The sequence below is a fragment of the Hesperophylax consimilis genome, chromosome 22 (assembly GCF_061612785.1).
Source record: "Hesperophylax consimilis isolate HC1 chromosome 22, BYU_Hcon_1.0, whole genome shotgun sequence".
Classification (NCBI taxonomy): domain Eukaryota; kingdom Metazoa; phylum Arthropoda; class Insecta; order Trichoptera; family Limnephilidae; genus Hesperophylax; species Hesperophylax consimilis.
This window is the reverse complement of record NC_142857.1, coordinates 17,607,728-17,679,490: the sequence shown is the minus strand read 5'-3', so window position 1 is coordinate 17,679,490 and position 71,763 is coordinate 17,607,728. Positions and strand designations below refer to the sequence as shown.

General features: G+C 36.1%; 3 protein-coding genes across 3 annotated transcripts; 1 reads left to right on the top strand and 2 right to left on the bottom strand.

The window, feature by feature from the left end:
- Positions 1 to 1,373: 1,373 nt before the first annotated feature.
- Positions 1,374 to 7,163, bottom strand: LOC149413174 (epithelial serine protease-like). The gene is made up of 5 exons (XM_089645425.1): positions 7,110 to 7,163; positions 6,463 to 6,514; positions 4,026 to 4,118; positions 2,639 to 2,784; positions 1,374 to 1,571 (listed from the first exon to the last, which is right to left on the bottom strand). Exons 1-5 carry the CDS (start codon positions 7,161 to 7,163, stop codon positions 1,374 to 1,376), a joined length of 543 nt encoding a protein of 180 aa, XP_089501551.1.
- A 24,852-nt stretch (positions 7,164 to 32,015) lies between these two features.
- Positions 32,016 to 36,997, bottom strand: LOC149413173 (epithelial serine protease-like). The gene is made up of 7 exons (XM_089645619.1): positions 36,938 to 36,997; positions 35,788 to 35,839; positions 34,474 to 34,627; positions 33,882 to 34,039; positions 33,439 to 33,531; positions 32,872 to 33,017; positions 32,016 to 32,376 (listed from the first exon to the last, which is right to left on the bottom strand). Exons 1-7 carry the CDS (start codon positions 36,995 to 36,997, stop codon positions 32,203 to 32,205), a joined length of 837 nt encoding a protein of 278 aa, XP_089501745.1. The 3' UTR covers positions 32,016 to 32,202.
- A 13,808-nt stretch (positions 36,998 to 50,805) lies between these two features.
- Positions 50,806 to 58,849, top strand: LOC149413172 (epithelial serine protease-like). The gene is made up of 7 exons (XM_089645424.1): positions 50,806 to 50,956; positions 53,787 to 53,970; positions 55,606 to 55,763; positions 55,799 to 55,945; positions 56,967 to 57,063; positions 58,163 to 58,310; positions 58,688 to 58,849. Exons 1-7 carry the CDS (start codon positions 50,806 to 50,808, stop codon positions 58,847 to 58,849), a joined length of 1,047 nt encoding a protein of 348 aa, XP_089501550.1.
- The last annotated feature ends 12,914 nt before the right edge of the window (positions 58,850 to 71,763 follow it).

Sequence of the window (71,763 nt, the reverse complement as noted above, 5' to 3'; positions counted from 1 at the left end):
TCCTGCCTCACCACCACCCCTACTAGTTGCTTTTAGAACTTTATCAGTATATTTCCTGCCTCAACATCACCCCTACTAGTTGCTTGTAGAACATTATCAGTATATTTCCTGCCTCACCACCACCCTTACTAGTTGCTTTTAGAACATTTTCAGTATATTTCCTGCCTCACCAACACCCCTACTAGTTTCTTGTAGAACATTATCAGTGTATTTCCTGCCTCACCAACACCCCTACTAGTTTCTTGTAGAACATTATCAGTGTATTTCCTGCCTCACCAACACCCCTACTAGTTTCTTTTAGAACATTATAAGTATATTTCCTGCCTCACCACCACCCCTACTAGTTGCTTTTAGAACATTATTCGTGTATTTCCTGCCTCACCAACACCCCTACTAGTTTCTTGTAGAACATTATCAGTGTATTTCCTGCCTCACCAACACCCCTACTAGTTTCTTTTAGAACATTATAAGTATATTTCCTGCCTCACCACCACCCCTACTAGTTGCTTTTAGAACATTATCCGTGTATTTCCTGCCTCAACAACACCCCTACTAGTTTCTTGTAGAACATTATCAGTGTATTTCCTGCCTCACCAACACCCCTACTAGTTTCTTGTAGAACATTATCAGTGTATTTCCTGCCTCAACAACACCCCTACTAGTTTCTTTTAGAACGTTATCAGTGTATTTCCTGCCTCACCACCACCCCTACTAGTTGCTTTTAGAACATTATCAGTGTATTTCCTGCCTCACCAACACCCCTACTAGTTTCTTGTAGAACATTATCAGTGTATTTCCTGCCTCAACAACACCCCTACTAGTTGCTTGTAGAACATTATCGCTTGTTCTGAAGTTATTGAGGTTGAATGGGTATTGTGTAAATATTTCAAATGAAAACAATAACACTTTATTGCTTTCTTAAAATTTTATTTATTATATTACTTTTTTTTTAATACGTTTATTTACTGGCTTATTTCCAATAATAAAACAACACAAAGCATATATTACGAATAGAAAAGCAGTGGAAATTAATACATCATATTGGGAACACAATACGTACCATGAATATCATTTTTCATATTGCGAATAGAATCCAGTATAATAATATTATATTCGTAAGTCTTGCTATTGCTACGTTGACTGTTAGGTTTGAATGTGTTGACAAAAATGGTTCAACAACAAAAAAAACTGGATGATCCTTACAATGGATGAACAAATGAAATTGTCTGGTAAGGTTAGGTGGAAATAAAATGTTTTATTAACTGTGGGATAGATGGTACATTAAATAATAACAAATATCAGTTTTCGTCCATAAAAAATACAGTATCGGGTAAATTTCAGGATACTAAAACATGCATTCATTCTGCTTTTCGTCATTTTGTTTCCAGAGATCCATCTTCACTGGTGAAGCTGATGCCAGAAACAGAGGTGATCCAGGAGATGAAGAAGTTGGGTCTGACGAAACCAGATGGCGCGTTGGCGTTGCAACCAGCACTGCTACCGAAGCTGACGACTCCGATAAGGATATCCTCGTTGGCTCCACGGAGGATCAGTGGGCCACCGCTGTCACCCTAAAGAAGACAAACCGTGTAGAACTTTCTCAATCTTTTAATTTTACAATTTTGGAGGCGGGTATGGTTACCGCCGCCCCGGGAACCATTCATTTGATAACCAACACCATTGTCATAGGTCATCCCAAGTGATTCGCTACGTTTGGTGACTTACACTTGCCCGGGTTCATGAGTGGGGATTGTCTAAGCCTTGGCGGCGGATACGTCTGCCCAGCTGCTGGTCGGCTAGTACCACCTGAGTGGCGGATCGGATTTGGATAAACTGGTTGAGGGAGATCTTTTTACCTCTCCAGCGTAACTCTATCTACCCATCACCTTGCACTTAAGTTGGAGGGATGAATTCAAACATCCCGCCCTCATACATTTTTCCTTCCCAAATCTTCCTTTCCTTAAAAGAACTCTCCACACAGCATTGCCAAATGACATAGGCCCTTAGGTAAATCATTTTCCTCAGAGTCTTCTGTGTGGAGCTAATGTAGTAGAACTAAAAAAACACGTTTTCCTTTTGTTCCACTGAACGTAGGTAACTGAGTGGTATAGAGAGGTCTGATTTGATTTGCAGAACTGTATTCAAATCCTGGTTTTAGAAAATATAGATAACAAAAAAAAATCCATTTGGGACAGCCAAATCGATAACAAATAGAAGAAATTAATTGCAATTGTTGGAGACTTCAGAAACCAATTTTGAAAGAGGTCGAAATGAACACGAACTGTTCACTCTTTTAAATTGGATTGTGAAATGTCTGATTGGTTAAAATCTTACTGGAATAGTATTTAATACTGTATTTCACCCTGTAAACGAAAATTTTAACATTTAGATGGTGAAAATGTTGAACCAGAAAGAATATCAGAAACACGATATTCCATTTGATCAACATCAGCTGCTCTCTGTTTGGAAAGCAGCTGCAGAGGCTGTGCAAGAAGACACTGGATCCGAAAAGTACGGACGCTGCTGAAGGGGTGTCGGAGTTGTCTTGTAGAAGCACTCACCAATTGGTTCGACCTGGAAAAGGGAAGAAAATTATGCCGATGGTATTGATAAATTTTGAAGAGGGGAGACGACTTACGGCGCAAGATCCCTGGGCTTCGCTGAGGATTCCGCTACCACAGATGGTGGAGCTGATGATGACACTGCTGCCGTAGGTCTGGGCGCACTCGGTGTTGGCAATAATGGTCAAGTTCACGAAGTTGAGGCTGGGGGAGACGGAGCCAGCTAAAAAACAACAAGTATAATGTAAACGAGTATATTGCCAATTTGGAATCTACAATATAAACTTTACATAGATAGTATAGAACGTACCCAAAACAAATTTATAAAATATATTACCTCCAAATTCAACAATAACTTTGTACATTTGAAATTTTGCAGCAAAGGCGAGTAGTAGCTGACTCAATATTTATACATAGAATTTTAAATAAAAACATCGACTGTACCGAATTTCTGTCCCTTATTAATTTTAACATACCTTTGAGACGTACACAACATACAGTGCTGTTCCACACGTTTAATTATAAATCAAATGCAGCATCTAATTTGCCAATCAACCGTACTCTTCATACTCTAAATGATATTTGTCTAAACTCAAACATTGACATTTTTTCGGATTCACTGCCTAAATTCAAACGTGGCATCATGTCGATAATATAAACTGTTCAATGTGCATACACATATATACACACACACACACACACACACACACACACACCCTCACACACTCACACACACATTACACACACCTATATGTATACTACACACGTCACCTGATAATTAAGGTCCCCAACATGAAGTACTAATTCCTGGATATTGTTTCATCACTGTAAAACATGTACTATTTGTTTCTATAATATAAAATAAAATAAAATCAAAATAATTTTATGTTTAGCCATAAAGAAGTTGGACATCACGTATGTTTCAATTGTCATACTATGAAATTGATTGAGAAAAACAAATAGATCTGAGATAACTGCCAGATTGGGATGAGTGAGAATCACAAAGATTCGGTAAACCTGGAGATTTTGGGACGGGACTATGTCCAAAGGTGGATTCGGACTTATGAACAAAAATAAGTAGGGATGGCAGGATTGATAAGAAATTCTTGTACAGTTTGAGAGAGTTTCTTGTTTTATGTTGAGCGGAAGCTGGCCAATAGTTCTAGTTCTTGATGCGGTGAAAACCCATAACGTCAAATATATTTTTGTTGTTGTTGTTTTTAATAGAAAAAAGGTTTCAAATACACAATGGAAAACTACTTTTTTAAATCGAAATATGCTTAGGAATCGCTGTCTGTCAGGTACAATATTATGATCAATCCGTTCCAGGTTATTGTGTAAATACCTACTGTGAGTATGATGGTGTCACATAGTGTTGGGGCTAACTAAAATTCGTAATAATATATGTTACATTAAAAACATCAGGAGAAAAACAGAGGTAAGAGAAGATTCCAAAATACTTACTGTTGTAGGTGACTCCAAAACCGCTGACGATGGCGACTTCTCCTGTGTGAAGGTCGCTCTGTGAATCGACAATCCTGATTGGTTTAATGTTAGCTGCAAAGGGAATTATCTTATAGTTTCTAGTTCTTATCTTGACACTTGACACACGTAAGAACTATTAATGGTATCCTCGAAGGTGGCATTGATCTGCTGTAAACATATCGGATAAGATATAGATACCTAATTAAGATCATTATCGCGGCGTACACACTTAATAAAATTGAAATCAATCGAGGGAGATATTCATTGACTCTTACCTTTGTGTGTAAAACGTGTTAGATATCAGTTACGAAAACTAACTAAAATCTAAATGGCGTGAAAATTAGATTAAGGCACTTAAAATCATAATAATAAAAGCTTTTGGATTAGTTAAGTGCAATGGATTGTGACATTTTCTTTTTGAGATATAACCTGCCACCAATTTGATTGTGCAATAATTTACAAATTCCATGCAGTAAATTCCAAAAATTAAGCTCGCGAATTGGTCAAATATTTTCCCGATTTTTTAACGATTGTCTGGCAGATTCCAGTTTCCACTCCTAAACAAAACAAGAATAGTTTGATAATTTTTAAATCTATTTGTGATATTATGACCATGAACATGTCTGCATTGTTGGAGTGGTTAGTTTCCTACCGGTTGTGGAGACGGTCTGACCGAGATCGATGAGGGCGATGTCGTTGTTTAGATTGCTTGGGTTGTAGCTGGGGTGAACGTACATGTCGCGGGAGGTGATCTTAATGGGGGAAGAAGCGTACCATACATTTCCCAGGTGAACCTGAGTCTGGAAGCGCCTGAAATTAAAAAAAAATGTAAAAAAGTAAAAGTAAGTAATATTTTTTAATGATTGACTGGCAGATTCTTTTCTACGCCCAAACAAAACAAGAAAAGTTTGATAATATGAAAACTGATTAGTGAATGTCTGCCTTGATAGAGTGGTAAGTTTTCTACCGGTTGTGGAGACGGCCTGGCCGAGATCGATGAGGGCGATGTCGTTGTTCAGATTGCTGGGGTTGTAACTGGGGTGAACGAACACGTTGCGGGAGGTGATCTTGATAAGGGAAGAAGCGTACATTTCATGTTCATATTTAAAATAACTGTAAATCAGCCACAAAGATGTTGGGTTGTGTCAAAAACAAATTCGAGGAGTTGACCAATTTTGCAGTTCTAAGGCTGCTTTACTCTAACTTAGTGCGTAGCATTTTCGAGAGTGGATCTTATGTATGGGGGCCAGAGGACACCGTCTATGTACTAATGGTCGAAAAAGTACAAAAGAAATATTTACGATACTTCTACATGAGAGATTTAAGTTTTTATCCATGACTTTATCTGCAGCCTTAGTTCTAGGTTCAATAGGATGAAAATAGGATTCTCAGATGTCCCGGATAATTTCACGCTTGATTCTTTCCAGGTGCAGAACTGATTTATCAGTAGTGACTGATGCCCCTGGGAAGACGCACTGGTTAATTAACTGCCTCACAGGAAATATGGATATTTTCCACATGTCCCACAACAAATTCAAGCACTAAAAATTATTTAATCTTTAACTGTGTGCGCTTATGTGTACCCTTTTTTCACACGTGTACGTTTATGTCAAAATTAAATTTTAAATTTAAGACGAAAATGGGCAAAAACAAAAATATCCCAGGTCAGTGACGATATTGGTTTCCATATCAATCTGTATGGAAGGCATTTCTAGAATTCTTCTTAATTCTATGGTATATTGTGATTGGTAAAGGCGGCAATTGATACATGAGACAGTCTAGAATTAATACTCCACAAGTTTTTAATGTATGAAATAGATTTACTGTTGGTAAAGTTCGTCATCACGACCCAAATGACAGAGTAAGAGAGTCGCATAGCGAGGTGGCCCATCACCGGGACAAAAGTGAGAATTTTTGGAATGGATGAGAAGTTTACAGGTAAAGGCAATGTCCGGCAGTCACTACCCAGCTGCTGCTGATGAGGGAGCCTCCACAAGCGTAGTTGTTGCCGCTGTTGTCAGAGGTGATTAGGAAAGCCTGGTGGGGGAACTGCCCGTTTACTGCTGCCCAGCCCTGGAAGATACGATCATCTAAAACATAACGATTATCATAAAAAAACATTAAATTTTATACATTTCCCACAACTACTTTATATTGTAAGTTACTATTCTTGTTCAGAAATACGTAATTTTGGCTCCCTTCAATCAATGTAGAAGATACAATTTCGACCTTAATTTTATTCGTCACCAGGAACTTGTCAAATTTAATAATTTTATTTTTACATTGATAACAGATTATGATGTAATAACAAATACTAAAAGGCAAGTTTGATTCATAATCGATTGTTTTCATTCTGAACAGTGATTTGAAAATTGGTGTAAAAGATATAGTTTTTGATTTAGATTCCGTAACTCACCGAGCATATCCCTCATCTGTTCGGGTATGGCAATTCCGTGCAGAGGCTCATCCTGTGGAAAAATAAAGACAAAATAATACATTGAAACAATCAATCCACAGCACTTTAAATGACGTTGACAAAAAATTTTTAACGAACGAAAAGTTGAAAGAATAAAAAAGGCTGTGATTTTTATTATTTCAAAGATTGGTTATGTTTAGTTAAAACTATGTACAGAAATGGGGAAAACACGCAGTACAGAAAAAAAGATTGTTGGTGCTGAACTGTACACCAGAAAGATAGGATAGAAGATAGAATAGATAGGATACCAGAAACAAGAGATGGAGGGATTACTCAAATAGATCCAGAGGGATTAAATAACAGGCATCCTTCTAACGCATTGAATAGTTGGGATTAGATTCTAAACGAATCTGAATTGTATGAATAGGGACATATTCAAACAAAATAACAAACACATCGTAGAAGAATGTTCCGTTCACCAGTTTCGGGAGGCACATCTGTTCTGAATCAAGTGACTCCAGATACCGTCGATTGGCTATATAATCTCAGCATCCCACTTCAACTTCCACCATCTCTCGTCCACCATGCGAAGAAGAATAGAAAAGAAAGAGCAATGATTGGTGAGATGTCAAAAATATCTTTAATACCTGGAAGGCAGAGGCTAAAGCCACGAACAAAGCGAACAAAATCAATAACTTCATGGTGCTGACTGTAGCTAATCAATCAAATAGTTTTATTATTAAATTATTTATTATCTGCGTTTATCTTCACAGCGTCACATTATCTGCGCAGGAATCACTAAATAATTTATATTCTTTCAAATCTATACAAGCTGGTGGAATTGGTGCCACTGAGCTTTCTTGTACCTACAAAAGTTTTGCACCACGGTCTCCCTGAAATATTTTGTGGTTGTTTTTTGGTAAGCTCCTTGGTTTTGAATCAATAGGTTGAAGGATCATATGTACAAATAGTTAAAGTCAGACATCTGATAATGTCGTTTATATATGTATACCGCTCTATGATCCTTTGAATTTTCCATTGAAAATAACAAACTTGGTTACATTAAAAAAATATTGAAATATGCTAATTCCAGAGAGTAACGTTATCGTTCTAGTATTTTCTGTCTTTTTTGTGTTCGTACAAGACCTGTGAGAAGGAAGTGACGTGCGTAAATATTTTTTATTTGTTTAATTTCAAAAAGTGAAATTCCGTACATTCTGAATATCAAGTGAAATACCACTTGTTAGAAAGATGATGTTCGATTTGGCTTTGACTAGGTTTAGTAACAAAATCCTAATTCCCAAGTATTTTCAAACCTTCCTTTATCCTTCTTTTTCCCCTTCCCCTCTACCACTAACCTAACAAAATTTTTAAATATGGATCATTAAAATAAGAATTAAATTATTCAGTACGAAAATAATAAGTGTAAAGTTATAACTAGATAAAACATTGTGTCTATTATTAGAATATTGTTATTTTATTTGACTATCATTCCGCCATCCAATTCCTAAGTACCATTTTTTTTTAAAGACATTACACGGACATTAGGTTTTGAAAAAACTTTCTCCTACTATAATACACAAATCAAGAAAGTAAAAATCACTTCATGAAGATTTGCAAGATTAAACATTATATTAGGGAATGTGAATCATTTCCAAAATTCATGTCATAAGTAAGAATTTAATCATATTATAAAGTACATTTTTACTAATAAATAAGCCCCTAAGCCTATAAAGTTTTTGTTTCATGTAAAAACCAACACAAAATACTACAACGATAAAAATGAAAGATCATTTAGGCATTTTGCTTTTTTTGATTTTGTTTAACCTTTCCCTTACTGTGCTAAAAAAATACACGCGTTACGGTGCAGTGTAGTCAATACACATCTCAAAATAAGCGATTTAATATCGGAAAAATATGAATATTCATAGCTAATCGATTATGTTTATTATATTTTATATCAAAAGTGATAATAATTGTAATTTAATTGCTGAAAACATGAAAAAACCATCGGCAGATGCTAAAGAAACGTGCGAGGGGTCCACATCTAACAACGGTTCGCGGCCGACTGGCGAACTGGCTAACACAGCTGTGCGGTCGTAGGTATCGATGGTCTAAATCAAAAACTACAACTGCAGAAGTGTGGATGTCTCATGTTCCCGCATAGCGAATAAAAGCGGGACATCAATTGCGTGTCATTTCCTCGCACATTCTTCGCGTATTAGCATCAAACAGTTGATTGTATTGGTGTATTTGTTCCCGATTTTTAACAAAAAACTCTGATTTTTAATTGAATTTGAAAACTATTTAATATATTATTTTTTTAATTCAGTGCATAAATGTGTAACGGAGGAATACCTAAATTCTGAACCCAGAATTTATTAAATTTATAGAGTTATTAAAGTTATTAGAAGCAATGTGTAGTAAATACACACCACAGATGAGGAAAGGTTAAGCACAGAATTGTTCCAATAACAATTTTTTATATTTATCCACAAGTGATGGAATAAATATGCCTAACGACTCAGCATATTTATAACTTTGGTCATTAGTTGATCGACGCGTACACAATGTTAGTTCCAAATTATTGGACTGAAAATATCATGATTTCTAGTAATTCGAATAGGTAATCAAAAATTTATTATTGTAAGCAATTCAGAAATATAACATATAATAACATGCACCATTCAAAATTGTGTACAGAAATACCCAGCCAGTGAAAATCCTTATGTCTATCAACTAGAAATCTAATGATAGTGTATTGCGCTTTATCTTCATTTGGAATAGTAGAATGACGCAGCATCAAACCACATAATACGCCTGTTATATGAATTGTTCAATCCACTTATTATATGAATTGCTTTCTGAATGCTCATGGCAACCGGTCTGTCAAAGTTCAACAGACATAAATGCATTATGTACAAATTTTTATAATTCAATTTACAATATATTCGACAAGTGTATACCCATTTCCACACCTCGCACTACGGCACACAGAGTATATCCTAAGTGGTACACCAATAGTATTATTTCAAATATTTACATATTTTTCATAAGAAATGGAAAAAAACACGTCACAACTTGGACTATGCTAGTTTTTCAGCCTATCGCTCCATCGTAAAACACGAAATCAGTGAAGCTTTTAAAAATCATTTAACTTCAATGGAAGAAAAATTATCTATCGATCCCAAACAGTTTTGGAAGTACATTAAGGATCTAAAAAATCCAACAACTCATTTAAGTCTATGATTCTTGACGGAGAGGAATTGACTACTGATGATAAAATCGCTAATAGTTTTGCGACCTTTTTTTCATCTGTTTACAAAAATGTCCAACCAACTCTCAATATTGACTCTACCCTTCACACTGAACAGATTGGACCCTCATTCGACCTGGTCAGTATTTCAGAAAAAGATGTTAAGGAGGCACTCTCAAATTTAAAGAAACCTCACTCCATCGGTCCTGACAATATTCCAACATTTATACTAAAGGGTTGTTCCGACCTTTTAATACCACCATTATGTCATCTCTTCAATGTATGCCTAAAAAACGGGATTCTCCCAGACATCTGGAGATTAACTAAAATAACCCCTATCTACAAGAAGGGAGACAAACGCGATATCCGGAATTATCGACCAGTTGCCGTTCTATGTTCCGTCATGAAAATATTAGAGAAAATTCTACATAAATATATACTTCATCACGTTAATCCAATTCTTGATGACCGTCAATATGGTTTTAGACCCCAGATGTCAGTAACATCAAACCTCTTATGCATCTCAGCAGTGGCGGCTCGAGCACATTTTCGGTGGTGGGGACCGTCATTTTTTATGTGTAGATACTGACATTTCATTGCCAGAAAATGGGAGTACGAGATCCAATATAAATATATACACGAATAGGTTTTTTACTGTGCCTAATTCTAAGGTCTAAAGTCTAAGATAAATCAGGGATGGGGACTATCTACATGACATAATATTTCTTCTACTACCTAGGTATATGAACTACTAGTATTTATTTTTACCTTCGCAGTTTCTTCATGAAGTTTCGCCATCCGAAAGAACTTTGTAGCATAAATCAATTCTTCTGTTCTTCATTTTTGCGAATCGATCGATAACACTGTTGTTGAATTCTGGTATGGCGTTGATGAAATCATTCTCTATTGAAAGCATTGCCAGTGCATTCAATCTTTCAGCTCCAATGGTGTTTCGCCAACACGTTTTAACACGTTTTAATGTTGAGAAACATCTCTCAGATTCTGAAGTCGTCATTGGGGTGGTAATAATTATATGGAGAAGTTTCGTTACTTCAGTAAAAATGTCTGTGACGTTATTTTCTTGTAACGATTGCAGTAGAGATGTAGCTGATTTAATATTTTTGGTCAATTCAGTGTGACTGTAAAGAATTTCAAGCTCAGTTCGCATTTTTTTTTCATCTAAAATTGGGTAATATTCGACCGCTATTTTTAGATGTTCAATGGGAAACTTTTTTAAATATGCATTAAAAAAATTGACGTCAATTAATTTGGCTGCAGAAAGGTGGTCACAACTTGAAAATCGATCTTCAATATTAATAAGTATCGTGTCACAAGCCTCTTTCATGATGCGGGACAAATCTATTAGGGAGAAATTTCTCTTGCTTAGCAAGGTATCGTGCATAGTTGCGAATTTGTCAGTTTTTTCCCGCACTTCTTGAACTCTTGTTTTAAAATAGAGTATAGCATTGTTCGCAGTAATATTGTCAACCGTTGTTTTTTGTAATTGTTTAAACAATATATCTACTTCTGGCATAATTCAGGCAAAAAAAGAAAGAAGACTACAAAAAGTTCTGTCACCTAAGAGATTTAGGAGTCCACATGCCTCATTTATAGTGACTGAATCCCATCCAAGTTCATCTTGAAATTTCAGGAGACATTCCTTGAGCTCCTCCATGTTTTCGTTAACGGTGTTCACTATGCGACTTGAAAAATTCCATCGTGTTGTGATGGTTCTCGGCATTCTAGATTTGACCACCTCATCTAGAACGCACGTACGCTTCGAAGAAACCGAGAAGAAGGAAGAAAATCCAGAAAGGTTGGCAAAAAATATTTTCAATTCCTTATGGGTTGTGGCACATAGCTGCTGCATTATTAAATTAATTTGATGTACGTAACAGTGTACAAAATGGGCATACGGAAAATGTATCTTTAGCTGGGCCTGAACGCCATTGAGCCGGCCTTTCATAACAGCGGCACCGTCATATGTTTGAGCCACGAGTTGGTTAGCTTTTACACCGCATTCTTCAAGCACACTCCTCAATTCGCTCGCTACACCCGTTGCAGATTTGTCCGACAATTTGGAATATTTCACAAATCTTTCCGTGACTTTTCCTGTTTTGGTAATGTACCTTAAAATTGTGACAAGTTGGGCTTTACACGAAACATCCGTTGTTTCGTCCGCTTCAATTGAAACAAACTTGGTTTCTGAAACTTCTTCTTTTATAAGGTCCCGGTAAACACTGTACATACAATCTAGGAGTTCATTTTGAATAATTTTTGACGTGCCTTTGAATATCGGTGAGTCTTCGTAATACTTCTTTAAGGTCAAATCATCTTTACATATTAACTCAAAAATAGACCTGAAAATGCCCGGTTTCAACGAGTCCGAGGATTCATTTCGGCCGCGTATACCGATTTCACATGAACCGCATAGTCTTAAAACAGAAATTATTTTTGACAAAACGTAACGATTTTTTTCGACCTCCTCGTTATGACGAATAATACCTCGTCGGTAAGCACTATCCAGTTTTTCGATAATGTTTGTTTTTCCAAAAAGTTGTAAAGTTATTGCGTTTTTCATATGCTCCGATGAATTTTCGTGTTTTGTCAACCTTTCCGATAAATGTTTTAAATCAATATACCCAGATTGAGTCCACACTGTATCACCACCAAAAAGTATACAGGGAAAACAAAAAAGTTTCTTTAACAAAACACTAGCACATAACCAAGATTTTTTAGAAAACCACTCTGGATTAAAATTTAACTTTTTACGAGTTTTAACAACATGAAACTCGATTACAATGTCTCTAGGTTGGTGAGCACCTTGGCGTTTCACTTCTACTTTTTCGTCAAATGTTAACGTACTGAATTTATTTTTCAGTAAAAAGTCGACTTCATTCATTTTTTCGAATAATTTCTAACAAAAATTATTATTAGATAAGAAGATAAGTCACGCACCTAACCAGAAACACCAAATATTCATAAATATTACGTTTAATAAAAAATAACACAAGTTAATCGTAGATACTTCAGTTTAAAGCGCTTTTACCAAGAGAACGGCGCTATAGAAAAAATAAATGATCCGATCAATCGATATCAATACTATTATTTTACTTAAATGTCACAAACGATTATAACACGACTAACGCATATTCTGACCCGTGCATAACTGACCTACTTCAATAATTAGAACTAAAACAAACCATCACAAGGGGATTTTCAAGCCTGTCCCCTGCGATTTCGTTAGAAGATTCAAATACGCATGCGCAAATTCATAACATCTCATACAAGCGTATTCAAGTCCGAGTAGAAGAATAATTTTAGTAGGAATAAATCGCTGGGGCTGTCCCCCAACTGCGCAGAACGTTCTGCGCATAACTGGACGCTAGTGGCTCGTCGGTCGCGTTGGTATTAGTAATATTAGACATTAGTAATTAGTATGCTGCAAGGAACGGAGGAGGCTAGTCGCACGTTCGTCGGAAGAAACTTTTAAAATTTCGAGCTTAAAAATTACCCTAATGAATTTTTAGTTGAAATTTCTGCAACTGTTGATTACTTTCATGTAAAGAATGCATTCATTATTTTTTGCGAACTGAAAGAATTGTCATTTTTTTTCTTGGTAGATTTCTGGAATATCTGTAGTGGGGACTGTCCCCACGGTCCCCTTGTGAAGAACCGCCACTGCATCTCAGATTTCTTGTCACAAACTCTCGACAATCGGGGACAGGTGGATGTTGCTTATTTCGACCTGGAAAAAGCATTCGACAAGGTTGACATCGACATTCTTCTAAATAAGCTAGCTTCATTTGGTTTTTCCAAAAGACTACTCTGTTTTTTTGCTTCATATTTTCGAAATCGTAGACAGTTTGTTTATTATAAGGGTTCCAGTTCTTCGGAATTCATAGTTTTTTCTGGAGTTCCTCAGGGGTCTATCCTTGGACCACTTCTGTTTCTGATTTTTATCAACGATATTGGTTCAGTCATCACACATTCGCTGTATTTACTATTTGGAGATGACTTGAAACTATATCGCTCAATAAAAAACCATCTTGACTGTATTCTCCTTCAACGTGACATTGACTGCGTCTCAAACTGGGCCAAAATAAATGGCTTGAACTTCAGTACACCCAAGTGCAATATTGTCTCGTATACAAGATCAAAGAAACCGCATGTATTTGAATATACAATCAATGAAATTATTCTCCAACACCTAAACCAAATCAAAGATCTAGGAGTTATTTACGACAGCAAACTAACTTTTCACCAACACATCGATGATTTAATAAGCAGAGGATACAAGCTTCTCGGCTTCGTAATTAGAAACTCATATCCGTTTCGTAACACAAAAACAGTGACGTTATTATATAACACACTAGTCCTAAGTGTACTTGAATCAAACTCGATCATCTGGGCTCCACATGAATTAACATACACTTTACGCATTGAAAGAGTCCATAAATTTTTTTTAAGGTTTTTATTCTCGTGGCTCTATGGACGTTACCCTTGGCTTTACCCATCGATTTATATATTAGGCATGACCAATTACCACTCCCTAGAGACACGTAGAGGTATTGCTTTGCTTAAATATTTTTTCCAACTAATAAACGGTCACTTATCTAATAATGAGATACTGGCCCAATTAAATTTTTTTGTACCAGAGTCTCACTCTCGAGGACGTCATCACAATTTTCTATATAGTAGAGCAAGCCGCACTAATTTATTAATGAACTCACCTGTGGGGAGAGCTACGTGCTTTTTGAATGCGGTAGATAAAAAATTAGATTTATTTTTTGTGTCCTATAGCGCATTTGTGAGATTTTTGGCATTGCATATACACTGCATAAATGGTACAATTATAACGTCTTAGGCTTTATTACCTGTAATTGTTATAAATAAATGTACAAATTATATATAAATAAATAAATAAATAAAGTATATAACATCAACAACAGAAATCTTTAAACTCTTCAACGTTCTCCAAGTACACAAAAAATCTCTGCCAAAGATATACTGGTTCATACCTCATGAAAAACAAAAGGCCAAACCATTGATGTATTATACTTAGTCTATGATATAAAATAGTATATAATTATCAAAGAAAGCGTTTACTTTGTGGCTTGACACTTTAATCAAATGAAAAGTTATTTTGTTTTTAACCGCTTTGTTAGGTTTATAAGACAGCATTATAAAAAACTAGTCTGGGTACAAACATTAATAATGTATAAAATATAATATTAAAATAAAGCGATAGAAATCATATTAGACGAGGACAGAGCTTCAGAGAGGGTGTAGTGGGGTGGGACAAGGGAGGGTGGGGACTACATGGTAATAATATCAATTTATTTATGCCCATTAAATAAGCTTTTACATTTTTACATTCTGTTTGTCTCCTTTTTTATTTAGTCTATGGGGCAAACACCTTGGATAATCATAGAACCAAAGCAAATATACCTTAGTATAATACTACATGTTGACTAAGTAACTATTAGTTCTAAAGTTCATTGAGGGCGAGTTAACGGCTCTAAAAAGTTCAATTCCAAATGTGTGCTCCCAACAAGCCCAAACCCAAACCGTTTGCGAAATCCTCGCTGAAATGAGAGAACAAAACTACAGAGACAAAAATCTAACTAAATTAAATTAATCTAACATTCCGGAGAATACATCATTATCCCAGACTGAATCAATAAATAGTGATATCGCAGCAGTTAAGAAAATTATATCCGATATGGATGCTTCGACAACAAACCTTGACATAAAAATCTACAGATTGGGTATTCGGAAAACTGACAAACCGAGAAGTATAAAAGTTGAATTTCCAGAAGCTTAATGGCCGAAAATTCTACTAAAAAAGAAAGACACTCTAAAAAATCATTTCCGAATTTATCGAGACCAGTCTTTTCTACAACGTAAACATTTAATAGATTTAAGCGAAGAACTAGAAAAAAGGAATTCTTCAGGTGAAAGGGATATCACAATAAAATACTTTAATAATAATCCTACAATCGTTAAAACGATCTCAAAAAACTAAACACTAAAATTTCATTATATTATCAAAATGTATGAGGACTTCGGACAAAGTTACAGGACTTCAAATTAAACTTACCAACCCTCAACCACGACTCTTACGCCTTCATTGAGACATGGCTTAGTAAAAACATTGAAACTTCCGAATTGGGCTTCTTTAATCACACAGTATACAGAAAAGACAGAAGCGTAAGCATTAAAACCAGAGGAAGAGGTGTATTGATATCCATAAACAATAGACTCAAATCAAGAAAACTGAAGTGCATACATACACATCTTGAACAATTATTCATCATGGTGTCTACCAAAAGTGAAAAAATAATCATTGTCTGTATCTATATTCCCCCATCTTCCGACGCACAATTATACAAGGACCACTACTTCGAAATCGAAACAATCAGAAGAAAATTTCCTGGCGCCACCATAATTATGACAGGAGACTACAATCTGCCAAATGTCATATGGGACATAGATAACAATAAAAAGTCTACCACGGACAACATCAACCATGGTTCTCATGAGATAATCGAGATGTCGAATTTTCTAAATCTACGACAGTTAAACTATGTACTCAACATTAATTCTCGTCTTCTTGACCTAGTCTTTTCAAATTCTTTATTTGTTAAAGTATCCGCATCTATTGAATCTATCCTCCCAATAGACAAATATAACCCCCCTCTACTGATCGAATGCAACAGTTCAATTAAAAAAATAAATCCATCGGCATCAACAAAATTTAACTTCTTCAAAGCCGATTATAATCAAATCACTTGTCTTTTATCTTCAACTGACAGGAACTCCTTGGACTCTGAAGAAAACGTAAATGAAATGGCAGATAAATTTTACTCAATTCTAAATAAATCTATTGATTCGCTTGTACCCGTTTCAAAAATGTATGTACATAACTATCCAAAGTGGTTCAGTAAAGATCTCATTAAAATAATTTGAGACAAAAAAATAGCTCATAAAATCTACAAATCAACACGCGATCCTATTGATTACGCTAAATTTAACTAACTCAGAAAGTCAACCAAAAAAATGTCCAAGCAATGTTATAAGAAGAGCATCGACAACTGTGAAGAATTGGCTCTTGCCAACCCCCATAACATCTTTGAATTTTCAAAATTACTTAACAACAATGACTCCGGTATTCCCTCGAACATGTATTTAGATAAAAAAAAACGGCCGATAATTCCCAAGAAGTTGTTAATCTGTTTTCTTCAGTATTCAATTCTTCAGTAAAATCTATGCTTCTACAAACAACTCACCAATGTTCGACGCCACAACCCCTAATAATAATAACATCGATTTCAATCAATGCATATTTGAAGAACGTGATATAAGAACTAAATTTAAATCCCTTGACCTTAACAAATCGGCCGGTCCTGATAACATTCCACCAATCTTCTTATCGAAATGCTCATCAGTCCTGACTTATCCTCTAACTAAAATTTTTAATTTTTCCATAAAAACTGACATTTTTCCGAAAAAATGGAAAACAAGCTTTCTGTCTCCAATATTCAAGAAAGGTGATAAATCTGATATATCCAACTACAGACCTATATGTATCCAGTCGTCAATCCCGAAAATACTTGATTCTGCCCTGCTCTCTAAACTCTCGCCTGAAATCAATAAAGTAATTTCACATCGACAACATGGCTTCATAGCAAAAAGATCTACTCTAACAAACTTAATGATATATCAGGAATATATAACTAATTCCATGAACAATCGTCTTCAAACAAACGTAGTGTATACAGACTTTAGTAAGGCTTTCGACAAAGTCTCACAAAAAATTCTTATAAACAAACTAAGATCCCTAGGTATAACTGGGCATATTTTAAGATGGTTCGAAAGCTACCTTCACAAAAGAGAAATATCAGTAAAAATCAATTCACATTTTTCATATCAGTTTGAAATCTTCACCGGAGTCCCACAGGGGTCACATCTGGGCCCAGTGTTATTTTCCTTGTTTATCAATGACATAACTACCATCTTTGATAAGGTTATGATACTTTTATTTGCGGACGATTTAAAAATTTACAAAACAATAACTAATCATAATGACTGTAGCGTATTGCAATCAAATCTTGTGAGGCTACAAGAGTGGTGCACCCTGTCACGTAACGAATTGACACGTTCAAAACTCCCGCGAATTCAAATTAGTACCTATCAGTTGTAACCATTGTTCGCGGTGCGCATGCGTGCACCGTGAGGTTGGTAAACTGCACAACGCCACACACGCGGGCATCCACCAACGGCCGCCCGCTCTCGCAATCTGGCCTCGGCCTTGATAACATGTGAGCGTTACCGCCAACAGAGACGCAAACATAAGCGCGCCTAAATTAACGACTGTTTTCTCGCACAAGTAGTTTATAAAACCTATATCAATTCTGTGCCAATTCACGATGAAGAACCGTGCGCGCAATAGCGCGTACAGTACAGCCGATGACCGCTAATTGTGGTTCAACAAGTACGAGATTCATCCTGCAAAACCCATGTAAGCTGATAACTATAATTCCCCTGTATGTGCCTTTTATGTTGAATCATGCTCACCTACAAAGCTTGCCAGCCAGTACCTAAAATACCGATAGAGATTGACCCAACGAAAAGCTAGAAATGTTAGGATGTTTATTACTCTTTTCATGTGTGTATTCTGTTATAAATGTGCTTTGTGAATATACTTTCATATCCCATTCATTGCGTTTCCTTTGACGAATATGGAGTGGTTGTCTGGCCTGCAGTCCCTCGTGTAAAAGCCCAATTGGCTGACCTAATCCCTGATGTCGTGGAACTCAACCTCTACCACCTGAGCTAACGCCGATTTGTTCCAAGGCACCCTTTCTACGACGGGCCCCGTGGGGAATTGCGCCCCCTCACACCGGCGTCCCTTACACTGTCGCCTAACATGGGGCAATTTTTTTTTTTGTCATCCCTTCAAGCCAACAACAGACTACCTCATGTTCGTCAATTGAAATCCTCTCTATTTACATTATTCTTGTAACAACATGTGATTTCCTTCTCAGCAAATGTCCACAAACCGTCCCAAAAACCGTTTTTTTTGGCGCGCTCGCAAAACTCGCTTCACAAAATGGCGGTCCTTCGTGTTCACACTTTGCCGCGTCACGAAAACAGACACGACAACCACAAACAAATACAACAGAGTTGTTTTTGTTTCTCAGCAAGTATAAACATCACGAATTCGTGTTTTTTTATTTTTTTTTCCAAGCTCACTTCAGGATCGTAATGTCCCTCGCATAGTAAACATTACCCACAGACAAATCACCTTCCTCCAACGAGTTTAATTAAAAACACGGGTTTGTCTCAACACTAATTACACATTTATTCCTAATAAATTATAGGTACAACTGCTTTTCCCTCCAATGTGCAAGTACGAGTGTTAACCCTCCAAGTGCCTTCGACGAGTGTTAACCTTCCAAGTGCCTTCGACAAGTGTTATCCTTACAGCAAGTGACGTGAAAAAGTGAAATTAAATTCATTCCTTTTCTTCAAAATTCTCAATTACAAAGCAAAGTCCTGGCCAATTTTTTTTCTCAACAAGTGAAAGTGACTAGTGAAACTAAAAAACACAGTTTTACAAAGCAAAGTCCTGGCCAATTTTTTTTTATCAACAAGTGAAAGTGACTAGTGAAACTAAAAAACACAGTTTTACAAAGCAAAGTCCTGGCCAAATTTTCAAAAATTCAAAACACTTCAAAAATTCCGGAACACAATCGTCTTCTTTCTTAACAAACATCAAGCAAACCTTCAAAATGGATCCACCCACTGCACCTACAGGAATTACATTTGGTGTAATCACCAACATTTTCCAATCAAAAAGAGAAATATTACTCCAAGCTCTTCGTAAAAGGGACCTGTCGCCAACTAACAAATCAAAGAAGTCACTCATAAATTACGCCTTGTACTTCAACAAGAAATACATCAGGAATTTACGTTTCAATTGCCCCGAACCAGTGGAAGCAAAAATAATTACACCAGTACCACCTGAGTCTAAAAACATACCAACACCAGTCATTCCACAAAATAAAAGTTACGACCTAACTTCCTGGAAAATTAAGTTCAACGGTCGCTCCGATGTGGAAAATTTTATTGACAGAATAGAAGAAACTGCCCAAGTCAGAGGAATTCCCATAGAAATCCTACATCGCAACTTTATCGACCTCATTGCTCCCGAATTACTCTCGTGGCACAAATTACACAAAAAAAGGGCAGATTCTTGGCCCAAACTAAAATCAGCCCTCATCAACAATTTTGGAAAAAAGGAAGCACAGCACAAAATAAAACTGTCGCTGTTTGCAATCAAGCAACTTTCGAACGAATCAGTTGCCAACTTCATACAAAGAGCTGAATTCACAAACGCCAGGCTCTCTTCACCTGTTTCGGACGACGAACTTTTGCCGGTTATAATTGATGGTCTCCTCCATAAATATGAGAACATCATTACATCACAAAAAATCCTCAGAATAAACCAACTTAACGACGTTTGCCTTCTATTGGAAACATACCAAAACAGAAGAAAGGACTCTAACGATGCAAACGAAATCATCAAGCCAAGCAGATCCTCTGGTATCAAACCGGAATATAATGAAAGAAAAATCTGCTCATTCTGCAAAAAAACCGGTCATTCTCAAACTACTTGTTTTAGGCAAGCTAACCTCCAAGAACCCCGGGACACCAGAGCACCTAAGAGACATTCTTCCCAAAACCGCTCTCCACCTCGCGACAATCTACGAGAAATTTTCAAAAAATCGAGACACAACCACGAGAGATTACACGCTCCCAATAAAGTTGTCAAACCTCCACCGGACTTTTCGAAACCCCCTCCAAATTGGGTAAACAAGAAACAAAAAAACTAATACCCAACCTCTTGGGAATCCATTTCACTCCAAGGCCTAAGGAATGGATAGAGTGGTTGAGACACGTAAAATACTTCAACCAGGCCTTACATCTTTCAACTGTTAGTTGCAAAGAAGCTCAAGACGGAAGACCCTACGCTCAATTCTCCGTCAATAATGTCACCTTTTCGGGACTTATGGATAGTGGCGCATCTATTAGTTGCCTCGGCAATAATGCACACATACCTTTCGTCAATTGCGGATTTAGAATCAAAATGCATTCTACACACGTTACAACCGCAGACAACACAGCTCAAACTGTCACAGGTTCTCTAGCACTACCCGGAAAGTTCCGTCAGTTGCGGAAACAAAACAATCACGATCAACTTCTTAGTAATTCCTTCGATATCCCAGAACTTCATCCTCGGTGTAGACTTCTGGAAGGCCTTTAATGTCGCCCCCCAGGTATTTAACACTTGCAACAACACCTCTCACTCCACACAAGTTAGTGAGATTCGTACAGTAATACCTTACGAAAATCTAAGTTCTGCTCAATCACAACAATTAAAAGAAATGATCAGCAAATTCGAATCAATATCTTTCGAAAAATGCGGCTTAGGACTAACTAACCTGGTCGAACACCACATCAAAACCACTGGGCCACCCATCAAACAAAGGTACTATAACCTAGCTCCCCAGAAACTTAAACAATTGGAAAAAGAGTTAGACGAAATGTTGAGTTTAGGCGTGGTAGTTCCTAGCAGAAGCGCCTGGACAAACCCAACTCTACTTGTGTCAAAAAAGGACGGCTCTGCACGATTCTGCATCGACAGTAGAAGACTTAATGCTTGCACTGAGGCCGACGCCTATCCACTTCCATTTGTTCATGCCATCCTCGACAAACTACGAAACGCCAAGTTTATATCTTCAATTGATCTAAGCAAAGCTTTTTGGCAAATACCATTAGACGCTGCATCTTGTGAAAAAACTGCATTCGTCATACCAGGTAGAGGTATGTTCCACTTTAAAAGGTTACCATTCGGCCTCAAAAACAGCCCTGCCGAACTACAAAGGTTAATGGACAAACTATTCGGCCCAGAATCGGATAACAACTTATTTTGTTACCTAGACGACCTCATCATCATAACTGACACTTTCGAAAAACACATTGAAATGCTGGAAAAAGTCTTCCAACAACTCAAACTCGCCGGTCTCACCATCAATTTGAAGAAATCAGAATTCTGCAAGTCCCGCTTGCGTTATTTAGGCTTTATTGTCGACGAAAAAGGTCTGAGAACAGACCCAGCTAAAGTCGAAGCCATGGCAAATTTCCCCAGACCCAAAAACGCAAAAGAAGTCAAAGGTTTTCTAGGACTTGCCGGTTATTATAGAAGGTTCATCAAAGACTTCTCCAACATCGCAGCACCCCTCAACAAAATCACTGGTACACGCAAAGGCATCAGTAATTTCCTATGGTCCCCTGAAACCGAAAAAGCCTTCATCACTTTGAAATCTGCTCTACAAACAGCACCCGTGCTGAACTGTCCTGATTTTACGCTTCCTTTCACGCTCCATACAGACGCTTCTAATGTTGGAATCGGCGGAGTACTAACACAGGAATTTTCCGATGGCGAACACCCTGTAGCTTACTTTTCCCGTAGCTTAAACAAACACGAAAAGAACTACGGAATAACGGAAAAAGAATTACTGGCAGTAATGGATTCTATTCACCACTTTCGAGGATACATAGACGGTAGCAAATTCACTGTAATTACTGACCACAGTAGCCTAAAATGGCTAATCTCCTTGAACAATCCATCCGGTAGACTCGCTCGTTGGTCATCACGTTTGTCTCAATACACTTTCGATGTCATACACCGCAAAGGCGCCGACAACATTGTACCTGACGCACTCTCAAGAATCGAGCTTGCTCTCCTAAACACCGAACCAACTGCCCCCATCTCTTCTACTAAGGACACCTGGTATCTAAAGATATTCAACGGTTGCATTAACTCTCCTCAACAGTTTCCCAATTTCATCATAAAAGAAGGACAATTGTACCGTAATTGCAAACCTCCTTTGTCTATCCTCGAAGACCATGCTTGGAAACTGGTTGTTCCTCCTGAAGAAAGAGAACAAATAATATTCAACAACCACAGTGCCCCGGAATCCATACACCCCGGAACCTTCAAGACATATAAGAAAATATCCTTGAAATATTATTGGCCCGGTCTTTTCAAACAAGTGCGAAATTATATTTCTAAATGCGACACTTGCAAAGCTTATAAACACAGCACCGCACCCCCTGCTGATCTTATGGGTAAACCCAAACGCGCCGATAGACCACTGCAATCTCTGTCAATGGATCTTATTGGACCTTTCCCCAGAAGTTATGCTGGACACATGCATATACTCAGTGTAGTGGACATTTTCACCAAATATTGTTGGATTTTTCCTTTAAAAAGAGCCACCGCATCTGCAGTCATAACCTTTTGGAAAAACACATATTTATACCTTACGGAACCCCCCGTACAATTATTGTGGATAACGGAAAACAGTTCATCGCAACTGAATTTAAGGAGTCCCTGTCCAAATACGGCATTAAGGACATCTTTTATAACACTCTCTACACACCACAGAACAACACTGTAGAGCGTTATAACCAAAACATCAACACTGCCCTGGCTATCCTAGTTGATAAAGACCAACGCACTTGGTGTAAAAACTTGGAAAAAATTCAAGCAGCTATGAACAACACGGTAAATCTTACAACCGGTTACACCCCATTCTTTCTCAAACACGGCATGGAACAAATTGTTCACGGCTCTCTACATCGGAATATTGATTTTCCATCATCGGTCCCCTCATCTGAAGACCCTGTAGAAACATATGCCCACCGTTTAGAAGAACTCTCTGCTATCTACAGCGAAGTAACAGACGCTTTATTACTGGCCCACCAAAAAAGTGCGGACAGATACAACTTACGCAGGAAACATGTCACTTTTAATAGAGAAGATATTGTCTGGAGAAGAAATAACACATTGTCACAAGGTGCCATGTACTTCTCTGCCAAATTGGCACCCCGCTTTATCAAGGCTAAAGTACTGAGAAAAATCTCAGATTTGGTGTACACCCTGTCCGACATTTCTGGTAAACACATAGGCAACTACCACATAAAGGACATTGTCAAGGCTGGAAAAATGGAAACAATAGAAACCATCACTCCTGTCCCTACGTTTGTACCTCATTGGCAGAAACAACCACTGTCACACACTACAAATTTTGCATAAACAACTATTTATGACTTGTACTATTGATTTCACAAGCCGTCTACCAAAGTGTTATTCGTTTTTTGTCGAAATCATTAGCCTTTTGACCATAATGTTCTTGATTTTCATAAATTAATCATCCATTATGGTTTGTCGTAAGTAAATCTTACACGACAAGGTACAATAAGTGTCAATTGTAACCTTGACCTCGGTACACTATTTCATTGTATATAAACTTTTGTTCCTATTCTTTTCTCACATTTCACCTTTTCTCATGTATACACCTTTTTTGAAACTGATCATTTCAGAAAAGAGACACCTCCTCAATGTCGGTTTGTATTTTTTGGTACGCGCGATGCTCAAAAATGTTCTCCATTCTCTGTTCCCAACACACCAAGTTCTCTTGTCATATCATTTTATATTATTGTTTCTTTTTGCCCATGTTCTCGCAACTGTCCATCATATTTGTTCTAATGGGTTTCATCGTACTAAAACAATGACCCTTTGCAACATGCACCCAATTGAGGTGAATGTTCAACCCCTGTAATTTGTAATCATAATGCGTGTGTAATTCCAGTTCGGTATCGTCATTTGATTCAAGTTACACAGGTGTAACAAATACAAGTTACAATTACCATGTTAAAGTTTTTTCAGTTTTACCAAAATTGAATGGCGCTCAACTATCCCATTTGCTCTTGTCTTTTTTCAGAATTTGATATTGACACGTCATTTCTGAAAATAGTTGTTGTAAAGAAAGACAAATTGCAATTTGTCTTCCTCATCAATAACATTGTACCATGCATAACACCTTTCGGTCACATTGAGTATGTAAAATCATAGGATCTCAACTTACTGACCTAAACCTGTTATATAGTCGCACTTTATTTTGTCTTGAATGACATTAATTGGCTTTGTTAAAATACACCAAGCCAGGTCACTCATATTAAGTTATCCTGTGTCTCAAGGTGCCCTTTTGTATATAAAAATGTATAACATGTATAGTTCACAACATTCGTGTTTGTGGCAATTGTGGTAACACCAAGTGTGTTTCCTTGCTCATTTTGCGTGGTCATTTTAAGTAGGTAAAACCCAATCAGGTCTTAAATAAACCACTACAAACCTTTCTATTGTAAGCAAAGAGTAAGTAAAACCAAATAGGTCTCTTTCGCTATATTCACAACTTTTTTTGTCTTGTATAAAACATCCTTGTTGACATATGTCTTGTATTATTGCCAACCATCCGTGTAAACTCAGCATAAGTTAGTGTCATCACACAACGTGTAAACTCAACTTATGTTTGTGTCATCACATACCGTGTAAACTCAACTTAGGGTTGTGTCATCACAGTATATTGTAAGCAAAGAGTAAGTAAAACCAATAGGTCTCTTTCGCTATATTTGTGCACTGTGTAAGTAATTACTACTATCACATCACATGTCTTGTACAATTGTATCTGCTTGTCATGTTACTTTTTGTATTATGCTAGTACCAATAACTATCGACATTACCGTATATGTTTATTGTGTATTTTATGTATATTCCGTTTGTATTGAAATGGAAACTTCTTCATCAACTTGAACGTAAACTTGTCTTCCACCATGATACGAGAGATCGTTATAAAATCCACCATGATACGTGCGAACGTTATAAAATCCAATGCTATACGAGAAGTTCGTCATAATCACTTATTTTTCGCCAACGCAGCGAATAGGTAATTTGTCTCAATGTTTTGTTATAAATACCTACCGTCTTACACCCTTCAATACTGGGCTCGTCTTTTTTCAAATCGTTCAATTTTTACATGATACGTGAAGACGTCATAATACTTACCGTGATTCGTGTGAACGATATAATATCAATTGGTTTTTCTTAAATAAGATTGCCACCTGTTTATACTTGAACTACCTGACGTAGATCATTTTACCCGGATATGTCTTGTCATTAAAAACATTTGACACCTTTGTTAAACTTGCCAAACAGCAGGAAATTTCCCTCTTGAAAGAGAAATTTAAAAAATAACATTGAAGCTGTGCATTCAGCAAATTTTGGTCGAATTGATGCCTGTGGACTTCTTGTAACTAAACCCAAGAACTATCTACTATCCATTGACCATGGACTAATCATCGGCTTCACTTTTGATTATGAGGTATCGTGTCGTAGGAGGTCAATCGGGACATGACACAAAAACACCTAACTCGTCGGCTGGGAAACGAATAAGAAAACTCCCAGGTTTGTGAAATTTGAAGAAGGGTCTGTCATTTTCTCACAAATTTGTAGAAGATTAAATCGACCCCTAGTTCCAATAAACATGAAAGACTAGAATTGTATTATGTTGTATGTTATGTTTCATCACACTTTCTTGTAAATGTAATGAGTCAGGAAACCTGCTGTCAAATATGTTTCGCTCTCTCCTGAAGATCGAATCTGGACTCTAGCCTGTTTTCAGCAGATTTCTATACTCAACCGTTTCTTTTCGTCATCACTTTCACCATGTACATATTGTAGAAAATTATTCGCGGATTTGGAAATAGTACGATAAGCATTGGCTTATCGTCTGTCAAATAGGACAAACCTCATCCACGAATCCTTTTTTCTCACCCCTTCTCCCATCATCCCTTCACCCTTCAATGAAATATATTCACTATGTTCTCTTCTTTGAAAACCTTACGTTGTTACCGCTTCAGCGATAATATTGACCATGAAAGGTCAATTGTTTTCAAAAAAGTTATTTTCTGTCACATTGCACAAACATGTTCTTGTATCAGTGGATTTGTATTCAGTACTATTGCACTGAATGGACTATACAGAGTCACCTCTTGATACGAAAACATATTTTTTTTCACATTTGTAAAATCTCAATTAGTTAGGAACATCTCTATCTTTCTCTCTCTCTGGTTTCTGGCAAGCAAATCTCTTTCTTCTCTCCAAGGCACATTTGTTTCTCTCCAACTTTTATTTCATCATTGGTCTACCAGGCAGGTAAACTTCAAGAATTTTGTTCTAATAATAATTTACCCCTGGACTAAAAAGAAGCCCAGCAGCCTCCCTCACCACCAGCTGAGCCCTCTTCATTGCCGCCTTCACTACCGTCACGGAGGTCCCCTCTCTTCAGCCTCATCATACAAAAAGCACCCGACCACACCCAACTCAATTAAGTGTGAGCCGTTTGTGCAGTTGCGAACAAAGTCGTCTCACAATATAATGACACTTTCCAAACAACAACCTCCGAGCATGTCAGCTCCAGGTTAGTTGTCCGTTCCTGCCAATCAACTGCTGTCTTTTGCTCCATCAAGCACTGACACAAGCACTGTCCTGCAAATACTAAAACACGCAGACCAACCAGTCGCCGTTCGTGCAGACTCACCAAATGCCGTTTGTGCATACTCACCACCGATCTCCACTTGGCACCAACCCATGTTATTCGCAGCCCTGCACGCTTTAATAACCAATACAACCTTGCTTACTGCCAGCATGGATCCACTCTGGCATTTCTACAAACTTGAAGCACCTATTTTTGACCTCTGTGATAGTAGAACCCCTCCGCAACAACAAGTTCCACTCCGTGTCCTTTTCTCAGACCCTAGAGTTCATTTGAGTGTAATCTCAATGGGTCATGTGTTAGTGAAAATAACAAGTGCAAAGCAAACTCCGACCACTACGCAAACACAACAAACTACGCTGCGCAAATCTTAGCTTCCCGGACCAATGATAAACTTAGAGTCATTTTTTTTCCATAATGTCATGTCACATGTTACTATGTTATGTTTTGTCTTGTCATGTCATATGTTACTATGTTTTGTCTTGTCTTGTCATGTCATATGTTACTATGTTTTGTCTTGTCTTGTCATGTCATATGTTACTATGCACTGTCTTATTGTGTCACTATGTTTGTCATCAATTAGCTAGCACACCCAGTCAATCTCTCTCAATCTCTCTCTCTCGCAAGCCATCTCTCTGAGAAGCCAGTGGCATGTTTTAAGTAAAAGAGGATTCTTTAAGCCTGTTGCTTCATTGCCACGTCGCTTTTTCTCGGGCGGGCGGGGATGTGTCACGTAACGAATTGACACGTTCAAAACTCCCGTGAATTCAAATTAGTACCTTGAGGTTGAGAGTTGTAACCATTGTTCGCGGTGCGCATGCGTGCACCGTGAGGTTGTTAAACTGCACAACGCCACACACGCGGGCATTCACCAACGGCCGCCCGCTCTCGCAATCTGGCCTCGGCCTTGATAACATGTGAGCGTTACCGCCAACAGAGACGCAAACATAAGCGCGCCTAAATTAACGACTGTTTTCTCGCACAAGTAGTTTATAAAACCTATATCAATTCTGTGCCAATTCACGATGAAGAACCGTGCGCGCAATAGCGCGTACAGTACAGCTGATGACCGCTAATTGTGGTTCAATAAGTACGAGATTCATCCTGCAAAACCCATGTAAGCTGATAACTATAATTCCCCTGTATGTGCCTTTTATGTTGAATCATGCTCACCTACAAAGCTTGCCAGCCAGTACCTAAAATACCGATAGAGATTGACCCAACGAAAAGCTAGAAATGTTAAGATGTTTATTACTCTTTTCATGTGTGTATTCTGTTATAAATGTGCTTTGTGAATATACTTTCATATCCCATTCATTGCGTTTCCTTTGACGAATATGGAGTGGTTGTCTGGCCTGCAGTCCCTCGTGTAAAAGCCCAATTGGCTGACCTAATCCCTGATGTCATGGAAATCAACCTCTACCACCTGAGCTAACGCCGATTTGTTCCAAGGCACCCTTTCTACGACGGGCCCCGTGGGGAATTGCGCCCCCTCACACCGGCGTCCCTTACAACCCTTAATGAAGTGTTTCTCAATATTGAAAAATGTCAATCAATAACTTTTAACCGAATCAATAATCCAATTAAATATCAATATAGCATCAACAACAATTTGCTAAAAAGATTAAAACAAACAAACCAAGGTCCTTGGTATAATATTTGATAGTAAATTAACTTTTGTTCCTCATATAAATGAAATAACCAACAAGGCCATGAAATGCCTGGGGTACATTCTGAGGACGATAAAAGAATTTAAAACAATAAATTCCTTCAAATTGCTGTACACTGGGTTGGTAAGAAGTAATTTGGAGTACAACTCAACAATCTGGGCTCCATTTTATAAGACCTTGAAAACCAATCGAAGAACTTAATTATACATGTCTAATGGAATTACTTAACCTAAGCGATTTAACTACAAGACGCACAGTGAGTGACTTAGTTTGCCTTTTCAATATATCAAATGGCAACATGGACGCCCTCGATTTAACGAGCTTAATTAATTTGCGTATACCTACCCGGGATACCCGTTTAAATGCTCTATATTTTGTTACCAAATCTGGCAATAATTACTTCGTAAACTCCCCAATTCAAAGGCTTCATACACTTGGAAACAAATATAGTTCAATCGATGTCTATCGTTTCCAATCGGTTTCCAAATTTAAAACCAATATATTAGAACTCTTGTAATAAAACTATAAGAATCTAGCTATTGAACGTCTTATTGAATTATTTCCTCAAGATTGACACAATTATAGGTGTAGTCTTCTTGGAATTACTACAACTGCATTATTTTTCACATGTAATCATTCAGTAACAATGTTATTTTTATTTATTTATCAATTTACGAACTGGCTGGCTTATGGAGCCCGTTAGTTCGTGAAAAGATAATTAAATGAATAAATAAATATATACACTAGCTTGTATGTGTCGCATACATATTATGTTAATACAACTACTACCTAGTATTACTAAAATTAACATTTTTATAAACAATTTTAATTTTTTTTTAATTTAATTAAAATCAAATTTAATAATATAATTATTAAGTACTGCAAGTATTTTTTTGGTTTTTGTTATTGTTACAGCTGTTTCGGCTTTCAAGGCCATTTTCAAACTGTTTGAATTAAATTAATTTAAAAAAAAAATAAATGGAGTTCTACGAATTAAACACAAAAACAATAAATAATTTTCATCTTTATACCTTAGAAGTAGGCGTATTCTTATTTTCTTACAACAGGCTTATACCAACAAACAATCATGTTTCCATTTGCTTTTATATATCAAATGGTGAAGGTTATATTATTGCTTTTACTATTCTATACTTATAATCTAAACAATATTTTTTATATAAACTATTTAAAATATGTATTACGTCCGAAACGTTGGCTAAAGAAGGAGGTAGCGCGACTCGGCATAATACCCCAAAAACAAATGACTATTATATTTAATTTATTATACGTCTTGTTAAAATGTTAATTTTATAATATAGTAATTAAATATAATATAAAAAATAACGTTAGTAACTCATTTAGAGAAAGTTGTAATAGAATGTACTTACTGGAGTACCCATTTTAAAGATCATTATTTAATTTGCACTCATTCTATTGCATCTAGGTATGTGATCATTTTAATGACGGTTCCAAGAGAATCGTACTAACGTTGGATTAGAAAACGTATGTAAAAAAATAGTCCTGACCCATGACTAATGCTAATTTATTTGTCTTCACACTATCCATCCAACTAAACCCAGGCCAAACGACGCTATTTCGGCTACAGATCTGTATTATTAATATTTTCTTCAAATTTTATTTCATTTCCATCCAGGAATAAAACAATTTCCCTCTGGCCCTATGTCATATTTTAAGGAAGTAAAGGAGTGGAAGTCTGGGAAGGAAGCAGGTACGAAGGGTGTGTAGTAATCTGGGGGTCAGTGTGTCCAGAAGTGACGGATGTATGAATCCACTTCTCTCACTACGGTGCCTGGCAATGGGTCAATAAGAGAGTCCTGCTGGAGAGGTCAAAAGGCCTCACCCCATAATCCGAGCACCCCTGCTAAGTTATCAAACGTAGCGAGACACTCGGGGTGATCTTTAACAGAGGTGTTGGTTATCCAATTAATGGTTCCTCCTCCCCAAATGAGAGGGATCTTCCTGATTGATAAAATATAATGAAATTCGTAAAACTTTGGTTCTCGTTGTCGTTATTTTTGGTTCAATACAAAAGCAATTGAATTGCCTAATATATACGAAGAAAAAAGGGAGAGAAGAGATTAAGAAACTAAAGACTCAACTTAGCACGTATTTTGCTCTACAAGGCATTCTTCGTCACCGTCTCAGCAAGTACATAAAACATGTTTCTTCAAAGGAGCATAAAATTACAAAACCTAACACAGACGATAATATCCAAATTGAATAATTGCGGTCGCGGTGCGATTTGAAAATACGGTGCGGCGTTTTAGCGATGGATAAAGCTCGGTCCAGACATGTTCTTTTGTCCGTACCGTACCTCCGTTTCGTACCAGCGTCGCGATCCGAAAACTCTGGACGCATCATCTTTTGTCCGTACCGTACCTCCGTTTCGTATCCGCGTCGCGATCAAGAGCCCGTATCTCCGTAACGTCGCTGCGATCATCGCGTGTTCATTTCCTCCCACCATGTCGTCGACTGCGGAAGTGTTTGAGAATTTGACGATTGCTTGTGCGTCCTTCATTGTTATTCACAATAATATAACGAAAAAAAAAACAAAAAAGGCGACGTTGGTGGGAGTTAGAATTGTTCAAAAACAGAGAAAGATGTAAGACGCCGCGAACACGTCCAGACTGGCGCCGACCCGTACCGTATCGCCTTTGAACGGGTCGAAAAACCGACTCGCGATGGATCGGAGCGTACCTCTATCCGTATCGAGACGCCGTACCACCGTACCGTACCGAACGGGCGTCCAAACTAGCGTTCTTGATCGCGACGCTGATACGAAACGGAGGTACGGTACGGAGAAAAGAACATGTCTGGACCCAGCTTTAGACTGAATTATTTTATTCTATAGTTTTGGGAAAGTACAAATCAATCACAATCACCCACGTCAATAAGTACTAGCCAGGCACTACCAAACCGGCGCGACCAATCAGTAACCCCTAACTTCAGTCAATTTTGTGTTGTATTGATATTTTGTACCAGTTTTATGTTTTTTCTTCCTTCTGAAATTGTTACATTTATGTATCGATGTAATAATATACTCGTATGGATTATTATGATTATCTTCTCCGCGAATTGTCACTGTTGTGATTGATGATAGTTGAGTTTTAAAAGGATAATTAAATAATAAAATTAGTTTAGGTAACTGTTTTATTAGGTGTACGAAAAATCACTTTGCAACTTTCAGAAAGATAATACTCAAATTAAGTACAAAAGAATTGGAGCATTCTGCAATGCGCAATGGGTAAAAGGTGCGCAATGGGTGAAGATCTGGAAATGTTTCAAGCATCGATTTATCTTAATCTACTGTTTTCGTATCTCTTATTTAACTGGTGAAGTTAATTCCAGAGACAGAGGTGATCCAGGAGGTGAAGAAGTTGGGCCTGACGAAACCGGATGGCACGTTGGCGGTGCAGCCAGCGCTGCTACCGAAGCTGACGACTCCGATGAGGGTATCCTCGCTGGCTCCACGGAGGATCAATGGGCCACCGCTGTCACCCTGGTGGACACAAAACAAATCAGATTTATAGAACCTTCTAGATCCTTCGACTCTTCACGCTTTAAGCATTTTTAGTATAATTTTTTGGTACACATATGTCACAGTATCACATTTATTGATGTCATCGAATGTTTGTAAGTTGTTCCACACAAAAAAACTACTTTATTGGAATAGCTACCGAGAGTTTTCAAACATTACCTCATAAAAAGATTGAATATGTGTAAAGGTATTTGAAGATGACATTACAGAAGCTCTAAATAAACACCAACTCTTTGTTGATTTGCCAGCTGTGGGATAAAATTGCATTAGAAAGAATACTCATCTACTAAGTGACGAAACACTTTGCTTTTGAATTTTGGATGATTCAGAAAGAGTGCCATAATTTATATTTTGATGGAGAGGTTCTCAACCTTCTTTACAAATGGCAAAGTGAATTTAATGCCGTCTTGTATTTTACGAGAAAGTTTGGAATGAAGCGGAGGAAAGTTGACTTACGCTGCAAGATCCCTGGGCTCCGCTGAGGATTCCGTTTCCGCAGATGGTGGAACTGATGATAACATTGCTGCCGTAGGTCTGGGCGCATAAGGTGTTTGTGATAATGGTCAAGTTCACGAAGTTCAGGCTGGGAGAGACCGAGCCGGCTAAAAGAAAATTAACACAACTGTTATTCAATGAACTACCTTCTTTGCTACAAACCACCCCTTTCAATATCCCCTTCTATTGACGCAGACTACGAATACAGAGATGAATTTAAGATTTTTCGGTAAGCTAAGTTTTTTCTCTAACTACTAAGCAAGTGAAAAAATATTATATTTTTGATTACTTCTTATGATTATTTCTGTCTTTACGTGTAAGTACGTTGATAACTAAATAATAACAATAATGTCAAACAAATGCTGACATAATTTCTGTGCATTGTATGAATTTGGAGCGGTAGAGCATTGTAGAAGTTATCCACTAGACAGTTACGTAGACAACGTACGTAGACAACGCCGGATGCCACTGAATAACTGAAAAACCTCCCTTGAAACGTGACCAATGAAAAGTTTCCAAAAGACTTACAGTTGGAGGTAAGTCCGAATCCGCTGACGATGGCAACCTTTCCAACATGAGCGTCGCTCACGGAGTTGACAATCCTGATAGGGCGGACATTAGCTGCAAAAAAGTAAAACAGTTAATATCGTGGTTTTAAAACAAAAAAGTATTTTATTTTATTAAAACAGTTTCTATTAGTTTCTAACACACCGAACTTGAGATAAGTACAAATGGAAATCTACTAACGGATTGTTCAATGATATGTCGTGCGTGCAATGTTTAGAACACTTGCTTGGGTTATAAAAATATTTATTTACATGTTTTATGCTAACCAAGATACTTTTAGGGATAATCACCAGTATTCCTTGTGAAAAGTGGCTTTCCTGATTATTTTGTATCATTTTGGTAGGTACGTATTATAAATATTTCGCGTTTCTAACGATTTCTGTATTAAATGGTAGGTTTCCTACCTGAGGTGGGGACATCCTGGCCGAGGTCGATCAGAGCGATGTCGTTGTTCAAGTTGCTTGGGTTGTAGTTGGGGTGAACGAACACGTTGCGGGAGGTGATCTTGATGGGAGAAGAAGCGTACACTACGTTTCCCAAGTGAACTTGAGCTTGGACTTGCCTGAAAACAAGAAAAATACAGTCAGTGAAAATAAACATACCTGCGTGGAACATGAAATCTTACCAAGAAAAAGCCATCGTTAGAGATGTTCCAGAAAAACATTGCGAGATAGAAAGATGAATGAGTAGATTAGAATCAGGACGAGTGCTGCACAAGTGGGGTAAATTATTTTATGGGTATGGGCAATGGAGATTGACTGGTGAAAGTTAGTAGTGTATCACACGATGGTATCATTGCCTGGAGCATTTGATGGCCTTTCAACAGTTTTTTTTCTTGTATGAGTGAACTACGTCCTGATTAGAGCCGCTCAACGCACTGAGCCGCTCCCAACTTGCATATAAATAATGTGAGAGTGGTTCAAGGTGCGTTGCTGCGATAGCTCCAGGATATTGTGAGTGAATTTTACCCTGCACGGGTGAGTGAAGAAGACTTACTGGTAAAGGCAATGTCCGGCAGTCACGACCCATCTGGTGCTGATGAGGGAACCTCCGCAAGCGAAGGTGCTTCCGGCGCTGTTGGTGGTGAGGAGGAAGGCCTGATGGGGGAACTGGCCGTTCACTGCTGCCCATCCCTGAATGATACGCTCAGCTAAACGAGAAAAATTTAAATCAGCTATCAATGATTTATGAACAGTTGGTGGGTGACTAGTGAGCACTGAAACAGCGGCAAATTAAAATTTGGGAGGCGGGTATGGGTACCATCATCCCGGAAACCATTTATTGGATAACAAACACCTCTGCCATAGGTCACCCCAAGTGTTTCGCTACGTTTGTTGATTTAGCTGGGGTGTCCGGGTTCATCGGTTGAGGTGTGTTCAGTATGAGCCTGCCCACTAGGCGTACCGGATCGGGAGAGACTGGTTTAAGGAGACCCTTTGTCCTCTCCAATTGGTCTCTCTTGGGAGGGATAGATTCATGGGCCCGTCACTCAATTGAACAAATCGATCCCTAAATATCTACCCACCCCTCATAAATTTTTCCCTTCCCAAAACTACCTCTAATGAAAAAAGGAGGGTCAATGTCCTCCACGCAGCATCGCTAAAGACGATATAGGCCCTGAGGGAAATTATTTTCATCGGGGCCTCCCATATGGGGTTAAAGCGGAAAATGAAAAGTGGCAAGTTAATGTAAAATTGGCAGATGGTTTGGCAAAGAAAGGTGTTATATCCAGATGTGGCTAATTGGAAAAGGTGGATTACTAGAAGCTGTGAACCGTAGACCCACATACAAAAAATGTTTATAATTTTCTTGTATCCTTAGGCTAGCTTTAGACTGAATGGGCATATTGCATTTTGAAAATCCAATATTCCCATTGGCTAGAAGTCGTAAATTTACGAAAAAACTTACAAGTCTAAAGCTAGCCTTAGAAATCTTAGGATATGTAAGTATGTTCTATAATACCTTCCTCCCTAATTAACTATGTAAAATTTTACGAAATATTAAAAAAATGGTATAAGGATTTAAAAAATTTGTCCAAAGAAACGTCACTACCTCAATTACAATTCTTTTTTAAAACTTTTTTCAGGAAGTTAGATACCAAAGTGGGTAAAATATGCCACCTAGTCAAAGTTAACCATCAAGCCAATTAAATGTTTGCTTGAATAATAAAGTGGATGCAGCAGATTTTCTAAGCCCGAAACAGAAGGTAAAAATCAATTTACAGACGATAAGCCAAAAAATGGAGTTAAAACAGGACTAAAAGCCAAGTACAGGAGTTAAAATATAAAATAGTTTAATTAAGTAACTTACCAAGCATATCCCTCATCTGTTCGGGGGTTGCGATCCCGTGCAGGGGCTCATCCTATGGAGAAATAAATACAAATTAAGAAAGGAAAACTTTAGTTGGCCAAAAGTTGGAAGAATACTAAAGAATGTGATGTTAAAAAATATAGAACTGACACTCGAATGAGCCACGGCAGTATTGCTAATATTAGTTTAACTCTAAACGTAATATAATGCAAAGAGTTTCTTGCGACGGGTTATACTAACTATATAGCTATGTTTTACTAATGTGACTGTTATTAAATTAGTTTATAAACTTTATTTTTTATTTTTTAGTGCAGAAAATTTTTGATAAATAAAATGCTTTGGCTCTTCAGCTAGGAAGAATTTCCCTGGACTGAGACACTGGACTGAGTTTGAGTGTAAATATTATCATCACAACTGCAGAATAGTAAATTCTTGCTTAGATAGCATTAAAGCCAAATAACTTTTTCTTAATATTGAATGTGAAGAAATATTGAAGGTAAGAAAAGTATTGAACGAGAAGAAAGTGTAGAAATATCGAGGGTAAAGAAACATTGTAGAATATATTGAAAGAAAAAAATACTGAAAGTGTAGGAATATAAAAAGGAACGAATTATTGAAGTGAAGAAATGTTAATTATTGAAGAAATATAAAAACGGAAGAAATATTGAAAATTACAAAAAGTTGTAAGAAAAGATATATTGAAAGTGAAGAAATATTAATAGAGAAGAAATATTAAAGGTGAAGAAAAATTTAAAGTGAAGAAATATCGAGGGTAAAGAAACACTAAAGGGTTATAAATATTGGAAGTGAAAAAATACTACAGCAAACATACATTTATATACAATGAATTATTTAAGTACTAACTAACAACAACATTTATGTACACTCCCCTTCCATACACAAGCAAATGCTTTCAACGGAAGAGTAGTAAAAAGATCCAAGATGTAGAATGAATTATGTACCATGTAAACATATTATTAAAAATAAAAAATAATTACAAAAAAAAAAAAATACTGAAAGTGTAGGAATATAAAAAGAAAATAAGAAATGAAAGTAAAGAAATATAAACAAAAATTGAAGAAATATTGAAAATAACGAAATGTTGAAGAGAAGATATTTGGATAGTGAAGAAATATTGAAAGTGAAGTACCTGGAAGGGGAGGGCTACGGCCGAAGCCACGAACAAAGCGAACAGAACGAAGAACTTCATGGTGCTGACTGTACCTAATCAAACAAATAGTTTGTTTATTTATACTAATTTCTTATCTGTGCTTATCGTTTTCGCGTTGCATTATCTTTGCAAGAATCGTAAATCTTATTTAATTCAAGCCTTGTATTAGGAGGGGTCTTACGAGGCTTTCTAGTACCTAAAAAAAGATTGGCACCACGAAGTTCAGTATGTGCAGATTATATAGAAATGCTAACATCCATGGGTAATAAAGCCAGATGTGACTCGAACCATTATTGGCATGAAAACGCGAGTACAAAAGTATCGCCAACATTGTTCACCCATACTTCTGCAAATCGTAACTAAACACAGCAGATCCTACACACCAAATGCATAACTATATTTGTATTCACCGCTCTGATAGTCCGTGCAGTTTGGTCGTAGTTCTGCGACAGTCGGCACGCTTCCATCATCCACGATGCCATGCGAGGATGTTAGTAGTATACACAGTATACTTTATTTCACGCAATGAGATATCTAGCAGCTTTTGCAATAGCTTTTTACATGATTGCCATTTCGGCACAAAGTTCTTGGTTTATAGCTTACAGTTACAAAGCTTTCTTTTATCAACATAAATTATATATACTTTTAGATATACATTTTATCATATTATATCAAATACCACCAAGATTCTTGCTGCAGAGTCTCCATCTTCTATCTTCGTCGAACGCCACAGCGGTGCTGCCGTGATCTGGTATCTATGTGAGGATATTGTGTCAGCGCTTTATTAGCAGCAGACACATACCTAGACGGATGATGAACCTCGTGCTGGCACTGTTGGTGGACGTTGTAGACCCTCTCGCTGCAGCAGCAGGTCCAGTTTCTTACGTCACCTGTTCCTATTCTTCATTTTACTTAACTTAACTTCACTTTATTTTTGTAATATTTATATTTTTTGTAATACCTGTATCAACTGTAAAGCGCCCCTGAGGTGATATCTCAAACTGTCCGGTAAATTCATTAATTATATATCATGACTAATTTGAATTTGAGTGATTTCAATATCTTCATAACGTTACACGAATAGGTAGGTACCTACTTCAAATGCTTATCTATTTACTAATGCACGTGTCTAAAAGTTTACACAATTGGTAAACAACCATTTTCGGTACATTAACTATTGCTTATCAGTTGTGTAAAATTTAAAACACTATTATTAATAAGGCCCTTCATCTTCATGTTTTTATAATATAAGTGAGCATTTATTGTACCTACCGTGTCCGCTATATTCATAAATAAACGATATTTTTCTTTTTAAATTCCTAAATCATCGTTATTTTATGTATTGTATTTTGCTGCAGGTTATCAACATGTTCATTGACTTGAGAATTTTACGGCCAGCGAGATGTCTGCCACATCTGCCTTGATGATGGACACTGTAGTGCTGTCCGAAACGTTGAAAAAAGAAGAAGGCGGCAAGACGGCATAAGAACTCAAAAATTAATCACGGTAAGTACATGCTAAAATTACAATACAATAACAAAACACCTTTCCTACGGTACTCAAGAAAGTAAAAATCTCAAAATAAAACCGCGAAAACAGATTAAAACGGTGTATGTGTGAAGATTTGTAAGATTAAAATTTATTAAATGTGAATTATTGGGGTAATTCCGAATCATAAGTACATAATCGTAATAATGTGTGTGTGAATTTTATAAATAATCTAATGAATACATAGGTACCTACTTAAGCTAATCATAGTTTTAATCAAGCATTGTTGTCTGTCAATACTTCTGCAAGATTACGGCAATTGTATTTTTGGTACTGTAATTTTAAATGTACGTGACACTTCGATTCAGATTACCTATACTCAAAAAATTCACATTTTATTAATTATTCTCGAATATATATCACGGACCTTTCTGCAAACATTTTAAAGATATACAATTCCGTAGTACATTATTTTGATGGATCTAGAAAGTGTTCGAAAATATTTTGTTTACGACTTGATTACAAAACATCGACTTTTCTCAACTTTCTATAAGTATAATGTGCATGTATTATATATATGTGTATACACCATCCAAAAAATCTTTCGGAGCATTAAACCGCGCGGTAGTCGCCGAAGTGTGTAAGCATGCGTCAAACCGCACGGTTCCGTAACCGCGCGGTTAACAGCCCTGTTTGATTAATAACTAAGATCTCGTTTCGGTCGATTAAACCCTGGATTTTAATCGTTCATCAGTCAGATTTAGTGACCATATGTAAATAATAACTATTTTTCACTTAATTTTTATAGCGCCCGGAATCTAGAAATAGGGTACCACGATTTCAGTCGATACCCGAAAAACAATATTAACTGTGTAAATCTGAATTACCAGGTACTTCTAAACTTCCCTGTTCTAGTTTCCTTCTGCGACCCAATCTTCAATAGGCAAAAGGGGATGTAATTTAAGAATAACCAGGTACTTTTCAACTTCCATCTTCAAGTTTCAATCTGCCTCTCATTCTCCAATAGGCAATAGGGGATGGAATTGGAGAATTACCAGGTACTTCTCAACTTCCCTCTTCTAGTTTCCTTCTGCCTCTCATTCTCCAATAGGCAATAGGGGATGGAATGGGAGAATTACCAGGTACTTCTCAACTTCCCTCTTCTAGTTTTCTTCTGCCTCTCATTCTCCAATAGGCAATTGGGGATGGAATTTAAGAATTACCAGGTATTTCTCAACTTCCCTCTTCTAGTTTCATTCTGCCTCTTATTCTCCAATAAGCAATTGGGGATGGAATTTGAGAATCCCCAGGTACTTCTCAATTTAATTCTTCTAGTTTCCTTCTGCCTTCCATTATCCAATATGCAATAGGGGATGGAATTTGAGAATTACCAGGTACTTTTTTTTAAACTTTAATGAAAATGTAATTATGTTTTTTCGTTTACATTTTATCAAATACATTAAACAAGTTATGCTTGCAATGCCCTTTGATACCATTTTGTTATATCTTCGGCACGTTTATCGCAAATTGAGCAATAAATTCAGATTTTTATTTTTATATGGATAATTGAATGTATTTGCCAAATTGATTTCTTTTACTTTTATTTATCTGCTATTTATCTGGGTTTTGGTTTTTTGTAAAAACCCAAAAAATTCTCATGGTTTTAAATAATAAATATTATTTTTTTATTATTGAAATGAATTAAATACAAAATAGAAATTACAATATTTCAGCAGAACAAACCGATGGTTGCAATACTCCTCCTATCAAATAAAAGGAATGCATGTATAGAGTAAAGTAGAAGAAAGAAATGACGTAATTTTAATCATTAAAATTAACCCTTAAATAACAAAGTTTTTACCCAAACATATATGCACTTTAAAATATCTTTTAAAACTTAAAATAATATTATTTGTTTTAACCGAGTACTGAACCATTCTACCCAGGAACTTGGGTCAACAACTCTACTAACCTCGCCAAACGCCGATCGGGTAGGACTAGGGTTGCCAGATAGTCCAGATAAAAAATGATTTTTTTGGTACAATTTGTCGAAAATCAAAGGGTCCTTTGATAATCATAAACCCCTTTGATTTTGCCAAAACAAACAGAAAATTACTGAAAATTTCTGAGAGTAAACACAATGAAACACTTAAAACATATATATTTTTTTACTATTGGATAGCAAAAAATTACCTTTTAACATATTTGGCACTAGATGCCACTGCTTTAAATAATTGTATCTTTAAATCCAGTGCAACTGACATTTAAATTGAAGATAACACATAATTCGCTTTTTATGGTATTCACGCCTAGTCGATTTCTTTCGTCAGTCAAAACATTACCCATTGCACTAAAAACCCTTTCTACAAAGGCATTAGAGATGGGAACACTGCACATATATTGTCCCATTTTCAACAGATTTGAGCAAGTCTTGCTACCACCCGCCAGAATCGCTCACGGCTTTTGCTCTGTAAATTATCTTGTAAGTGAGCCGGAAAATAACCGGACATTCTATTGTCCGGTTTTCCAGAATTTTGTAGACCGGACAGCCGTTCAAAAAACCGTACTGTCCGGTCCAAAACTGGACATCTGGCAACCCTAGGTAAGACCTACATTTATTTCGTATACCCGCTGTAATGTCATCCGATATCAGAAAAATGCGTACATTGAAAAAGTTGGTAGAATGCATTGTCATGGACAACGAGTTTATCTGCCGAGTTACAGCTCGATCGGATGTCAGGAAGTGGTTTAATTTCCACTTCCAAGATTTGCATTCATTCAATTCCGAAAACAAATGTTAAATTCAAATAGATGTATTTAATTAAGAAAATAGGAAACTCTCCATCTTTGTGCCACTGGACAGCCAGGACGAGAGTATACTCGGATTTCAGGAAAAGCTGACACGTTCCGAAAACATAATTTTAACTCTCGACAATATTGTGCGTCAGCAGCCAATTTATCATTTTGCCTCAAAGAATTCTACGAATTTTACGAAATCATAAACAACAACTGATTGTTTCGTGAACATATTATTTCTACGTAAAACCAACACATTATACATGTAAAATAATATTAAGTGACCGGAATAAGCACCTTTTAAGATTTAGATAAATGGATTATGTAGAATATGTAAGTGTGTAATATTTATTACAAAATTAAAATGATAACAAATAAATTGACAAGTTAAAACTAGATATTGATATCTATTTTAATTTTGATTCGTCTAATATTGAGTACTGGTAATTAAGTATTAGATGCTGCTTATTCACAAGCGGATAAGTAAAAATATTGAATGATAAGTAAAAATATAAAATGGTTTAAAATAGGATTTGGAAGTGACTCAAGAATCAAAGGAATTATAACTGTACTTAGGGTAAATTACACTGGCGGAAATCTAACGAAGTTTTATTTATTGTTATCAAGTGTAATTTGTAGTATTACATAATTCAATTTATAAAAATAAAAATAGTTTATTTATGAACTAGAGTTTTTTTCGATTGTGTTACCTAGGCCATCGACGTGAGTTTTATAGTGCATTTAGGAGGCAAAACAGCTGTCACGCGTAGTAATGATTATACAGCAGAACTTGTTTTTTAATAAATTGAATATATAAATTTAAAAAACTTAAAATATCAGGTAGATAGGTACTATAATTATAGATAAGTTTCCTATTGGAACAAATATGTTTCGTTCGAACTGTATTCGTATGATCCTATATTTCAAACCCAATATGTTTTAATTACATATATTTGAATTTCGATTATGTTTTCTCGATTGATTGAATGAATTAATTAATGTTTTCGTAGAAAGCAATCACTTTGTGGTTTAACATTTTAATGAAATAAAAACAATATTTTTTGTTTAAAACCACGTTGTGTTTTGTTTTGTTTAAAATTAAATTGTAACAATTGTCCAGCGTTTTATATCGGGAAGACAACGCGCAATGTCAACATTAGGATTAAAGAACATCTTAGATGCCTAAATAGCAATGGCTTTTCAGAGTTTGCCAATCATCTTATTGAAAAAGATCATACCTTCAATAAAAGCACCTGTGCTAAGATTCTCCATAGAAAAGACCATAGTAACAAATCGAATAACCTAGAAGCACTAGAAATTAAGAAAGCCATTAAAACTAAAAGTTTAATTCTGAATAATCAATTAGATTTGTCAAAAAGCCCAATACTGGGAATATTCCCTGTAAACTGTAAAATTCCCAGTATCCCTTAATCACCTTACAATTATTAATGCCTATTCTCTATTATTATAATATTTATATACACTAATTGTTTTCTTTTAATATATTGTTGTTTCATTTTGGTTTTACTTTCTATCTCCCTCTGTATGTATATATAATGACACATTTTGTATTATTGATTAGTTTAATTTTGTACCCTGACGATGCTCGAGTGTAGCGAAACCGGTCGGTCTTAAAATTAATAAAAATTCGTGGTTTTAAACAAAAAATATTGTTTTTATTTAATTAATTAATGAATGAAGTGGAATCTTGTAAGTGAAGCTGAAGCTCGTCAAATAGACTCGTTGTCTATGACAATGCATTCTAACAACTTTTGGTGGCACTCACGCATTTTTTAAAATTGGATGACATTATATGCAATAAATATTAAAAAATTACAGCAGCCACATTCAATGTTGGTACGATCTAATTAAAATTTCGCTTAGATGTTTGCGTTATTGATTCCAGTCTCTCGGGATGAAGTTTTAATCCTCTGTCAATCCAAAAAAAAAACAGTTTATTTTAAGTACTTCTAAATAAAATTGATGTATTGTACTTGAATTTTTTTTTCCAGCATAAAACTTTATGCGTAAACCACATGATAAGTTATCTAAATGTTTTTTTTAAATTTCAGAATGTGGAAAACCTGCCATTCGGAGTGATACATCATATATCGTAAGAAGAATTAATAGTCAATGAGCATAACATTACCATTTGGAAGGCACGTTATTAGAAAATAATATTTTGTCACTGTGAACATACATAATATATTCACTCCTGTTTCCTCCTTTTAAGATGGTCGCCGGTTTGTCTCTTGATTAAAATAAATTAAATATGATATTTATCAATTTAGTTTGTATTTTGAACTGCCACGCTTATTTTTGAAAAACCCAACATCGATTAAGAACATATTTGCGACGCAAGTGATTACTAATTTCCATTGTACTTGATAAATGATTTCTATTTAAAGACTTGAGATCTTGACACGATTATAAAGATATTGAAAAAAAAACATTAGATTATCATTGTGTGTATATCGATGTATCAGTATCGACATACAAGTACCTATTGTCTATTACTTACTATTTTTAATTTTATAGATACCCCTCACGATTAATATCTTTAAATTACACATGCAAGAAATTTTACGTACTAAAGTACACTAGATGAAATTACGTAAGTCTTTTTTTTGATTATTTTAAATATTGATAGTGATAGCAAAATAAGATCGAATTTGATAAAAATCAGAAGTCTGTATCTCAAATCGTTGAATCTTAAAGCACGGTTAATTAGGGACAGTTCTTTCACAGAACTAGAACAATTTTTCATCCGATTCAAAGTGTATTTTCAAGCTCTGTGAAAGTTCTATTCAATTCAAGTAACTTTATTACACGAAATAAGCATGTTCATTATACGGATAATGTACATTTATAACATTTATTACACGAAATACGCATTTTCATTCTACGTTCAATGTACCTTTATTACACGAAATAAGCATGTGGATTGTACGGAAAATGTACCTTTATTAAACGAAATAAGCATGTTCATTGTACGGAAAATGGACCATTAACCACGAAATAACCATGTTCATTGTACGGATAATGTACATTTATTACACGAAATAATATAATGTTCATTATACGGAAAATTTACCTATATTACACGAAATAAGCATGTTCATTGTACGGATACTGTACCTTTGTTACAAGAAATAAACATGTTCATTGTACGTAAAATATACCTTTATTACACGAAATAAGCATGTTCATTGTACGGAAAATAGACCATTAACCACGAAATAACCATTTTCATTGTACGGATAATGTACATTTATTACACGAAATAATATAATGTTCATTATACGGAAAATGTACCTATATTACACGAAATAAGCATGTTCATTGTACGGATACTGTACCTTTGTTACAAGAAATAAACATGTTCATTGTACGTAAAATATACCTTTATTACACGAAATAAGCATTTTCATTGTACGGAAAATAGACCATTAACCACGAAATAACCATGTTCATTGTACGGATAATGTACATTTATTACACGAAATAATAAAATGTTCATTATACGGAAAATGTACCTATATTACACGAAATAAGCACGTTTATTGTACGGATACTGTACCTTTGTTACAAGAAATAAACATGTTCATTGTACGTAAAATATACCTTTATTACACGAAATAAGCATTATCACTGTACGGAAAATATTTTATTAAGCCTTCTATTAATAAGTATTAAGGGAATTGTCAAATGATTCCCTGCATTTGTAGAAAAAAATTGTATTAAATTAATAACTGGATTTGTTTAACATGAGTTCCACGCAGAGGGCCTTGAAGAGAATAATTCCCGTCAGGGCCTTGTCATATTTGGGGATGATGTATGTAGGGTTTTTTTAGGAAAGGAAGGAACGGAAGTTCTGGGAAGGATAAAACTACGAGGGAAGGGTAGGAATCTGAGGGTCAGTGAGTCCCGGAGTGATGGGCGTATGAATCCATCCCTCCCACTGCGGTGCAAGGGGATGTTCCGAGAGGGTCCGAACTGGATAAACCTCACCCCATGAACCCCTGATAACTGACCAAATGTAGCGAACTTCTTGGGGACACCTTTGACCGAGGTGTAATTATCCAATAAATGGTTCCCGGGGCGGCACACAGTGGGCTGAAAATCGCCTTTCATAGACATAGAGACTTGAATTTTCAAGGGTATTTTTTTGGCTAGAAATTGATTCTGCTGATCTTACTATGCTATAAAATTTCGTACGAAGCAATTGCGTGTACAAATGAAGGAGTTATCAATTTTTTAAGAAAAAATTGTATGGCACTGACATTAAAAATGAGGCTATCTCTGGAATCATTAAGTTGGCCATTCTATCCTTACACACAGATATACTACTATTTATTTGTAATTTTTTGACATACTTCGTATTTTGGCACAACGTGCGTTTTTTTTTTTAAATCTTCAAGTTGAAAAAAAATGCATCTTGTATGCTTTGTCGCATGTAAAGCATTTAAGCATTAAAATGAATCATCAACATTAAAAAGTTTTTTTTTCAACTTTGAGTATTTAAAAAAAAAAAAATCTCAAGTTGCGCCACAATACGAAGTATGTCAAAAAATACAAATAAATAGTAGTATATCTGTGTGTAAGGATAGAATGGCCAACCTTATGATTTCAGAGATAGCCTCATTTTTAATGTCAGTGCCATACAAAATTTTCTTAAAAAAATGATGACTCCTTCATTTGTACACGCATATTGCTTCATATGAAATTTTATAGCATAGTCAGCAGAATCCATTTCTAGCCAAAAAAAAAATACCCTTGAAAATTCAAGTCTCTATGTCTATGAAAAGCGATTTTCAGCCCACTGTGCACAGTGTTTTGGCTTGCAGTGTAAATAAAATATTTTAAACTAGACAAAGCATACTCATATGTAAAGCATTTAAGCATTAAAATGAATCATCATCATAAAAAAGTTTTTTTTTCAACTCGAGGATTTTAAAAAAAAAAAATCGCACGTTGCGCCATAATACGAAGTATGTCAAAAAATTACAAATAAATAGTGTTATATCTGTGTGTAAGGATAGAATGGCCAACCTTATGATTCCAGAGATAGCCTCATTATTAATGTCAGTGCCATACAATTTTTTCTTAAAAAATTGATAACTCCTTCATTTGTACACGCAATTGCTTTGTACGAAATTTTATAGCATAGTAATGATCAGCAGAATCTATTTCTAGTCAAAAAAAATACCCTTGAAAATTCAAGTCTCTATGTCTATGAAAGGCGATTTTCAGCCCACTGTGCGGCAGTACTCACACCCGCCTCCCAAATTTTATTGCAGCATCCCAATGAGCATTCGGATTGTGTACCTACTTATCATAGTATATAATTAAGATTATATATATTTTTAATAAAATGTTTTTGCAAATAATTAGGAATTATGCACCATCTGCAATACTGAACTGCACTTGCTGAACTTAATAATAATCTATTATGTCGTAACTCATCGGGTTACGGTAGGGGCGTTTTCGAAACGAAGCATCAATGGTCTTTGAGGAACTTTGTGCCATATGTGCCACCAAATGGCAAGTCCTTACGTTCTTATAAACTTCTATCTTCTTTTCTATTTAGATCCGGCATCTGTTACAACCAATTTTAGAAAGAGAGAACCCAAAGCTTTCTCTTTGCATTTAAAAGTTTACCATATACGTGTACGTTCAAGCGGAAATATCTGTAATAATAGCTGTGGGGGATTCTGTATACAAATCTTCAGATTGATTCCAAGATGGGTGAAATCGTTCATATTTGACCCTTTAAACTAGAGGAAGGTCACCATCCAAATGAGAATTCGAAAACTATTTTGCAGACTTGGCTATCAAAATATTGTCTGATTTGGAAAAACTTTTAATTTATAAATAAATTTCTAATATTATGACAGATATTGTAAGTAACAATATTATTGTTTATTGTCTATATGTATATAAGGTAATATATATATTTTTTAAATAATTTTTTTTTTTTATATAATTGATTAGATATATATGCAAATAATGACATCTCTGGACTTAATAATAAAGCTTAAAGAGTTGTCCATTAGGTTACTATGTAGTGCATGATATCTTTGTTATTACAATTTATTTAATCGCAAAAAATCCAAATTAATTTGATAAAAAGTCACCGAATTTGATGATTTGTATGAAAAAAATGTTTAGAGATTGTCTGAAACAATCATAATTTAATTATTAATGATTGACATCAGATGTCGTTAAAAATGTTTTCTATAGTATTTCATGTTTTAAATTTGAATACAAGTTCTTACTAATTTGTGAATTTGTTAATAATCTTAAATCTCAGAAAGTTCTTCACAGATTGCTTTGAAATTTTGACACAACGTTCCTTTCGAATACGCGTATGTTTTTTTAATATTTTATATCTATACATTTTTATCTTTTCTATTAAAAATAATATTTTTTTCCATCACACGTCGCAACTGGGTAGTTGGGTACAGCCTGGCGGATCACGTGATATGCACTCGGTCTCGTTCCAGCAGCGGTAACAGAGGAGAGAGAGCGCTTATCACGTGACCCTACAGAGATTTTGATATTGTAAAAACAAACAAAAAATTACTCTGGCCTAGGGAATGCAATCCCGGTATACCGGGATCCCGCAGACATTTAGCGGGACTAATCTCGGTCGAAAATCTTGCGGGATCCCGCTGGACTGGCGGGATTACAGAGAATTACCTTCAATTCACTTACAATGCGCTAATGACGATTATGCCAACCAGCGTGGAAGCTGAACGAGCTTTTTCAGCCGCTGGCTACCTTGTGTCCAATATCAGAAGCCGTTTATCAGATGACACAATTAATACTTTAACTTTTTTACGAAGCTATTTCCAAAATAATGTTTAATTAAACTTATGATGCTCATTGTACAAGAATATTGTTTATCGTGTGAACGTTATTATTTAAATTTAAGTTTCAGTTCAGTTTCAGTGCCGGCAATCCGGGCGTTTATTTTATTTTCATTTGTGTACATAGATTTCTTTTACCCACCTCACTAGACAAAGTCTGTTCCGAGACTGGTATGTTATGTAAATTTATGTATTATCTTATTCTTTGCCAATTTATGACTTAAAATTTATTATAACATTTTAATGTCGAACTAAAGGTATACCTATTAATAAATCATTTAAAATGTCCCAAAGAACTTCTTTTATTATAGATATAAATTTAAAAGTCTAAAAACATGGTTGGTAGATCGAGGTATCAGGTCTTTATTATACTATTGATTAGATATCTAAGTCCACTCTGCTGGATCCCGCAAATACCTGGATCCAGCGGGACTAAGATTGTTCAGTCCCGCAAATACCTGGATTGACATTTTCTTGCGGGATTGCATTCCCTACTCTGGCCTAATAATATATGGCTAGGGGGCACGGGTTTTTTCACATTTACATGTATCCTTAGCAACGTATGGGTTAAATATTCCAGGGACTAAAGTTAACTAAACTTAATAGATTGCGGTAAGACAAAAAAATCAACATATTACATAAAAACATATATATTTTTTTAAACTGCGCCATCTGTTGGGCATAAAAGCAAACGCGTTATTGTTTCTCTATTTGCACAAATAGAATGAGCCACAGCAACGCGTGGCGAGGTGCAGCTAGTAATTTCCATAAATTTTAAAGCCAACTACCGAAAAACTTTATCACAATGATATCTAAGGCTAGCATTACACTTGTAAGTTTTTTCGTAAATTTACGACTTCTAGCCAATGGGCATCTTGCATTTTGAAAATCCAATGCGCCCATTGGCTAGAAGTCGTAAATTTACGAAAAAACTTACAAGTGTAATGCTAGCCATACAGGGTAAATTATTTAAAAACGATCATACCGAGTAACTTTGAGTACACGGAGAAAAATGAGTATTGCTTATTCAAATTATTGGTAATCCGGCAATAAACGGGTTTTTCTGTCGGAGACAGAATATACCCTGCACGTGTTTAAAAACGGAATCTCCTGTCGAAGGCTGGATATTATCGGGATACTCTTCACCCTGCACGTGTTTAACATCTATTCCTCTACGTCTTTAATCAATATGTATTAACAGTTGGGTTTGATTGACGCGAAGGGCGTGATTTATTTCTAGTACGCCAGCGTTAGTTGGTGGCTTACCACGCCGCACTTGTCTAACGCAGCGCGATTCATTCCGGGAGAATGCTAGACCAAAGAATTTGATAATTTTTTTAAACTTGACTTAACATTTTTTAATTCTTGTTTAGATTAACCTCGATCAAACCAATCAGGTGATTATTTAAAAATGCCATTTAATTCACAATTGCAAAACACAGGTTAGATAAGACACCATTTATAAAAGATATATACAGAATTAAGTCTTTTGATATTAAGCTGCTCAAAATCTCAAATCAACGTGAGGTTCTTGGCAGTAATCAACGTATTAGTTTGTATCGTGGTTCTTTCACAGGCAGGTAATGTTTTTATCCATATCATTGGCATACCTCAAACCATATTTGTAAAAATCCAGGAATTCTGATCGACGCAGTAATGTTTGCTTATATGCCTAATATCAACAAGTTAACAAGTCCATTCCAATTTGACTTTTTCTTCATAATTTTTGGACATAGATTTATCAAATGTCTCTGGTTTTTCACTCTCACCATCCGGAGTTGTTAAAATATGTGTAATTATTGAGATAATTTGCTAAGTAAACCCTTTTCTGTTTATGCCCCAAGGAATGTAAGACTTTTGCGACCAAGGAGCATTAAGTAAGTTCAAATATGAAATAAGGCGAAGCACTACGAGTAATGCGAAGTCTTGTGTGTTTGGTTTTGAAAACATGTTCGCTTAGAAATATTTCAGATGTCGTAATTAAATACTGCGAGTAGAACACAACTTGGCCTTTGAAACAAATGATTCCTTATAATATAAACCAAGAAAAAATAAAGTAGAAAACTGTTTTAAAGTTCAAAATCTCCTACTTACGAACTCCTTTTCGGTTATGGTTTTATTGTATAATGTTGCTAATTAAGTTCCTTAGAAAATGTTCCTAAAAAATTTCAATTCTTTTGTAAATATTTATTTATGTATTTCGCAAAATTAAACAAACACACTTTTGGCGATGTTTTTTTTTCTTTTTATTTATATCAAAACAGGCGGCCGGTGGCAATCTACATAAATCGTCTTATGTGTGTATACTAATTATTACTAAAGTTTACAGATTCCAACCGCGTTTCATCGTAGTGCACAAAGAACACTATCCAACTGCGTATAATAAACTTTGTTTGAAACAATATGCGTGATACTTCGACAAACAATAATCAAAACATCGCCTTATCTAAATAGGAACTAACTATTTTATTTAGAGTACCTACACACATTAAACGAATAGATTGAGGATTAGTTAGACAAATGAAAACAGATAATACTTCAATGCTAGATGATGAAAGGAATAAATAAGTTAGTGAAGATTTTGTAAGGTCACAAGAAAATCAAAAGTTAATATTACTGACGAAATTGTATCAGATGTTGAATATAGAGATGTGATTGAAAATGACTATAAGTTATACAGCACATGCAAACATGACCGAATCATTCGGGGTTCCCCAGTGGCCAAAAGCCAGTACCCTCACAGAAATCTCTACCTCACCCATAGCAATGGAGGATTTCAATATTGCGCATGTTCCCTCATCAGCAGCCGTTGGGTTATTACTGCTGAGGGTTGCCTCGAAAGGTACGTCAATCCACAAGTAAGTTTTTAGGTTCTTATTTAAGTAACGAAATCCTCAAAGAAATTTTTCCTGTCTCCTCGGAAACTCATTCCATCGAGTTCCGTGAAGGATATGTTGTATGCTCTCAATGTTCTGAGCTAATCAAGAGTCAGTAGTTGGAAATCATAGACCCTCAATCCGTGAAGAAGTACAGAGAATTATCGTCTTATTTTGCTTTAATTGTTTGCTGTTAATTCTTGCAGAGCCGTCTTAGCCTTGGTCTCCCTGGGAAGGACCACCTAAATACTTCTCCATTAAGAGTAACTCTGATTGGTGGAGGTAACTATTAATTCCCCCAATCTGCACCTTTACCCCGATTTCAACTTTAACACGCGCAACAACCATGTGGCCCTCATGGGACTTCATAGTGCCCTAAGTGAATATTTGGGCACTCGGTTATGGTGCGAAGAAGACAACTACGTCTTTTTAGCTCCAATAATACCGATTAAAGACATTCAGCACTCCAATCCGAAACAACAAAACATTAATTGAAGACGGCTTAGTTGGCATATTTGTTATGGTCTTTGCCACCCCAAATAAAGCTCCATCGCAGAATTCTTCAGCTTCAAATCATTTGCCTTCATTGGGGTACAATGGGATATATATATAACCGTGTTTTATGGAATTATCATGTCGTTAAGATCAACGAATATGAGGTCTTCATTCTTCTATGAATTGCTCAGCATCTGTTTACGTTGGTAAGATTAGAGACTTATTACAATAATACAGGTTCAGTTCTGGAATTCGTAGCATTGTTATATTGCCTCAGAAAATATCAGGCCAGTACTTTTCTAGTGGAATTCTACCCAGACCTACGAAGGTGAGACCGCATCTTCAAGTGATTTTGGATATACCACCAACGGTAAGTCTTGGATATTTATACTATTTTCAGTTCACAAATGTATACGCAGCATTATAGTTGCAAACGAGTTGGTTTTGAGAAAGGAAAATTGAAAGAAACTTCCACTAAAATTTTATTTGAATAGCCAAAGTATGCAATACCTATAATTTTAAAAAAAACTTAATATTTGAGTTGTTTATTGTCGTTTAGATTAGGAATACTCTCTCAAATCAGAAGATTAAAAATGCTATGCTATTAATCAAACGCAAAGCAGAGATCAGATAAGGCAGTTAACATTTATATATAAAGCATAATATATTATCGAACTTTAGTTCCTTCTCAAAAATATCATGAGATTCCTTTCAGTGTTCAATGTATTAATCTGTGTGTTAACTCTTTCGCAGGTAATCCTTTTTATCTATATCCCTGCAGATATATTTAAGTAAATCCATGTTCATAATATAATCTCAAATCTTATATTCCATATAGTAATACTAAAACTCAAGATAGTATTAATTTGTTCGGATTTTCAGGCCGTCTCGTTTTTTGTTTTTTTTCCTCCTACCTTTAAAAATCTACTTTAACTGTTCTTGGAGAGGAGAACAATTAATAACGCATTGACTGCATGTAACATTTATTTCTGAGACCATTGCGAGGTTGATTAATTTAAAAAAATGCAAGTTTTCGATTACGCTACAAGTAATTTATTGTGATGATTTTCTTAGTAAACTTTTTTCTTTATAGGGTTACACAAAGTTCGGAAGATTCACCCCAGAGGAGCCGATATTCAGTAAGTATAAATAGGCAAGTCAAATGGATTAAAAACATTAAGAAAGTATTCAATTTGCAAAGCGAATTTTTAAAATATTATTTTATGGTCAACTTTATATAGCGCCGTTTTGTGATAAAATCTTATTTTAATAAACACACCTTCTTTACGACAAAACCCAGGGTCTTTTTTTTACTAAAAACTCCTATAATCAGGAACAAGCGTGCAGGATGGCCAGGACGCCAACGTACGTTATATTTCGCTCCCAAAATCTCTTTGACTCTCGAAAACTCACGGTTCCCCGTACGGTATAATACTGACATCTGTCGGATAAGTCTATAACCTGTAAGATATATTTACACTAGAGCCATCTATGTTTTGTCGTTCGAACTATCACAGAAACTCGATAAGAAGTTTCATTTTTGAAGTATTTCAACAGTCTATTTTTTTTACAGCACAGTTTGATAACGCAATGATAATTCCTTTAGAAGGCGAGACAACTGTAACGCGTAATAATAATGACGCAGCGGAACTTGTTTATAAATAAACTGTTTTTTTATAAATTGAATTATAATATTATCGAATATATAAAAGGAAGGCAAAGAATTTTCTTCTGCACGAAATGAAAATTCTTTGCTGTTTGATGTCCAGTAATAATTTCAAAAAATACTATTTCGTTTAGATCCTCATTAATTAAAAGTGAAATTTCAATTCTTTTACTTTTCTAATCGTTTCCTTATAACTCAGGATCGTGATCCCCACGCCAAATTCAATGTTGTATTCTTTTAACAAGACTCTTTCACTCCTGGTGGTCTCGTGCTGCGTGGAAAGCCGAGTACTCCTGCGTTCCGGATGCCTGTGGTATTACACAATTTACGGTTGAAATTAACTAACTAACTAACCATCACGCCGTTTCCCCGCAGGGGTAGGCAGAGAGGACGGACCGCCAAACAACTCGCTCTTGGCACACACTTCTTGCCTCATTCACATTCATACATCGTCTCATACATACTCTTCTATTATTCTGACTCTTGACATGGCCCGACTCGAGTATCTGATTCACTTGGTCGTGCCATGTCTTCCTAGGACGTCCCCGACTTCTGCTACCATTCACATTTGCATCATATATCCTCCTTACACTCCTTTCTTCGCTCATTCGCTCTACATGCCCAAACTATCTAAGCGTCCCTTTCTTATAATAATATTTGTGCAGATGCCCGCGTCATCGATGGTATCCCAGCTGAAGAAAATCAGTTTCCTCACCAGGGGTATCTTATTGTCTTCCTCTATAGTGGAGGAATCCATGCTTGCGGTGGCTCCCTCATCAGCAGCCGCTGGGTCATCACTTCTGCACGCTGCGTCAATGGGTGAGCCAATCTATGTTATAGTTATTTTTGTTATTCGTACTTAGGTTCGACTCCACGTCATAAATGCGGGATATTTTTTTTCAAAACTGACTTATTCCGCCTGATAGTTTTGTTTCGAAATCACAAAAATTGAAAACAGTTGTCAAATAAGTAATATTACATCTGTTTTTTTTTAGTAAAAGATTACTTTAATAATTTTCGATTTGAATCATAAAATAAAGACTAAATTAGCAAATTAATAAGATGTTTACAATTAATGTTTGGATAAAGTTTGTTTTGCAAGACAATTAACTAAAATTCGAAAATATATTTTCAATTTGGGAGGCGGGTATGGGTACCGCCGCCTCGGGATTTATTAATTGGATAACCAACACCTCTGCCATAGGTCACCCATATAAGTGGTTCGCTACGTTTGGAGACTTAGCAGGAGGTGCCCGTGTTCATGGGGAGAGGTTTGTCCGGTTCTTGACGACGGATGCGTCTGCCTACCAACTGCGTGCCAGGCCGGATCAGGAAACACTGGTTGAGGGAGACCTTTTGACCTCTTCAGCAGGACTCTCTCAGAACATCACACCTCAGTGGGAGGGATGGATTCATACGTTCGTCACTCCTAAACGTACTGATCCCCAGATTCCTACCCACCCCTGATATCTTTTCGTTCCCAGAACTTCCTCCCCTTCCTTTCCTAAAAAGACCCTCCAGACAGCATCTCCAAAGATGACATACGCCATGAGGGAAATTATTTTCCTCAGGGCCTCGTGTGTGGAGCAAATGAAAAAATACAAAAAAAAAAAAAAAACAATCTAGAAGTAGAAATAGAATTCTAGAATCTAGAAGTAATCCTGTTTTGCAACCAACTGTCTTTGCATTGATATACCACTCGTAGATCGATATCTTCGGTCTTTTTGTATGAAAAAAGTTTGTCCTTAACTTAACCACAGATATAATTGCTTACGGAGCGGTGAAGTCACAACCATAGACAAGGATGGAGAAACTCAAAGCCATTTAAAAAAAATGTGTGGTCATAGACAATATAATTGCACTCAGCCTACTCAATTGATTAATTAGCCCAAAAAGCTGTTTTATAAATACAAAATGTCCTTGCAGCAGAAAAATGTCAAAACGTTCCCTCAGGACAACAAGGTTCTATTTGTCAAAGCAATGTCTTGAGAAAATGAGCTTTGAAGTATCGTTCTTTACAGCTTATTTCTTCGGGAGAAAGCTTTGTCAGATAGTGAATGGTGGTCTTACACCAGGGCGTTACTGAGAGTATCTTCCACTCCGGAACGTGCCACAAATATACGATATATTATTTTTATTGAGGAATTTGTGAAATAACACAAATTAATCTAGTAAATTACGCATGCCGGGATTGAACCCGCGACTCCAGCTTGCTTGCAACTTTATTGAGTGAGTATTTTTGTCGTATGTCACTCATATTTTCTTATACCAATTTTCATATCGGCTCACGATATTCCAAGGTTCAAACTTTTATGATGTAATAATGCACAGCGTGATAGAATGCACATTCCGAAATTCTTCAAAAGATTTGATCAGTTTTGATCTGTAGAAATATGAATACATCGATCAAAGGCGTATTTAAGAGTTATAATTTTTTGTGGTTAATTTTTGCAGCGCCTTCACAGTCATAGTCTACATGGGAGGCACAGATCTTGGAGAGATACCAGTCGAGTTGACTACCCACGATACGTACGTCCATCCTAATTTCGACTCCAATACCCTCAATAACGATATTGCCCTCGTTAAACTTCCCGAGGATGCCCCGCTTGGAGGTAAGCTATCACAAATTTTTGCAACGCCTTCACAGTTATAGTCTACATGGGAGGCAGAGATCTTGGAGAGATACCAGTCGAGTTGACTACCCACGATACGTACGTTCATCCTAATTTCGACTCCAATACCCTCAACAACGATATTGCCCTCGTCAAACTTCCCGAGGATGCCCCGCTTGGAGGTGAGCTATCACAAACATTATTAAATTAGTCGACGGTTGAGAGACAAACATTCCACGATAACCTTACAATTAAGATCGTTTTGGGTCCCACGCAGGTGTAGTGTTTTTGATTCCTCTGCTAACTAAGTCCTCCATCACAACACGAGCAACATTTTCCGCTTACTGTGGTAGTAGTAGGAGATTTTCAAATACTGTCAGGTTATTCATAACTCGGGAATGTTTGTCTTTCTTTAAAATGCCATTCATACAAAATCAAACTAAGGCCATTCGTACATGGAAATACTTCCTAGCGAAATTTTCGAGTTTTGTGAGTATCATAAGCGCCGCTCGTGATCACCCGTCATACTATTTTGCTAGTACACGAGGCGACGCGTCGACAACGGGTTTGGCCTCAATTGCACGCTACTATTCATATCTACTACTCTATTCACATCTACTACTCTATTCACATTTACTACTGACAGAAATTACGTCCGAACGGATATTTATTATATTGGATCGTACTTATTATGTATCAATGGTACATAATCTAATGTTTGTTGTACAATGTTGTTTCAATATGGAACACATTTTCCTTATAGGCAGCTAACCTCTTTTGTTTTTTGGAATAGAATTTGAATGGTGGGAATTGAATATTAATACAAACATGAAAGAACCTACCTAGAAACACTATTATCAATTTTAATAAAAAATAAATACATTATTATTGTCTTCGTCGCTAGTCACTTTTTCAATATTATTAATTCCACAAATGCACTTGAAAAAATGATCGAGTTCAGTATAATTCGGGTAGCACCGTATACGTCAACCAGATTTAAAGGGTAGCATATCGGAAGGCTACTTGTGAAAGTATCTCTGTGTATGAAGGGCCTAATGCTTCGTCCAGGGTTTTTTTATGTTCATAACGAAACTGGTGATCTGGGCCACCAAACCACAAGTAAAGAGCCGTGAAAATGTTGTTGGATTGTTCGAATCACACCTACCTATACATTTTAGATCTAACTTCATTATCATGTTTCAGATAACGTGAGGCCTATTGCCATCGCAGGGAATCCTTTGGAGACGTATGAAGATCAGAACGCTACCGCAAGTGGTTACGGATATACAGAAAATGGTAAGTTTGTGCTTGAGAGAAGCCTTTGACATTGATTTTCAAGATTTTGACATTGCGCTGGCGAAAATCGGAATAACAGCTACCAGAATTTTGAAAACATTTAACAATGCTTGTGTGGGCCACATAATAATTCATTAAAAAACCGGGAGGTCTGGCACTATGTCAATACGATATTGACGAAATCCGTCATCTATGGTCAGTTAGCGATATTTGCGAGCACGGGCAAAATATGATTTATACCGTCGGTAGACAAAGCTGTTACTTTTAGCGCGGCCTCCAAGTTGTCGGTTATGCTGCCAATATTCAACGTACAAGTTTTTGGATAATATCGTTCGTTTTTCAAAATAACTGGCTTATTAATGTATGGGGGTGAACTAACCAAGTTCTTAGAACTGAAAGAAATCGTATACACGATCCATATAATTAATTAATTAATTCCGTTCCAGCTTCGAGAAATAAAAGTTGTTAATTATGATTAATGACCTCACGAACTTATAAATTCATTTTTTACTGTCAAAAAGTACATGCGGACTGCCAATGCATATTAATGTGAATATTTCAATTCGAAATTGTCAATTTATTTGTATTTTTAACTTTTGCGTAGCTGTTTGACGTTTAGGAATATCAATACATGAGTAGTGTTGTCAGCGTCCATCGAATTCCGATTTATTGCGTTATTAACATCGGTTTGGCTATCAGCAGCACGACCGTGTTCCATTAGGCCTTCGTTCTTCATTTGGTTCAGACGCTCAGTATACACTCAGTCTATTTTGATATTTATTTTGACTTCAGCTATTCCTGAGATCATAGTTAATATGCGCATTGCAAAATAATATATTATGTTCACTCTATATAATGCTTATATTTTATGTTGTTTTGTAATGTCAAGTTAGTATTTTTTGCCTTAAACAAGGAACGATTGTTCCGAAACCAGTCGGCGTATATAAATACAGTCGTTCAAACAAAGTAACTAATTTATCACCACTAATTCTTAGTTGTTAATTTTCATTATACGTTTATCCGAATTATTATTTTATAAAAAGTGGTGTTTTCAAAGTTATTTTTTAAATTAAATTATTTAAATGTATTATTTTTCCTCTTAGGTGGCCCGGTAGCTCCTGTCTTGAACTTTCCTTTGTTGACGTTCAGATCATCTCCAACGAAGAATGCAGAGCATCTTACGGTTCCATCATCACACCCTCCACCATATGCGTAGTTGGTATTGAAAGCCCCTCTCAAGGAATGTGCAACGTAAGCATTTAATTTAGAAATTATTAATTAACACCATTTAAACAAAACTAGAAGACGGACGGGCAAGGTGGATACTATGCTAAATATCTTAGTGTAAATGTTTTAGTGTGTTTATTTAGACATTAAAATAACACATGGTGAAAACTTAATAATATAAAATATTGCTTATATTATAAAAATCTCTTCAAATTATTCGTATTTCATTATATTGATCAAGAACCCTGAACATAAAGGTAGAGATACTTGCAAGACAAAACTACTGCAAAAAATAGATAATAACAAGTCTCCTGCAGAGCAACCGAGAAAGATTACACAGTATAAACCCTGATCCAATTCGTTAAGTTTATATCACTGGTGGAATTATTGTACTCTTCCAGGGTGATATCGGTGGCCCACTGGTCATAGGCAGCGGAGACGACATGGTCCTCATAGGAATCTCCAGCTTCGTTAGTAGCACCGGATGCTCCTCCGATTACCCATCTGGCTTCGTCAGGCCTAGTCACTTTGTGTCCTGGATCAACGAGATCATTGGATTTTAATTTTTTATAAGCAATAATTATTAGCCTGAAACACTCATCAACATTGAAAAAATAATTATTGCTTATAAAAAAATAATTGCTACCCTTTGTGCGATGCATAAAAAATCTTGTCTTAAACATTAGTTTACAAAAAAAAAAAATTGGATTTTAAGGTTATGTCAGTTTATCGTGATATTTTTGACGATTTTACACCAATAAAACTTATGTTCTAACTGATTGGTGTTTTATTTTGTAACCTAATTTAATGCTACGTATACATACGCGAGCCGAACTGAACCTCAACTTTTGGGAAAGGAACGAAGCAACCGAAAATTGCGCGAAACGCTGCTTGCACTTGTTTCGTTCCTTATACGTACCATAAGAAACGACAGGAGTGGGGCATTTAGATAATGGGATACCTAAAGGATAGAACCAGGCCGGTGGAGAGCATTTTAGGAGGAGGCATAGACATATGAATATTAGTAGACCTGCCCTAAGTGATTAAAAGCGTATTATCCCCACTCCCCATACCGGTTCCATTGGCGCCGGCTGTGCTCGCGTATGGCCTCAAGTGAAATTTGAAAACGTGACGTCATCATTCTTGTGCGAACTATGGTCGAGGCATCCTCGGTTCATTTTACGAAATAACACTGCAAAATGTTGACTTGTGATATGAAAACTTGTAAAAATAGATGTGAAAAAGAGAATAAACCCAATTGTCGTATTACATTCCATAAGTAAGCATTATTTTACTTTATTTTAAGCTTATTCACACCGTATTATATGGATCAGTTTTAGAAACATATACTATCACATCACAATGTAGCGATTCTCAAGTGTGCTCATCGTTGTTTACTGGGGTAAGTAAATTATGAAACATTTGTAAAAGTGTCTTAACTAAATACTCTGAAACTAACTACGACTCTGAAAATAGAAGCTGCCTTACTTTGCCGAATTTGGACTTCGCAAATTAGTTCATAACGTGGCGAGTAATTTGCGCTCCCATGTAAAAATGTCTATTCATTCAAAAGCAGATTTTACTTTTAAGAAGTAAATGGTGATATTATAATGCGAGATGCCTATTTACTGTCAGATTGATTTATTGACGAATCACAGTCAGCCTTACCCCCTTCGTTCTTCAACAGTTGATTTTACCCCTCGCCATTATCTTCTCGTCTATTAATTCCTATGTCTGTGGGAGGAGGTTAAATCAAACCGTGGTTTAAATCCCAACCTGGTTTGTTACAAATAGGTAATGGATACTTGATTTGCGGAGGAGTTAGCTTGACGATTTGGCGATTATTAGATTCTTGCTATTTTATATGAATTTACCAATTTGAAGAGGGTGAATAATTTTTCCTCGCACAGTTTTTTGGGCGTATGCTATATCGGCTATATGAACCACGGGAATGAACGGAATAGAAATTGGAGGATATTGAAGAAAAGCTGCTAGGAACCGAGAAGTTGGAGGCGAATTGGATTTGGTTGGAGAAGAATTAAACTTCCTTTTTGGATGAATTTAGTATGACAGATTCAACGTCTGAGTTTTCTGAAGAAGTTTCACAATCTCGGAGGTCATGAGGAAGATCTGGAGGATTAATAAAGGGTTCAGATGGGCCTTTCCTGCAATATCCTACATTATGTGTCTGGTAAATCAGTGGAGAAGGAGACTCCCGAGCAGCCAGAGAGGAGAACAATCCTCAAGGAACCACATAAAACACTGAAAATAATTGGTTACAAATACTATAAAAAGGAACAACACAATACTGCAGGTGACTGTTCTATGTTATTGTGGCGAATACCGTAAAATATTGTAGTAAATCTTCGGTAGGCGACACATTACGCTATACGCATCATGAATTGGCCTATTTCAGCATATCGCTCGCCATACACTACTGATGGGAATATATTATGGAGAGCAATATGTTGAAATATAGCGCGCTTTTGGTGAGTTCTGTTAAGGGCAATGCTTGAAGCAAATCGATGAGCTTGTGTATTTACGAAGTATGTTTATTAAAGATGGAAAGTCTGGATATTTAAAGAAAGGTACTTACTTATAAGACAGTCGGTTTATGAAGGACTGAACGCGGTTGGCGCTAATTAATAATATGTCAACGAAAGTAAAGCCAGCAGTCCTTCGTCCCAAGGGATTCTGATTCTGAAAGATGACTACACTACTTTAAATAGCGACAGCTCTTCGAAGTATCTGAGCATTTTATTGGTTTACAAATAGTGACACATAGTTCCAATTACACCATTTAATTTATTATCGTAGAGAGTGAATATCTACAAAAGCCGATCTGTCCACGACTGATCTATAGGAGAATCCATCTGAAAGTGAGTTGAGACTAGAGGTGAGGCGTATTTATCGTACCCAGTAAAAGTACCGGGTATTTTCATGCGATAATTTGTACTTGTGACAAATCTCCAAAATACCTGGTTCCAAAATACTCACAAGTATTTTATACTGGGACTAAATATTTTTAATAGGTACTTTTACCAGGCATTTTTGATGGGTATTTTTAATAGGTATTTGTTATGGGTATTTTTAGTATGTACTTTTGATTGGTATTCCTGACGGGTATTTGTGACTGGTACTTTTTATAGTGATTTTTTTCACTGAAGTTCTGCAACAATCAAATTTCAAATATTTTGTGGGCAAGTACTCATTTGAAATTTTTTGTGGGGAATTATGTTTTACATAAAATCTCTAACAACCCCCCCCCCCATGGATTTCGATAATTAATGGGGGAATCAAGCTTATGTAGAAAAAAAAATGTGGGGAATATGTGGGCAGAATTTATGTGAGTGCAGTTTAGAAATTACATATTCTGAATCAATCTTCAGGTCGGTATTAAATACTTTTGAGTATTTTGTCACCGGTATTTTTACCAGGTATTTCTTTGTACCTGTACTCATTGTACCCAGTAACGAAAAGTACTCATAGGACCCACCTCTAGTTGAGACAGCTCTTAACTCGAGCATCCGGCTTCGCTCGGAAGTATTCGTAAACCCGAATCCTCAATCGGATTGTTCCAACACTATTTGAACAAGGTATTGTAGTATGATTTAAGATTTTCACGGCCAAAAGTATTTTTGTTATTTGTTTTTGGGGTATTATGCCGTGTTGCGCTAACTCCTTCTTTAGCCAACGTTTCGGACAGCATTGCAGTGTCCATCATCAGGGCAGATGTCTTATTTGAGGTTGTGTTAAAATGTGAGCTTAAGTATGAGGTTGTGATACCGTGTTGCCAGCTCCAACCCTCTGAGCTAACATTAACGTATCATTTTTTTTATTTAAAGTGGTTTTCTTCGTTTAGCTCTGGTGTATCCGTCAATTACCGGATACCAAGAACTATTAAGCTTAGCTCCATCGTCTCTATTAATGTTTACGGGATTTTTATGAATTTCAATGGCCTCCGTAATCAGCCGTGCTCTATAAGTTTTCGGTCTCCCCAGGATTTCAGGAACAAATCCAAAGTAATGCCCGGTGTCAATCAAATGCTCGGCAATTGCCGATTTGTCAGGGTGGCCGAGTTTACAGCTGACCGATGCACTGGAGCGCAACGGCTACCCAGCAAGTCAGACAAGGCAAATCATAAGAGCCAAATCTGCACCAAACGAAGACAGAGTTGAACAAGAGTCGAAAGGCTGTGCCTTCCTGCCTTATGTGCACAATGTGACAGACAAAATTGCCAAGCTTTTGAGAAAGGAAAATATCAAGACTGTCTTCGGAACAACAACAAAGATACAGGACTTACTGAGGTCTGCAAAGACTAAGTTTCCTCTGGAAACAGATGGAGTGTATAAACTCAGCTGTTCCGGATGTGACAAGGTCTATGTAGGCCAGACAGAGCGGACTATCTCCAAAAGAATTTCGGAACACTTCAGAGCTTGTAAACTCGGCCACCCTGACAAATCGGCAATTGCCGAGCATTTGATTGACACCGGGCATTACTTTGGATTTGTTCCTGAAATCCTGGGGAGACCGAAAACTTATAGAGCACGGCTGATTACGGAGGCCATTGAAATTCATAAAAATCCCGTAAACATTAATAGAGACGATGGAGCTAAGCTTAATAGTTCTTGGTATCCGGTAATTGACGGATACACCAGAGCTAAACGAAGAAAACCACTTTAAATAAAAAAATGATACGTTAATGTTAGCTCAGAGGGTTGGAGCTGGCAACACGGTATCACAACCTCATACTTAAGCTCACATTTTAACACAACCTCAAATAAGACATCTGCCCTGATGATGGACACTGCAATGCTGTCCGAAACGTTGGCTAAAGAAGGAGTTAGCGCAACACGGCATAATACCCCAAAAACAAATAACAAAAAAGGTATTGTAGTGATTGTAGAAGCAATAGATATTAATCCGAATCGTCAAATACAAACAAGACATCGAGTTTAACTTCTTCGTTCGAAAAATTAATTTTATTTTCAAAGATAATATATACATACATAGTTTAAATAGGTCGTGCATTATTTTAAACTAAAATACCGAATAAATTAATTTCCTCCTTACAATCTTCAATACACGTATTATCAGTAAATTCACACTCATATACACAGGCTGTTAAAAAAAATAACAATAATATAAGCGTGTTGATCTTAATTATTTATGTTATCATCAATATTGCAATATTTTATCAGATTAATTACTAAAATTAGCGTTGCACAAATATGTTATATAATATTATGTAATTTCGAAGATTATTTATGATAAAGCAAGATTTACAGTCGGATTAATATGTTTTCAATTATTTTTAAGAACATGCAATTTACAACAGGCGTTTTTTGTTTTGTTTACTTAATAATTATCGGCTTACGGCTTATCCAGCAACTGCCATTTAGGCTCAAAGTAAATACCAAGTTCGGGAAAAAATAAATATTTATATATTTTTTTACAGTAACCCCCACACAGAAGGCCCTGAGGAAAATAATTTCCCTCGTCCCTATCTCATCTTTGGGAATGCTGTGTGCAGGATTTTTAAAGGAAAGGAATGAGAGGAAGTTCTGGTAAGGATACAGGTATGAGGGGTGGGTAGGATCCTTGGGATCAGTGTGACGGACGTGTGAATCTATTCCTTCCGCTGCTCCCCCGCTACGCCGTCCCCCCTTTTTTTTATAAATTTTTCTAAAATATCTCCTGATAGAAAACCGTTCAATTGAGTCTTGGTATGGTTTACCGGGAGTCGTACGAATACGGTTCTTCAAAAAGAGCCTGATCAATTGTACGGCTCGCTCATTATCATCGCTTCTTCTTAATCTTCTCCAATGATAAATGTCAGAAATTTTTTGCCATTCCATCACTCCTCAACTCCTAACATCTAAGCCTCTAATCTCCTAACATGGTTTGCGCATTTGCTTCGGATATACTTTTAGTACTTTTGCATAATTACTTGCTTGAGGCTCAATAAAAGACAACAAGCTCCCGAAGGCTTCAGTAGATTCCAGTGTTCATCTTTAATTTGAAGACATTCCAAGTGTCTTTGTCAAAGCCATATTTGGAGATGTAATGTGGAATATATAGGTATGAGTATATTTAAATGTAAATATCCCTTTTTAATTTTTTTAAACTTTGTTTCATCAGTGATGAATTTCTTGCCTACTTCCAGGGTGATAGTAGCGGTCCGCTGGTCATCCGGAGCGGAAACGATGTGACCCTGATCGGAGTTCAGTGCCAGCTCATACTCCTGAAACCCATTCCCCTAATTCCTCCATTCCGTCTTCATCAGGCGAAGCCCGTTCCTGGCTCATTCTTTAGCTCTTTGGATGGTGGTAACTTTTTTCAAAATTTTCTTGATGAGAGATCATAAAATTATACATTATAAACTCACCCAGATCTATTGTTATTTGTTTTTGGGGTGTTATGCCGTGTTGCGCAAACTCCTTCTTTAGCCAACATTTCGGACAGCATTGCAGTGTCCTTCATCCAATGCTGTCCGAAACGTTGGCTAAAGAGTTAGCGCAACACGTTAATTTAAATAACACATCTGCAACATGTTATTTTCAATAACACATCTGCCCTGATGATGGACACTGCAATACTGTCCGAAACGTTGGCTAAATAAGGAGTTAGCGCAAAACGGCATAACACCCCAAAAACAAATAACAATAATACTTTGGCCGTGAAAATCTTAAATTCTCACCCAGATCTATTGTATAACCAAGGTTTTGTACACAAGTGTTGTGAAATAAAAATCATCTTGGTGCCTAACTTGTGTTCAAAATCACTCTTTTGTGCAATCTTAGCCATAATATTGATAATGTACATCATTTTTTTATCTTGTGAACTGCACGATTATCACCAAATTGGTGGTCACAGTTATAAATACCTGAAACAAACGAAATAATGTAAACATAATATCAAAAACAATAAACCAGCATTGATGGAGTTCTTTTTCACTCTTGTAAAGTTTGTTATTATTTGGGACCTGAGCAAAACAACCGCTTAAAAAAATAGGAGAATATGAATAACATTAAAATTTTTAGTTTAAAAGCACTGTCAGATAATGGCAAGTATTTAATAATAAAATAAATAATATTTCAATGATTTAATGCTACTGTTTGGCACTTACTCCTGCCAAGAAGGTCCGGTCAATAGCGAACACTTTAACTCCTGTAAATTGTATCGGTTTGTCCTTCAGTTGGCGAAGGCAGAATTTTATTTTACCCCGGAGCTCAATATCGTTCACAAATGTCAGCAATCTTGCTAGCTTCGTTCTGCTCTGTTTGGCCTAGGAAAGTACGGAATTTTTAAAATTATTTTTTTATAATGCAGACAATATTGTGCATAACTTTCTAACAGCTTCATAATCAATTTCTAATTGTAACACCAATATGCGATGGTGGGACAGTCTATTTCCTAATTTCCAATTGTAGCAACAATATGCGATGGTGGGACGGTCTATGTTATTTTTATTATTATTATCATTATAAATACTTTAAATTAATCAAAATAATCCAGAAGATTATAAAGTTGTTTGGTGTACTTACGATGTCCGAGACTTGATAACAGGATTCAGCTATCATAAAGATTTGCATTATTATTCCAAGACCACCAATGACTTGTAATATCATATCTTGGGGCAAATAAGAGTCTGTAAAAAGAAAATACTGTTTTAAAAACTTTATTTATGTTAGGTCTTGATGGGTCAAGATCACATTTATTATAGGTGTTGATGGGTCAAGGTCAAATTTATGAAAGGTTTGGGTTTAGCAAGATCAAATTTATGATAGGTCTTGATGGGTCAAGATCAAATTTACTCTAGGTCTTGATGGTTCAAGGTCAAATTTATGATAGTTCTTGATGGGTCAAGGTCACATTTTTGTTAGGTCTTGATGGGTCAAGATCCAATTTATGTTAGGTCTTGATGAGTCAAAATTAAATTTATGTTAGGTCTTGATGGGTCAAGATCAAATTTATGTTAGGTGTTGATGGGTCAAGGTCAATTTATGATAGGTCTGGATAATTTTACGTCTTCATGGCTCAAAATGAGATTTATATTAGTTCTTGATTGACCAAAATCAAATTTATGTTATGTCTTGATGGGCCATGATAAAATTTATTAGGTCTTGATGGGCCAAGGATAAAATTGTGTTAGGTCTTCGTGGGCCATAAACAAATTTATCTTATGTCTTAATGGGCCAAGATCAAATTTCTTTTGTCGACTGTCGATTGTGATGCTTGCAACAGAGACGTGACAGCTGGTGACTTACGAATGCGCAAGTAGGTAATTTTACATAATTAATTTGTGTTTTTTTTCAAAATTAATATATTTAAAATAATTTATAATATATTTACAGCACGTTCCAGAGTGGAAGATACTCTTAGTATCACCCTCATTTTCGTCTTCACTGTAAGGGCACGCGGGGCACGAGCCCGGGGCCCCCGGCCTGAGGGGGGTCCGGAACTCATCGTACAGAAACATTATTTTGTGTTTTTGTTGTTTTGTCTTTCAAAAAGGGCGCCAAATTTAATGCAGGGCCCATAACTCAGTGCAGGGCTGGCCTTTCTGTGCGCCGACTTGCCAAGGAGCCAAGAAAAATGAGGGACCCCCGAAGTGTGCCCAGGGGTCCACTCACGGCGTAGACGTCCAGATTACCCTGGTGATAGACCACCATTCAGAATTGAAAAGTTGCTTGAAATATCTTTAGCCGTGTCTAATGATGAGATCTAAATAGCCAGGGACTTCCTTACCTTCATCTCCCCCCATCTCCTTCTCTCCCCTCCACCTTTGGCCTCACAACATTCACTAATTGGGGATGCCATACATTGAGGAATATAGATAGAGTATGTACTCCTTGCAAAATCAGTGTAAAATATTTTTCCCGTGTGGGAAATATGAAGGGGGCTGTGGCGGCTGTCGATGTCGCCCGAATCCTTCTGACCACGAACCAACGGCATCGGTAACCGCCCGCCGCGCCACCGCCCGGAACATTTGGGTTACAGGGCCAACTTCTAGTTCTCCTTGAGCTTTTTTAACATCAAAAAGTCAATAACACGGCTACTGATTATGCTAAAACCCTATTTAACGATGTGCCATTGCTTTCCCTATCTTTTCCAGTACAATATCTAAGTGCATGTCGGCATTTTGAAGTTCTTGTCGAAGCCCGTGGTATCTTGGGTAAGTAGTTAGTATAGAACTATAAAATGTACCTGCAAAGCATGTCATGATGTAAAAACTGATAATGAGGTCCATGATGATAGAAATGATCACTGAAAACATGACGGGTCCGAATTTATCCTCTATAACGTACGCAGCATCATTGAGGAGAAGCCTTGCAGTCATTACCGCTGATATGGACTCGTTTACATCATCAGAAATATCTGGAAATATTTTTTTATTTGAGTATATTTAGGAAACATACATGTGAATTAATTTTGCTTTAAGATGTTGAGTATAAAATAAACAAGTTAAGTTCCATTTACAATCTTTTTACGGTTACAGGTTAGGAAGAAAGTGGATATTTAAAGGGTAGACGAACAATAAAAATAATTGTTTTGGTTTAAGTACAATGTGACGATAAGTTGATTTAAAAAAATTAAGGGAACAGTGGAAAACATCAATATCTCTTATGGAATTGTAAGTTTAGCAGATACGTCTGAGAAAAGAGTTTTGGGCGTATTTTGATTTAAATTATAAATAAATAACTTTCTACTACAACACATAAATACCTGTCACACTTAATCACAAATACGTTAACACCTCAGCACAGGTTCTCCTAGTGAGGTGTTCACGTAACATACAATATCACCCACACACAGTTTTACCTATACCTTTATTCTGTATTTTTTTCTCTGTACTACAATATAAACCACTGTAATCATTTGTCAAATGTGTATTCAAGAATAGGCATAAATAAATAAATAAATTGTATGTAAAATAAGGTATTCGATCTGGTATTGCGTTCAGGGCAACGAAATGCAATATTTTCTAACAGGTGAGTCAATAAGATTGTTTACGATCTTATGTAGGGTTTTTTTTCCATTATTTCTGGCTTTCACCCTTCAAGGGTGTTCTTGGCCATCATTTAAAATTATTGAGAAATGAAAGGTGAATTTAAACATTAATTTTATTTAAATAGGCAAATTTCAAAATTATAATGAAAATTGGAGTCGAGTTCAGACTTAGAAGAGATGAGATGTTGAATGGAGGGGTTATGTAGGGTTATGCAGGGTTATATAGGGTTATATAGGGTTATGTAGGGTTATTATATATAGTTATGTAAGGTTACATTGATGATTTTCAAAGCGATACGACAGATTTTTAGGTTTGAATCTTCGCTTGTCAAATAAAGATGGACGAATCTTGCGAAAAAAGTAAATGGTGGTAACAAAGACGTACTTAATAATATATACACAGTGTTGAGGACGTACTTCACTTATTTTAACCAGTGATTCCTGACATTATTTGGAGAGTAAAATTAAAAATAAATTCTATATTCCGGTGACTTTTTTGACGTTTGTTTTTCAACTTAAAACATAAAAAATCATTAGGTATTGTACAGTCAGGATTGGGTAGATGGGTTGGTTGGTTACTAGGCTGACTGATCAGTGATGACATGTGGAAAAAAGGTGCTAAAAACCTATAAAAAGTGCTATAATGTCATGAAAAGTGATGAAACAAAACTAGTTAAATAGGTTACAAGTGTAACTTTTTAAACTAGTTTTTGTTTCATGACTTTTTATAACTTTATGGCACTTTTTATATGTGTGTTGAATTGTCATATTGAGGAGTATAATCACAGAACCAAAGAAAAAATTGCTTTGTTTTGAAAAAAAAAAAATATTTTACTCCAAATAATGTCAGAAACCACTAGTTAAAGTAGGTCCCTTAACACCCTGTCTATGGATGGATAATTATGAATGTAATATGTTTTGAAGCAGTATATTATTTTATGATACTATTTTACCACTCAGTTTTCCGGGTAGGTCCAACGAATTCCTTAAATTGCTTCCTGTTTTATTGGTAGTGCTTACGTCCAGCAATCGTGTTTTCCCTGAGAACATATATAATCAAGAAATGGTGTTCAACTTTTGATCTTTTAGGCTATAAATCCACTTTGGGCTTCTTCCACACGGAGAAAAATCAGTGATGCTGATTTATTGACAATCTCTTCAAATTACTGTTAAAAACTGGACCGAGAGCCGCTTCCTAATAAAGTGTTGATAAATTCTTAATAATATCGGAGCACGTGTTCTTCCACCTACGTTGGTCCTAATAAAATATCAAGTCGAAAAGCAAAAATGTGACTTGTATGAACACGTGTTCGGACATCGTGACAAAAATTGGTATTTTACTTTAAGTTTTTAGGATACCAATCAATTCGTTCGTTAATTGCCTACATTCCCGTTTTTAACAGGAATACGGATAATTTGAAGAGATTTTTAATAAATTAGAAATCGCATCATTGTACCAACGTTTCGGAGACAGCTATGCAGCGTCCATCATCAGGGCAGATGTTCAGACGATGTACACTGCAAGGCAGTTCAAAATTAGGGCTTAAAAATTTAGAAAAAGAGTTCAGTACTTCAAAAATTCAAACCTTTTACTGTTGGCATTGAAAATCTTACAGAATGTTTGGTGATCATATGTTACTGTTGGCCTTGAAAATCTTACAAGATGTTTGGTGATCATATGTTACTGTGTTGGCTTTGAAAATCTTACAGGATGTTTGGTGATCATATGTTACTGTTGGCCTTGAAAATCTTACATAATGTTTGATGATCATATGTTACTGTTGGCCTTGAAAATCTTACAAGATGTTTGCTGATCATATGTTGCTGTTGGCCTTGAAAATCTTACAGGATGTTTGGTGATCATATGTTACTGTTGGCCTTGAAAATCTTACAAGATGTTTGGTGATCATATGTTACTGTTGGCCTTGAAAATCTTACAGGATGTTTGGTGATCATATGTTACTGTTGGCCTTGAAAATCTTACAAGATGTTTGGTGATCATATGTCACTGTTGGCCTTGAAAATCTTACAGAATTTTTTGTGATCATATGTTAATCGTGCTAAAAGGCTCGTCTCTGTTTTCTATTTAACATCTGATATAAATAACAATCACAACAAAAAACCCACTAATTCGATAATGACTCAATGATTACAATTTTACACAACAATAACAAAAGAAAAGATTAGATAGGGACCTAATCTAAAATCGTAATAGTAATCTTAATATATAAAAATCACGTATCACTGTTTTCGTACACGCTAATCTCCGAAACCTCCCAACCGATTTCAGTGAAATTTTGTGAATGTGTATGGTTGGGTCCAGCTTGAAATAAACGATAGTTTTGGACTGGAGAGGAGCGCCGTTGTCGAGATCCAAATTTATTCAACGAAAATTTAAATTAATTTTTTTTCGCAATTCTCATCCGTAAACACATACACCCACAAAATTTTATTGCAAAGTATGGTGTATGATAAAAATCCCAAAGTATGCTGTGAAAATTAATTAAAACACATCTGGTTCTTTGATTTAACTTTACTTGTTATAGGTGTAAAGATAAAAAAAAATCAGTGTATCTTTAAATACTACTTAATGCTAAATCGCTATTTTCAAATATTAATTTGTACAACCACTAAACCATGAGCTCACCTATTTTGCATTACCACAGCCGTTCTGAATTTTGGACGACTGTGATTTTACTGATTGTTCGAAATTGGTACCCTTAAATACATTAATGTATTTTTGATTAATAAGAAGTATCCTATACCCGAGGATCTTATAGTTGTGAATCTACTCTAAGTTTGCACTATCCTCGTTATAATAGAAACAGTGTTCATAAAAACATTACAAAATGGTTAAAAAATCGACGATTACGCAGGTCACACTTTTTGAATGAAAATTCAACACACCTTTAAAAAGTGATATAGAGTCATTAAAAGTGATGAAACAAAAACTAGGTTTAATAGTTACCTATTTAACCTAGTTTTTGTTTCATCACTTTTCATGACTTTATATCACTTTTTGGAGGTGTGTTGAATTGTCATTTTGATGATATACCCGATCACCATGCAGCAGTAAGGACAGCTCATTTGCTCATTTGTGTAAAAAAAAGGACTGCACAGTGTTTGTGTAAGAAAACACTCTTATAAACAAATCTTGTACATTTTCCGTATATTTTCTGTAATTTTCTTGTCAATAAATATGTAGTATTCAATTTCTGTGCTTTTATTATCATAGTTTGACACCTTCTGAAGAGAATGTTGAAAAAATTATGAAAATTATTGTATTGTAACAGAAATGGCAAGTATTTTTCTTGTTTATATAAATTATCTATAAAAATGCACTTTTTTACTGGCATTTTCAGCATATTTTGACAAAATATTTATGGCGCTAAAAGGGTTAAACACAAATAGGTACTTATATTATATTATAATATAAGTATTATATATTTACCGAATGCTGAAA

Excerpts from the sequence above, each read along its gene's own strand:
- LOC149413172 (XM_089645424.1), top strand. The coding sequence starts at position 50,806 with ATGACCGAATCATTCGGGGTTCCCCAGTGGCCAAAAGCCAGTACCCTC. Across the intron at positions 50,957-53,786 it reads GCTGAGGGTTGCCTCGAAAG|CGTCCCTTTCTTATAATAAT; the intron begins GTACGTCAATCC and ends AAACTATCTAAG. Across the intron at positions 55,764-55,798 it reads CGAGGATGCCCCGCTTGGAG|TTATAGTCTACATGGGAGGC; the intron begins GTAAGCTATCAC and ends ACGCCTTCACAG.
- LOC149413174 (XM_089645425.1), bottom strand. The coding sequence starts at position 7,163 with ATGAAGTTATTGATTTTGTTCGCTTTGTTCGTGGCTTTAGCCTCTGCC. Across the intron at positions 6,515-7,109 it reads CTTTAGCCTCTGCCTTCCAG|GATGAGCCTCTGCACGGAAT; the intron begins GTATTAAAGATA and ends ATTTTTCCACAG. Across the intron at positions 2,785-4,025 it reads TTTTGGAGTCACCTACAACA|CTGGCTCCGTCTCCCCCAGC; the intron begins GTAAGTATTTTG and ends GTTGTTTTTTAG.
- LOC149413173 (XM_089645619.1), bottom strand. The coding sequence starts at position 36,997 with ATGAAGTTCTTCGTTCTGTTCGCTTTGTTCGTGGCTTCGGCCGTAGCC. Across the intron at positions 35,840-36,937 it reads CCGTAGCCCTCCCCTTCCAG|GATGAGCCCCTGCACGGGAT; the intron begins GTACTTCACTTT and ends ATTTCTCCATAG. Across the intron at positions 34,040-34,473 it reads GCCGGACATTGCCTTTACCA|GCAAGTCCAAGCTCAAGTTC; the intron begins GTAAGTCTTCTT and ends TCTTGTTTTCAG.